The sequence below is a fragment of the Panthera onca genome, chromosome X (genome assembly GCF_046562875.1).
Source record: "Panthera onca isolate mPanOnc1 chromosome X, mPanOnc1 haplotype 2, whole genome shotgun sequence".
NCBI classification, from domain to species: domain Eukaryota; kingdom Metazoa; phylum Chordata; class Mammalia; order Carnivora; family Felidae; genus Panthera; species Panthera onca.
In genome coordinates, this window is record NC_138357.1 from 20,889,744 (window position 1) to 20,961,832 (window position 72,089).

General features: G+C 42.1%; 1 protein-coding gene across 1 annotated transcript; it reads left to right on the forward strand.

The window, feature by feature from the left end:
• Positions 1-19,477: 19,477 nt before the first annotated feature.
• IGSF1 (immunoglobulin superfamily member 1) lies at positions 19,478-35,552 on the forward strand. Its single transcript, XM_081794354.1, has 20 exons — positions 19,478-19,668; positions 22,013-22,149; positions 22,299-22,325; positions 22,757-23,038; positions 23,398-23,685; positions 25,605-25,889; positions 26,116-26,409; positions 26,870-27,148; positions 27,481-27,607; positions 29,476-29,546; positions 29,641-29,673; positions 30,060-30,350; positions 30,640-30,918; positions 31,505-31,774; positions 32,884-33,171; positions 33,353-33,640; positions 33,836-34,123; positions 34,236-34,514; positions 34,913-35,036; positions 35,179-35,552. The coding sequence occupies exons 2-20, from the start codon at positions 22,080-22,082 to the stop codon at positions 35,312-35,314; spliced, it is 3,999 nt and encodes a 1,332-aa protein (XP_081650480.1). The 5' UTR covers positions 19,478-19,668; positions 22,013-22,079; the 3' UTR covers positions 35,315-35,552.
• Positions 35,553-72,089: the final 36,537 nt, after the last annotated feature.

A 72,089-nucleotide genomic window follows, 5' to 3' on the forward strand; every position in this document is an offset into this window, starting at 1 on the left:
AGATTATATTTATAAGAGTAAAATATCTAAAATGAGGGAGGTGATAATCTTGCTGTTATCTGTCCTTGCAAGATAACACCTGGAATATTTTATTCAGTTCTGGATGCCAGAATTCATGGAGATTGTAAATAAACCAGCATTCACCTAAATGAGTGACCAGGATGGGTAAGGAATGCAGAACTGTATCATATAAAGAGTGGTTGAAGAAACTGGTAAGAGCGGCCCAAGAATAGAAAACTAAAAGGGCTATGATCTCCACTTTTAAACATATAAGTGAATGATAGAAAAATTAAGCATGTTACTTTTTGGAAACACAATTGATTATAAGGAGGAACACTCAAATAGAACTATCTGGAGATGAAATGGATTGATTTGGGACATAGTGAACTCCCTGTCATTAATGGATGTTAAGTGCCAACTAGAAGGCCACCAGCAGGGATGTTATAGAAGGAATTCTAGCATCAACTGGAGATTGGACTAAAACACCTTTCAGGGCTCTCCCAACTTGAAGATTCCTAAAGAGTACAACTGTTAAGATCACAGAAAATTATTTCTTTACAAAATAATCTTTCAAGGGCTTTCATTTAAATATTAAACAATTCTGATGGATATTATATGAAATTCAACTTTCTAATTGGATAAACTGAGACACAAATTAAACCACAAATACACTGCTTTCCCCCTATATTTGTTTGTTATTTGTACTGGAACTATTTTTTTTATAACTAACCATCTTCAATAATGCATATGACACAAGCTCGCTTATATCACATTTTATTGCCTCATGATAGTACTTAATTGATTGGCAAGTATTTTTGAGAATTCATTTTTTTTTCTTTTTTTTAAAATATAATTTATTGTCAAATTGGTTTCCATACAACACCCAGTGCTCATCCCATCAAGGGCCCTCCTCCATGCCCATCACCCACTTTCCCCTCTCCCTCACCCCCCCCCCCCATCAACCCTCAGTTTGTGGTCAGTCCTTAACAGTCTCTTATGGTTTGCCTCCCTCCCTCTCTGTAACTTTTTTCCCCTTCCCCTCCCCCACGGTCTTCTGTTAAGTTCCTCAAGATCCACATACAAGTGAAAACATATAGTAGCTATCTTTCTCTGCCTGACTTATTTCACTTAGCATAATACTCTCCAGTTCCATCCACGCTGCTGCAAATGGCCAGATTTCATTCTTTCTTATTGCCAAGTAGTATTCCATTGTATATATACAGCACATCTTTTTTATCCATTTGTCAGTTGATGCACATTTAGCCTCTTTCCATAATTTGACTATTGTTGAAAGTGTTGCTATATCATTCTTTTTTTTTTATTGCAAATCAACTTTACTGATGAGGCTCACTTACACTCTTCTCAGTAACTGTTTATTACTCTTATTTGCAGTTTACTATACCACAATAATAGAAACAATATTTTTAAAGGTATACAACATTAGGTCATATACTTGTTATTAAATGCTAGTCTGAAAACCAATGCAAAAAATCACTTGGTAACTTGTTGACAATAAGGATATGTTGACCCCATACCCCAGATGTTTTGATTCAGCTAGGCAAAAGTAGAGGCATGAAGTTTGTTTTGAAAATCACCTCAGGGCATTTCTTTTCTTTCTTTTATATTTTTATAATTTTTTTAATGGTTATTCATTTTTGAGAGACAGAGCACAAGCAGGGAAGGGGCGCAGAGAGAGAAAGGGAGACACAGGATCTGAAACAGGCGTGGCTCCGGGCTCTGACCTCTTAGAGCCCAACATGAACTCACAATCCACGAGATCATGACCTGAGCTAAAGTCGGCTGCCCAACTGACTGAGCCACCCAGGCACCCCTCATCTTAGGGGATTTAAATGTATAGCTAGCTTTGTAAGCATAAAGAACCTTAGTGATGGTTTAAGTTTCTTTGAGTAATTGCATATTGTGATTTAAAATCTATTTTCATCTGTTTGTGTCTGTTCTTTTATTAAGAATTTACTGAAATGGGGGTGGCTGGTTGTCTCAATCAGTAGAGCATGTGACTTGATCTCAGGATCATGAATTTGAGCCCCATGTTGGGTATGGAGATTAATTTAAAAAAAATAAAATTAAAAAAAGGAATTTATTGAAACTTCAATGATTTGTCCTATTCAGATTTTCCATCTGATCTATCGATTATAATTGAAATAATACTAACATTCCAACAATTCTAAGGAATTTGCTAAGTCTACAACATGATGCTTTATCTATTCATAAAGTAATTATCTATATGTAAAACATTTGAGAATTCATTCTATGTCTAGCACTGGATAGGGCCCGGAAAGTAACAGTAATAGAAATCTTACACAGGGCCCCTGCCTCCTAGGATTTCCACTGTCCTCAGCGATTCTATAGGCATACAAAGCTGAAGGAAACAAAAGTCCAGGCTCTAGGATTTCACAGCAGGTTGATGTGGGTGAGAGTGCTCAAGGGTACAAAATATGAGCAATAATGTCCAAGAACTTTTATTTGTCACTCCCTGGGTACCTGTTTCTCTTTCTTGTGTCCCTATCTCAGGGAATGGAATCACCTTGCAGCAAGTTTTCCAAGCAAAAATTTGAGAGTCACCTTTAATGCCACCCTACCCTTCTATGCAAATCATCAAATCTATTGTTAGATAATGTCAATTTTACCTTTATCTCCTACATTTTTTTTCTGTTATACCTGTCACCACCACAATCAAGGCTTCTTGGAAAAGTGCAACTTCTACTAACTGGTTTCCCTGCCTCTCCTTACCTAACTCATTCTTCACACTTTAGATGGAATGATCTTCCCCAGCTCCAATCTGAACATGTTACTGATCTACTCAAACCTCTTCACTGGTACCTCATTGCTCTAAAGATAAATTTCATACCCCTTGATAGGGTGCTGAAAGCCTGGCCCTAGTCTCTTTCTCCAGATCATTTCTTGCTTCTTTTATCCTCCATGTTCCCGCTATACTTAGATCATTTAAAATCTTAAATTTCCTTCCCATGCTCCTGCTTGCCTCCAGACCTTTCAGCATTCTAACTATTTTTTCATGGAGCATTCTTTCCCTTGTGCCTGGAGAACACCAAAGTACTTTTCCCCTCCTTTTAGATGTTATTTCCTTTGAGAAATCATTCCTGACCACTCCCTTCTCAAATCTAGATTTGGTTCCTTTCCTCTGTGGTACTAACATCCTGTATTTTCCACAATCATATGGCCCATTCCATACTACAGTGTAATGGCTTGCTCCCTTATCTCTATATTCCATTAGCCTGTGAGCTATGTGAAGGGAGAGACTTGAGCAGTTTCGTTAATGTATATCTAATTATTAACACCTGGTACATAATAAGCACTCAGTAAATAGTTGAATAAATGAAGGTGAGGCATACCAGAACATGGAGGGAGACCAGTATCAGCAAAGGCAAATAAATTGACATAAACATGGTACATGTATGCTGGGGAATAAGCATGGAGGACATGTATGAGGTGAACACAACTGCCTGATAGTTGTCAACTGTGCATGTGTCTCTGTGTGTGTGTGTGTGTACAGGCAGTCAAAATTGGAGAGGCAGAGTGGGGTCAGATTATGGGAGACTTTGAGCACCCAAGTGAAGAATTTCAACTTGATGACTAATATAAGAAATTCTGTGAACAAACATTTTTAAACCTCTCCTTCAGACCCCCAAACATCTACTTTGTATGCACTTCCTCCTCCTGAAGTATAAGGGGAAAAAATCAAGGACAGCACCACTTATTAGTAGGTTGACCTTGGACAAACTCCTTTTTTTTTAATGAAATTTATTGTCAAGTTGGTTTCCATACAACAACCAGTGCTCATCCCAACAGGTGCCCTCCTCAATGCCCATCACCCACTTTCCCCTCCCTCCCACCCCCATCAGACAAACTCTTTCTTGAAACTTTGTTTTTATCGGTCCTTATTGAGGTATAATTTAGAACTCACCAATTGTAAGGATACAGTTCTACAAGTTGTGACAAATGCATAGAGACATGTAACCACAACCACGATCAAGATAAAGAACATTTCTTTCATCCCCAAAAGTTGCCTCATTCCCCTTTGCAGAAATCCTGTATTCCCAACGCGGGACACTGGCAACCACTGATCTGGTTTCCACACCTAGAGTTTGCCTTTCCTAGGATGCCATATAAATGGAATCATGCAACACAGCCTTTTAAGCCTGGCTTCTTTCACGTAGCATCATACATCTTTCAGATTCATTGATGTTTGTTATTGACCTGTATCAATAGTCTGTTATTCACTGGTTGATGGGCATTTGAAATGTTCATGGTTTGGGGCCATGATGAATAAAGTTGCAGTGGACATTTAAGGAACAGTGTGCTGTGCTTGTCTTGCCCCCTCAACTCATCGAAGGTTCCTGGCAAGAGATGAATGGGCCCTGAAAGAGATTTTTGGACAAAGAACTCATGAGGACTTAACACTCCTCTTTCCCTTCACCCAGTCTAGTCCATCAGCAGCACTATTATAAGGGTATTGTTATTGGTGACCACAAGTTTAAAAAAAAAAAACAGTACAGTGATTTCTCATTTCTCATTCAAAGAATATTTGCATCTCCTATCTCTCCCTTCTATTTTCTGTATTTTCCCATTTAAATTTATTTTTCCTCTATTTCTGTACCTCTTTTCTCCTCCTTTTCCCCCTTTTCTTCCTTTCCTTCTCTCCCTATGTTTTCAATCTGTCCCTTCCTTTCCTTATGACCTCCTCTTTTGTTTTTCCTTTTGTTTCCTTGTTCCTTCCCTGTCATTTTCTAGTATAGATATTTATATTTGAAAAAGGTTTAAATCAAGGATGTAGCCAATTTACGTGAACTGTTACACACCATGAGCATTTTGTGCACTGCCAACTCATTTTATTTACTTCTTTTAACTGGGAGGATACTAAGAACTCAGTCCCATTTCTATTACATTAGATCACATCAGTCAATTACACTTAATTTCCTATAGTGATTCTGAGAATTTCAGCCGGATAGAGCTTTTATGTTTTGCTTTAAAACGCACAGTTGTTGATTCCTATGCTGCATACTACTGCCAACCCTTCCTGCCCCCCATTAAAACTCCTATGTTTTGACAAATTGGAGTCATTAGTATTTCAGCCCTCTGAAATAGGTTTAATCATTCAGGCGGTGATGTTCTATGTTCAAACTTTGTATTAACAAACTCCCCCTTTTCTTTTTTTGTTAAATAGAAACCTGATATTTAAGCATCCTAGATTAGTGTTACAGGTGCACTTTCAGCCCACCCATGAGGATCTATGCTCAGATTCCCGTGTCTAATGCCAGCGAGCATTAGGGAGACTAAAGAAGTTCATTTTTATAGCTTTATTAGAATTGCTCCTTTTGTACCTCAGCCTTTTTTCACAAGGCTTTAACTTAAGAGTCTGTGCTAGTTAACTCATTCTCTGTTTCCTTTCCCAGGATCACGAAGCCCTTCCTTAAGTGAAACATGGTGGTTTCTTACTGTGGTCCTGTCTTGCTAGTTATGAGTGGGGAAGCACAAAAATAGGAGGAAGTGAAGGGAAGTATGGTGTTGAGTGTATATAGGGAAATAGTACCAGTGTCAGAGAATCGAGCTGGAACATCACTATCTTGGGAAATGGCTTTAGGGAAGAAGGACAGGAGAAAGAAAGGGGGAGGAGAAAAGGGGGAAAGAAAAGGGGGAAAAGGCTAAGGGAGGCCAGGCCTCCAAGCAGTCCCTCACCTGCATGGTTTCCACACTATTCAGCATCGAAATCTCTCCCTTCTAAATAAAATGCATTTTAGTTTGTGACTGCTGCCCAAATGCTCCCCCCATCCTGCTCTTTTCATTGAACTCTTCAAGTACAGGTCTGCGAAGCACAGAGCTGGGCCATACTATCACTCCTCAGTTCCCCACTCTATCTTTATATTAATGCAGCTGAAAACCCCTAAATCTTTTTACATGTGCTGCTCCTTAGCCATGTCTCATCCTTTGCTTGTGCGTCTGTTTTTGGACCCAAATGCAGGCTTTCACATTTATGTTCCATAGTGTATGAACATTTACAAAATAATTTGGATGCCTGTGTTATTAAGCTTATTTTAGACATTTTTGAGAACAACTCTTCTCAATTTTGCAGTCAGGTAAATACCCTATTTTGTGTTGAAAATTAATTTTCAGAATGAAGGCACAGATAAGCTTTCAAGGGCATTTTGATTTTCAAAATTCATCTTTAAGGTGGAAATGTTCTCAAATTTAACCTGTTATAAATAACAGATTTAAATTCTTCATTTTGCTGTTGATTTCAGCCTAAGGGGGGAAAAATGGCATATGTCTGGACAGACCCCATCCTCCTAAAATGGTGCAATACTGCAAAACAACCATATTCCCTCGTTGCTGGGCAATGGACAGAGTCAGGAATCAAACTCCCTTTATTTTTGTATTTACTTATCTTTAGCTTAATGTGGATATGGGCCACAAACAAATAAGGTATTTGTTATATAAGTAAGATGGTTAATATATTTCAGGAAATTTTTAGATCTTACTTAGTGTTTATGTGAACTTTGTGTGTTTTCAACCTTGGAAGAGATACAAGTTATTTAGAGCCAAAATTAAAATTACATTAAAATAACTCAGTCTAACCTTATTACTTTGTGATAAACAGGAGTCTTAGAAAAACCTCTTTGTTGATGTTTTCCATTTGGATGATTTCCAGCAGACGTCATTAAGTTATAAGGTGATGGATTTATAAAATTACAGAATGGTCTTCTCATTTTAAGGGAAAATGCAGGTTGTTTAAGCTTTTGTTTCTCTCCCTAAACTGAGGGAACACAAATTCAAAGAAAACTTTCTCAATCTAGAATGCATAATTAGTATATTTTCAGCTCTGCTCAGTTTCTGTGCAGTCCTTTATAATGGCTAAGAATACCATTCAGGAACATCTTTGAAACGTATCATAAGTTGTTATGGCCATTATCAGTTATAACAGCGATATTATTTATATATGGCATATCAGAATTCACTTCAAAGACACTATTGCCTCTGAACAGATTGTTTTTTTCTACAGTTAGGTGCTGTATACTAAGCTAGCTTGGAAAATAAGCATTAGCCTCATGCATCTAGGCTCTTGCATTGTCATGATGGTAAATGAACAAAATGAATTTTTGTGCTCTTTGGGAGGAAGGAACAAGGGTGCTATACATAGATAAAGAATTATAATAAAAATAATAATAGTCATCAGATCTGACTTAATGGAAATTGGACAGCAGAACTAAAAGCAATTTTACCACCTTTCAAAACTATCTTTTTCATTTGTTCGTTTGTTTCCATGGCAATTCATATTTGTGTAAAAGGCTCACCCTTTGGATTAATTGCCCCACTAGTCCAAACTTTCTCTCCACCTCGTTCTCCAAAAGCCTCCTACCACTTGTCCACTTAACCAAATATTCAAGTAAGTTCAACCGAACAGCTAGTTAGTTCAGTAAAAATGGTCAAAATGCATTAAGACTTGACTATCTCAAGGTGATTTTGAAGACACTGAATAGACGCTACCCTTTGAGATGACATTCGCAGGTAACATGGCCAACTGTGCAAGCTAGGAATGGGTTTCTTCCACTGAAATTGACAACCATAGGAACGATAGGTTGGTAGTGCCAGAGGAAGGAAAATCAACAGAAATAAGTGCTATAAGAAGAATAGAAAATTTTATGATCTGATGATTAGTTTCTTTATCATATCTAAAATTGTAATACATATATATGAATTATAGATTATATTTATGAGCTATAAATTATACACACACTATGTATGTATATGTGTACATATATATATATACACGCACACATTTCCTCTCAGCTTTTTTGCCTTACCTATTCAAACTAGTGTGTTTATTGTAACTTCAACATAAATTTAGAGTTAGAAAAAAGGTTGCAAGAATACTATAAAAATTCTCAGATAATACCTTTCTCTCTGATTCTCTAAATTTTGACATTTTAGTATATTTGTTTTGTCTATCTATATATTATCTTTATATTATATAAGTATATATATTTCTATTACTGTCTGTATAGTATAATTCTCTTTAGACGGATAGATAGATAGATAGATTAGATAATATACATTACTTATTTCCTGAACCATTTAAAAGTAAGTTGAAAATATAGTATTTACATCACCCTTAACATCGTGTGTATTTCCTAACAAGAAGGAATTCTGGTTATTTTTGAAATCTGCCCTAAAATGTTCCACAACTTTTAAAAGTTCTCTTTTTAATCATAAATTATTTGTTGTCTCAGTAGAAAATACAGAGATGCAGAAAAAAGAACAATGTTACCAATAATTCTCCACCACATACAAAATGAGCAGGATGAACATGCTGTTTTCTTTGAAATATTTTCTATGTAAACTTTATGGGATATCACCGTATACTTGCAAAACACATAACATGTCTCAAAAGCTTTATCAAGACAATTTTTAAAAATCCAGTACATGGCAGCTCATTTTTTACAGGGGCAAAATATTTGCATTTCTTAGCTTTGGCTTGAAAAGACAGTGGCAGCTCTGCCTCTCTCACTTTTTCTCCCCCAAAACGGTTTCTAGATTCAGTGCTTTCTTTTTATTAATGTTTATTTATTGATAGATTGAGAGAGAAAGCACACACATGCATGGGAATCTCAAGCAGACTCCACGCTCAGCACTCAGCACGGAGCCAGATGCGGGACTTGAACTACAACCCTGGGATCATGATCTGAGCCAAAATCCAGAGTCAGACACTTAACTGACTGAGCCACTCAGGCACCCCTAGATTTAGTGGTTTCTATCCTCACAATAATTCCCTTCCTTCCTCTTTCCGTTTTCATCCACTTATTTATTCAAAACTCCTAACTCTTTTCTAGGTAACAGACACTGAACTATGACAACACAGGTTTTAGAATCCGATGGCCTGGATTCGAATTTAGTTCCACTGCTCACTAACTTGTGTGACCTTGGACAATCTGTTAAATCTCTCTGGACCTCAGTTCTCGCGTGCGTAAGAAAGGAATACTAACAGTGACATGTGGCTGTGAAAGCAGAGCCTGGCTCGCAGTCTGCATTCAACAAACGTTGCTGTTGCTGTTGCCATCCCTACTGTTACTGCCATGGTTGTTGTTAGAAGCACCCCACAGGAGTGTTGTGAAGGGAAATGTGGCAATTAATGGACAATGCTTAACATGGTGCCTGGAAAATAAGAAACGCACGATGAATAGTAGTTAGTATTAGCGTTATTTCTGTATTCAGCACAGGAGATACACAGATGAGTAAGTCACCCTCTCTACTTTTGGAGAACTAACCATCTAGTATTTACAGCTGTCCAATGAATCTGGCCATATTTTAGAGTTCAGTTCAAATGTGACCTTATCCATAAGGCCTTCACTGATCCCCTCAGCTAAAAAGAATATTAAGAATATTGTCCTTTACTGAACTTCCGTGACCATTTTTTCTGCATTTTCCTTATCAAACTTTAGCACGTTGTACTTGTCATTTTGTTTACACGTCTTTGCTCCACTTCTAGACTTTTAGTTACTCAAAGGGCAGTGAATGTGTTGTATTTATCTTTTAGCTGCCCACATATGCACAGAGAGCATTTCGCATTCTTCAGTTCTCCTTCCTTCTGTCTTTCACCCATATTATTTCACCAAAGAGCTGAGGGTTCCTTGTTTATAGCAGGCATTTAATGAAGGTTGGTTAAATGAATAAGTGTTGAAGTTAGCCATATAAAGTTCAAGAAAGCATATGTTACTAAGTCTGTGTCACGTATTTTCAAAAAGTATAACATTTAAACTACTTCTTGAGGATGTAAGAACAAACATCCACTTCATTTTGAGCCTGTGCTGAGTTCCACTTGGTAACTTTTTGGCGCCATCTTCCAGCTATTTCAAGTGGGATTCTTTCATGGTGTACATATTTTTAAAATATTGTCATGCTGTGCCCAGGATAGCCACAGAACTTCCACAGCAAGTGCTCCTTGTTGAAGTACAGAGTTATTAATAAGGACAAGTCATTTGGATACTTTAATTAGTGTCCAGCACTATTTCCATTAGTTAATATATATTTTTAACATCACAGTGCCTAACAGCAATTATAGTGTGGGTTTCGTTGGCACTGCCATTTCCCCACTGGATTATGCCATCCTAAGTTTCTGGAGGTCTTGTTAAAAATACTAAGAGAGAATCTTCTGTAGGTAAAGGTTACATAGTTAATCAAAAAGATCTTTAATGCCAAGTGGCCAAACCTTTTCCTCTACTCCTTTTTAGATAGGTAGAAGACTTTCCATAATTTTTCTCTGCATTCTTACCCTTCTTCCTCTGTTTGCTCGCTTGATTCTGAATATGGGGGTTCAAGGAAAGGAGATTTGATAGGGCCATCCACCAATCTCTTCAGAGTCACCTACGCCCCAACCAATCTCAGACACTACTCAATGACATCCAATAATTCAGGTGCCATAAGTCAGTTCTGTATCTTGAGTACTGACAAAGTTATGAAGACAGCTTCTCATATTCAAGCATTAGAAAATGTATTTACCCAGATACTTAGTAAAATTATTCATTGACTGATACACAAGGCTTTTTCTGTTTTGCTCACTCATGTATCCTCAGAATTAGAAAGCAAAGTAGGTATGCAATAAATATTTTTTTAATAAATGCACAAAGAAATCCCATTTGCCTGAGATCTCATAACACCTAAGCACCCTGAGCACTAAAGATGTTGTTTTAGTTGTTTTGAATGTAGAGGTACCAAACAGCTGCTCTAATTTTTATTAGGCCAATCCCATCAAGTGCTTATACTAATTTCCTATAGCAATTTTGAGTATTTCTGAGAATTCAGATGAGAATCAGGTGAAATCACCTTTGGCATTTGAATGTATTGCACCTAATTTTTATTTTCTTTTCCCTTCACACCATCTCTTCCTCTAAACTTTGCTTCTCCAAGCCCCATAAAAAGTTGCCTGATTGGACACATTGGAGTCTAACACAGACTCTGATTTGAAAATTACCAGACCTCTGAGAAGGGCTGATCTTTTCGTACGTGGGTATTTAATATGTGTAACTCTAATTGTAATTGACCCCCATCTTCAGTTTTTGTTTTCGTTTGAAACAGAAACCTGAACAACTAGGAGCTTGAATTAGAGGGACAGGTGGACTGTCAGCTTGAGAAGTGGCCTCTGAACCCTGTCCCTGAGGATCTGTGCCCAGGATAGCATAACTAATGGCAGGCAGAGAAGGTCATTTTCTTCTTGGTTAGAAACCCTCACTTTAGACTTGGATCATGACCTGGCCTTTCAGTTTGGCACAAATAGGAAATTTTACTAAAAAGTGCAAGGGGGCACACATGGCCCTGAATAACCTTGCTTCTGTCCATGTCTCTAGTCTCATTTCCAGCCACTCTCCACACATCTTGTGCTGCCATACTTTGCCCTTCTTTGTCCTGCATTCCTCCCCAATAAAATGAATCACATAGTAGAACATTGGGGAGACAGGCAGATGTTTGGAGTAGAAAGCCTCATATGTGCACTAACCAGGCCTAATGATGGGGATGCTTGAGTCTGGAGAACTTAGGCAAGGAACCTCCTAAGTACAGCCTATCTGAATGAACCATTTCCCCCTCTATGCTCCCATAATGCTTTGCCACTGCATCTTTCAAAGCTGCTCTGCATTCTATTCTATTTAGCTGGGAATGGGGATATATTCCTCACTATATCATAATCTTGAATACATTGTTCATGTTTACTTTCTCATCTCTCTCATTGCTTTTTATAATGCTTTGGGTAATAATCTGGCTGAATACATCTTTTTTCAATTGTCCAAAAAGAATGATGATGCCATGAGACCTGAGAGGGTATCAATTTGAGTCCTATTCAGATCTCCTCCTCATCATCATTGTCCTGTCTCCACTCCCTCCACCATCACCAACCTAACCCCCAGATATCATTGTAAACAGATATTAAAAAAAAAACGTGGTGAGGCTGAGGCTGAGAGTTCTATACTCAGATTTAAGTCACAGTTATTGAATACTCATTTGACGGAGGAGATAGACACTCAAATAACTTTCGACAGCTTGCCAAATGTCACACGATTACCCAGCTAGTAAGTGGCTCTGCCAGGACTGAAATTCAAGCCCCCTGACACAAAGTCAAAGTCTCTTGCCACAAACCCTGGAACATTTAAATGAACGCCTCTCACCCTCTACTTTATAATTCGAATGCACCCAGTTGCTTAATCCGAGACACACTCTGTCCACCATCAGTCAGGACGAAGCTAAATTATTCTGAAAATAGGAGTTTCAGTTTATGTACATCTTTCTTTCCATGTTCATGTATTTGTGCCTTTAGTTGTATTATGTTTGTCCGTGTGTTTGCATACTTATGTACTCAGGTATTGAGTGTACTTATATGCATGTGAATTTATTTCTTATTTATGCATTTATGTTTTTCTTTATTTTACCTGTAGGGCTGCTCAGCTCTTACTCCCAAGGCTATTAGGAGGGAGCACATCAGTTGATTATACCTTACTTTCTTACAGTGTTTCTGAGGATTTCAGCTTCAAATCGCTGTTGAATTTCAGCTGAAAGACCCCCAGATCTTAAGCTTCCAGGGGCGAGGACAGAGAGAGCAGTTGTGTGCAAAACACAATTGCTGAGCTCTGGAAACACCTCAAAGCCAACAGAAGCCTCAATTTTGAGCACAGGAAAAAAGGAAGCAGAAACTATGTAAGCTTCAAAGAGCATGACAAAAACAATGAAAACAAACTTGGGAGAAAGCAAGAAGTACTGTGATGCTGCAGAGGAACCAGGGACCTCAGAGAGCTCAAGACATACAGCTGGCCTGGAGGAACAACAGGCAGAACCCAGAGAAGAGGCCAACCTGAGGGGCCTGATGTTTTCTGCCCCGAAAGTGATACAGGACCATGTGGGCATTTGAAAAAGCACACAGGGAAAGCTCATCAGAGACTACAGGATACTGATGAATGAGGTCATGGTGTTGAAAGAAACCCCAAGACAGGAAAATTACCAAGTAAATATCATGGAAGAGAGAATAAGTCCAAATGAGGACCAAATTGAGCTTCAGTCTCAAAGGTTTAAAAGTTTAAGCAAACAGCTCTTCACAGTACAAAAAAAAGGTAATGGATCTTGAAAACACATCAAAGAGTTATAATACTCGTGTATCTGGCATCCCTGAAGGGACAGAAAATGAGAGTGACCTTAAAACCATTGTTAAGAAAATTATTGAAAAAAAAACTGTCCAGAGCTAAGCATAGAGCTCAGCTTACACATAAAAACAATTTACAGGTCCCCACTCAAATATAACTCTCAAAGTAACAGTCCAAGGCACAAAATTATATAGCTCTTAAACTTAAAAAAAAAAAAAGAAATCATCTCGCAAGCTGCTCAGGAAAAAAAAAAGAGAGAGAGAAAGAGAAAACGGATTTTCAACAAGGTAAAGACAGGGCCTATGCCTCCCTATGTCTTCCTTACAACGGAAGAGAGAGAAAGTGGAGCAAGATCGACTACCAGCTCAAGTTCCGGGGTCTAAAGTTCTGAGAGAACCATCCAGCCAAGTTATCTTTCCTATTTGAAGGTGAGAGAAGAAGCTTGAACAATCAACATGACTTCAAGACATTTGGCCCTAGATCTCTGAAACTACTGGCTTTACTGGAAACAGCTACAGCCCAGGGACAGGACACTCTTGGAGATAAGTGGCTACGTTGATTTACAAAGCCAAGTTTCTTAATAGAATGTAGATCTTAGTTTTATGATTAATTGCCTTTTTGACGGGTAATTAGTGAAAAATGAAGTAACAGATGTCATGTTGACTGAGTTGAGTGTATCGATCGATTGATCATCTATCTGTCTGTCTGTCTATCCTGCATGAGAAAAGGAGAACAGTCAATTGGAAAAAGGAAAGGGATGAGAGAGGGATAAGTGAGACAGAGGATGTGAATACAGTAAGACAATAATTAAGGGCAGATGGGATGGGGAGACATTGGAATATGATAGCTAAAATAGGAAAAAATAATTTTATTGTGAATATGAAACGAATAACCTTTATTAAGTTAACGGACTTATTTACAGAAAGAAAATCTCCCCACACCCTCTGTCAAAGGGACTCAGATCTTTTAGAAAATTTGACAGTATCCTAGAGCATAAAAACAAGTAGAACTGAAAGAGACGTGTGTACATTGAAATGATTGCCTATAAACTGGTATTTTTAGAAACAGATTGTAAACAGTGGAGGATATTGCTGTGATGTGTTCTTAAACTGCTAATTTGTGTTGCTCTTGCTGTTTACACATCTCCATTTAACTTTAACTATATAATGGGTTAATCAAACAAGGAATGGGAATAAAAGAACCCAATTGTTGACTTCTATACTTTCCTTTGGACGAGTCATTAAAAGTTCCCAAGTGGCATTCCCTCCTGTCTTCCTTCTCCTCCCGACCCATGAAAATGCTACAATTTGAACACAGTGGAGGCAAGTTATGCTCTGAAGCAGAGAAAAAGCTTTCCTGGTGCTGGCACTTTAAAGCTTCTCCCATCTATGTCTGACCTAAACTGTTCATGGGAGCCACTCTGCCTGCCCACACCAGACAGTGGGCTAAGCCTGCCTCTTCCCTTCTGGGGCCATCATCTTCATCCAACACAGGAAAAAGGGACACTGAAATACTTCGCAGTGTACCCTCAGAGCCCACCTTCATTTTATACATCGAGCCCTGAACCCCTGCTCCCGTGTACTCAAATGCACACAACATATAAGCACACACAGGTCTTCTTGCTGTTCCTCATATAAATAAAAGGAACACTGTGGTGCTAGGAGGATTAGTATGGAGAGCAGTGGGATAGTAGTTAACCTTTTGGTAAATGTTTCGTGGGCCTAACAGAACCTTGTGGCCCTGCTAGATTGGAGCACAACAAAACCTCATTTTCTTTACGCACCCATTAACCTTAAGTTAAATTCAACTAGGTAATCACACTGTTGGTTTGCTCTGCGACAGGCATCCAGAGGCTGATCGTGCAGGCACCTATGCCCTGTGGCTCACAATGTGTGTTCTAATTAAATGTTTCAGTTCTGGTTCATCACTTACATTTGATTTATTCTACAAATCTTCCTTCAAAGTCTTGAAAATACCCTCAGTTCCAGCTTCTGGAAGTGACTTAGTGCCCCAAACCGTGCCCCTAATAATTGAAATGCTTGACAAAGGATAAGTTGAAACCCAAGCTCTGTGGGCAGGCCCCAGCTTCCACCTCCACCTCCAAAAAGAGGTACTTCTTACCTCCAGAGCTCAAACCCCAACCAGGTCTTGCTGGTGGAACTAACCTGTCTGGTTGGGTCTCCTCACTGTCCCAGAAAACCAGTTGTCCACTTCCCCCACCCCTCCTTAATTTCTTACTTATCTCTTCCACATACCCTCCCCAATTGCAGAAGGGGATGGTGACTAAGGGTTACTGGGGAGTGGGAAGGGGTGCTAAAACATATTAGGGGCCTTCTTAGTAGTAAATGTTTAACAAACAGCTCTCTGGAGGAAAAACAAAACAAAACAAGAAACCTGATTTGTAGCATTCGCTTATTCAGTGGTGTAAATTCACTGGCCATGGCTAATTTTAAGCCGCCAACCTGATGTTACTGAACACTGGGTTGACATAAGATGCGCCTGTTCCGCTCTCCTGAACCAATGCCAACCAGCTCAAGCACATCAGTGGGAAGAGGTCAGCTTTGCCCTGTGCTTCTCCTGCCTGGACTACTATAAGACATGTTCAGCTTTAAAAAGATCTCCTCATCCTACACTGGACTCAAGGAGAAGTCTCCCCAGACCACCCTGTGTGCAGCATATGTCCCCTGATGCCTCACCTTGAGCTCCACCTTCTTGAAGCTTTCCTAGCACTCCTTTGGTTCCCAGTACAGCTTTTATAAGAGAGTTGCTCTTTTCTTCTAGGCTGAGAGTCTTTGGAGCTTAGAAATTCTTTCTTACAAATCACATTAATTCTACCACTACCACACAACTTACCTCAACGTATAATAGTATGTACTCAATAAAATATTGTTTTTACCCGTTGTCTCCTAATCCAGAAGAGGTGATTCTGAAGCTTTTGCAGGAGAAATTCTATTCCAGCCCCCTGCTCAAGCTGTGGGTATGACTCGGGAATATTTTCTGGTATCACCCCACCCCAGGACTGTGAAGCTGGGAGCTCCCCTACCAGCCCTCTCCTGTCCATTTGGCAAGTTTAAGGGGATGGAGAGGCAGGGGGGGCCCGGCAATTAGGAAGATTAGTCAGGGAGCCTGGTGGCTCAGTTGGGTAAGCGTCAGACTTCAGTTTCGGTCATGATCTCGCGGTTTGTGAGTTCGAGCCCTGTGTCAGACTCTGTGCTGACAGTTTGGAGCCTGGAGCCTCCTTGGAATTCTGTGACTTCCTCTCTACCTCTCTCTCTACCCTTCCCCTACTCATTCTCTCTCTTTCTCTCTCTCTCTCTCAAAAATAAACATTGAAAATATTAAAAACATAAAATAAAGTAAAAAAAGAAGGAATAAGACTGATCATTCTTAAACATTCCCTGAAGGAGGAGTTGTTTAATACCAGCCGATTCTAGAGTAATCAACCAGGGAAGAATCCCAGATTTCCTGGCGTGTGTGGGTGGGTGGGTGGGTGCGCGCTTGCACGCGCACGCACGCACGCACATGAAAGATTCAGGATCACAAGCCATAGGCCCACTGGATTTATGATGGGGGAAGACCAGCAAAGCCAAGGTCAAGAACTCCATCCTAGCTAAGTCTCGGCCCTAGACTACGTTGGCCTCTATCACCAGCTTTATATTTATTATTGGGCTACTCAGGTTTTCTTTAGAAAGGTTGGCCAGACAGTGTTTCTCCTTTTGCAGGCAGGCTGCAAGTTTCAAGACCCACAGAGGTAGCCTAGAGATGAAACTTCTCGTGTCTCAATTGCCAGCTGTAGTTTGAATAAGTTGGCTTGTAGGAGGCCTGAATCTCATAGTGTCCCAGAGCAAGTGTGAGAGTGAGTTGTATTCTTATCTATGCAACCCCAGGACCTTCTGCAGTCTTCCAGTCAGTTAGTGGGGAACCTGGGCTCTAGATTCAGGCTGCTGGTCCAAAGCACAAGCTTCAGCCAAGGACTTGTAAAGAGCAGGGGGACACTATCATTGCCTTTTTCTACATTCTTAACAATGCATTTGATTGTTGCTTTTTTATTTTACTAAGTAAAATCTGTTTTTTAATTTTAATTAATGATTTTTTTAGTTTTATCATTCCAAACATCCAATGCAGAGGCAGCATTGGGTAGTGGTTAAGAACATGGGATTACATTTCACAATACACACAAACATTGAATCATTATGTTGTACCCCTGAAACTGATATAATGTTGTATATCAATTATACTTTATTGAAAAGAAAGATTGAAAGAGCTAAGAAGTTGTTCAGTTACTTTGCATAAAAAGTTTTAGAAAGCCTTCCTGTATAAAACCCAATTGTAGATATATTAAAATCAAGGCAAATAAAAAAAAAAAAAGAAGGAACATGGGACTGTATATACAGACTGGATATAAATCCTGGCTCTGCCATTTGCTGGCTGTGTCGCCTTCAGGCAATTTGCTCAATTGGCTCTCTGCTTAAGGTTCTTCATCTGTAAAATGGGGCCAACAATGATAGTTATCCCATAGTGTTGTTATGGGGAGAAAATGAGTTGATATTTATAAAGCACTTAGTCCCTGGTACTATCATAGTAATTTCTATACAAATGTTTTGAAAATTGGCATGGATATTTCCATCCTGACAGACAGTAACTATCACTACCGTATTCCAAACAATCATCACATTGAGCCAATTTGATCTTTTACATGTTTCAGGAACCTTTGCTCTCCCCTCCTTCACTGGTTCCATCGCCCTCATCTAGGCCCACAGTAACAGCAAATTGCTTGCACTTTCATGTCTTACTTGCTGGTCTTTCCTAGTGCAATTCTCTGACTCTAATGGTGCCCCTTCCTCTGGCGTGTTTTCCATTACTATTTGTCCTTAGACCACAAACTCCTTAGAAGCAGAAACTCAAACATAATAATAGCAAATAAAGGAGCAGAAACTTCCATTCTTTCTAAATCATCAGCATGGAAGACAACGCCTGGCACAAAGAAAATACTTGACAACCATTCATTGAACTAATGGAGGCTTGCTGTGACCCAGGCACCATGTAGTGGTTTACCTGGGGATTTTCATTCAATCCTACCCAAAACTCTGTGTGATGGTAAGTACAATTATTATCCCCATTTTACAAGTAAGAAAACTGAGTCTTGAAAAGGTTAAATAACCTGCCCCCCAAAACATATGTTTATATTCATATGACTATGCTTTTCCTTGAGGGATAATCTGTAGTTTATAATGGTGTGTGGGCACAGAGGATGCCAGGAAGCTACAACTGCTATTACCTGATGCATCAAGAGATGATATTCGCTTTGCCTGTTAAAAAGAGCTGTTACTTGGTTTTTACATGGTTTGTTCTTAAATTGCAGTATTTTTTCTCTAGATAATTTGTAATCTTTTATGTTTAATTGGGCTATTTCTTCCCGACAATGAATTGATCTGTGAGTTTCTTGGACGCTGCATTTTAATCCCATCATACACTAGATGTCAGGAGCTGTGGTTAGCATCTTACCCATACATTTGTCATTTCAAAAAGTCTTTTATGACCAAAGAAATCTGTGGAAGGTTGTCTACATCATTGAAAGCATGTTACTCTAGGGCATTTGGAGAATGCTTTACAGATTAATAGAAGTAGTGGCGGCGGCAGCTACCATTGATCGAGCACCTACTATGTTCTAGCACACTGTGCTGGAAGTTTGACTTGCGCTATCCATTCCAAGCCCTGCGCCACCTTAGCTTCTACTGTTTTCTTTTACAGATGGGAAAACTGGGGCTCAGGCAGTGTAACTCACTTCAGGTCACTCAGCTACTGAACCTGGACTGAAATCCAAACTGCTGTGTCTCCAAAGCCTGGGCTTTTATCCCAAACTGGACTTTGGAGGCTGTCCAACTCACTTAACTCTCTCTGAGCTTCAGTTTCCTCATCTGTAAAACGGAGTGAAGTAACATGTCTCGTAGGGCTGCTATGAAGATTCGAACCAATAGCTGCCCAGGGCCCCGAGGCGCACAGGAAGCATTTAAACCGTGGTGGCGGCGTGCATGCATAAATGGGGCATTAAATGGGCCGAGGAAGATCCGAGATCCCTTTAAAGGCATTGGGGAGCTGGAGAGGAGAGATCTACAGCTTTGGCAGTCCTGAGAACTGGCCCTCTCCCCTCCAGAATACCGTGACCCAATGAAACTCAGAGCGGCAGGAGAGGGGGCAGGGGCCTGAATTTGGCTCGAGCAACCTCTGCAGCGAGCCTGGAGAGAGGCGGAGAGCTGGGAGGGGCGGAGAAATCCCGGCCATCGGAGGACTGCAGGTGTCAGGCAGAGTTGGTGTAGGTGGGCTCCCAGAGCCAGGCTGAAGGAGGGGAGGAGGTTGGAGCAGCCCGGCCGGCGAGCAGGCGGGGTAAGAGAGGGAGGCGGGGCTCGGAGCCCGAGGGGCTGTCCTTAAACAGCTCCTCTCATGCCGGGCAGTTTGCTGCATCTGGAGGAGCTCACTGGAGAATCTCCAACATCGGAGCGGGGCTTCAACTACCGTAAGTACCTGCAAATGAGCGCATAGCCCAGTGGCTGAAGATTAAATACTGGCCATCAGATCCTAAACAAAAGCCCCCGAAATAATCTCCCTGCTGTAACTAATTGCCGCAAATCAAACTGCTCCCCAGTCTCTACCCGCTACCCCCTTCATCCCTCCCTTTCTCCGTCCCTCCACGGATCCCAGCCTTGCCTCCCTGAGAATCTCTGGGCACTGTAAATATCTTCCCTTTTCCTTCTCAGTCTTCCCTCCAAACCCTTAGCGAAGCATGTACCCGGCACCCCGCCGAGCCCAACCCCTTTGATTCCTGGAGCCCTCAAAGCTATGCAGGGGACGAGCCTTTAGACATTTCGGGTATGTCACCCTCAAAAGCACTGCGGCGCTGCCTAAGGGTGGGGAAAGTGCTTGGGGTGGAATAGAAGGAGAGGGTAAAAGGGCTAGTCCTTGGAAGTTGGGGGTGGGGGTGGGGGTGGGGGTGTGAAAGCCCCAAAATGGGCGTGGCCAATTAACCTAAAGCTGGCGGCTGTTTCCCAAATTCCCTGGGCACAAGAGTCCTGATTTGGGCTGGATCCTTAGTGATTGGGGAGGGGTCAGCCATGCTGAGAAGTCCAGGTTCCTTCATTCTGCTCAAGTCCCCAGGAGGCAAAACCCTGGTTTAGGGGTCCAAGTGGCCACTGTGGAATCTCAGATGGCATTTCTGGGCAGAATCCCAGGTTGAACCTTTCCCTTGGCAGTAGAACCTGGCTTCCCCAATAAATCTTGGCCCAGAGCCCTGGGGGAACAAAGCAACAGGGTGGCACTCAAGCCTGGGCCTAGGCCTGGCCCTGAGAAGAGCAGGGAAAAGGGGCTCTAGGAACTGAGATGGGATGAGCATCGTTAGGGTGCCACACGAGGTTAATACCCCCTTGGGGAAGAAGAAAAATAGCTACCTTTTAATGAAATGTTTACTGTGTGCCTTGTACATATATTATCTCTGATCCAACACAACAAAAATGCTAGGTAGGTGTTTCTCCCCAACTTCACAGATAAAAGAAAAAAAAAAAGTCCAGAGAGGGTAATTTGAGCATCCTTCTTCAATGTAAAGTGAAAAAGGCGAAAGGAAACTGTCTCCTTGGATCTCTGACTTTCCACCTGTTTCCTACAGCCCAGATGTTTGAAAATGAATCTTCTTGTTTTCCTGCTCCTCCAACCTGCCCGGTGTTAGCCCTGGAGCAGATTAGAGGCTTCATTACTAGGGTCTGTTGGGGTGAAGCAAAAACACCCCTTTTCTGTTCTGGGAGCTGCCTTTACCTCGCTCTACTGAGCTAGGATTACAAGACCAGTGCTGTAGCCTGAGCTAGGATTAAACAGCCAGTACCTCAGAGTCTGAATAGAGAGAGTTGGTGGAAGAGAGTTAGCTTGAGTTTGTGTGTGGTGGGGATACACCTTCCCTTGGCAAATGGATACTTTGGGTGTGGTGGGGGAGAAGAGGCAAGAAAGTATAAAGGGTCTATCTTGTGCACATGTGGTCAGTAGTGGGGTTTTTGGAAAATGAAAAGGCCTCGCTGAATTTAAATATTTTTACCATATTCTCTGAAATTCAAACAATTCTCTGTATCCTTAGGAGCAATGAAAAAAATTGCTTATAAATTATGGGCAGCCAATACATCATTTACGCCTTATATTAATTAGCTCAAGCACCTTGATTCTCCAACACCTACTTAAGATGGGGAGTTTCAAGCTTTGGGGGGCAAGATATAAGAATGAGCATAATACTGCGTCTGAGTCAATCTACAGAAGGGAGGGCCTGGATGGTGTGAAATGGGAAAGGTGAGTAAATGTAAGAAAGGGGGAATTTAAATACTGGTTTTAGAGTATTGGCATCGGAGCTAAACATGAATTTTGGCCTTAGTGTTTAATCTTTTGACTTTGGGCAAATTAAACATATCTTCTCTAAGCTTCAGTTTCCTTGCCAGAAAAATGGAGATGGCAGGAAAGCCTCATTTCCTAGGTTGGAGAACTCAGACTATCTATCTATCTATCTATCTAATCTAATCTAAAAAGATTACTCCCTACCCCTCCCATCTCTATCATCCCATGGGCTCCCTCTGGGCTGGATTAACTTGCCCTCTGGGCCTCTGAGATTCCAGGGATGTACAGACATTTCAACCCATCTGACATCTTAGATGCCAGCAAAGACCTTGGGTGGGAAGAGAAGGGGGTGGGGCAAAGGGGCAGGTGACCTTGTAGTACCTTTCATGCCTCCGAAGGAGTGGAAGGTAGGGCTGTCAAGTGCAGTTTAGTGATTCAAACTCAAATTTGAGGGGCAGAACAAGTCCTCTGAGTAAAAATACTTCTGCTTTTAGATCTCACCACCTGCTGAGGGGCAGAGCCGTGCCAGACTTGAAGTGCACATTGAGCACCAGAGGCCCCATGACCCTGGACCGGCCAGGGCAGCGACCCACCATGTTGCGGACATTTACTGTCTTGCTCTTTTGCATTCGTGAGTACAAGGAAGGGGTGAGGGGCAAGTAATCCTGTCACAGGTACCCCTATGAGTGGACACCTTGGGGAGGGAGGAGAGACTTTTGGGGAATGAGAGTTGGTGGGGTCAGTGTGTGGGCCCTCCTTTACCATTCTCTCTCTTTTCAGGGCTGAGTCTGGGTATGACATCGATAGGTAAGTGAGTCGTGCCACCTCAGGTGGCACCACCTCAGGAACCTGCCACTTCCTGGAGGTTCCGAGACCTCAGCTGCCTCCATGGCCCCTGGACATAACTGCCTTGAGACCACAAAGATAATTCCCAGATTGAGCTGGTTGGGAATCAGAGCCCCTCACTTCGTGACTTGGTTTCCCACAGAATAATAAAAAGCTTTACCTCAGATGGAAAGGAAGCCAGACTTGTGCTGTATTCCCCAACTCACTTGAATCCCTTGAACAAATATCCTGAGGTCCCTATCCCATCTCCCACAGGAGCAGACACTCTTGTCCCCGAGGGAAGACAAAAAAAGGAATCGGGGTCACAGCTGATTTTAAGGGACATTGTGGGGCATGCTGTGGGAGGGAGAGTGTTGGGCCACTCACATCTTTGTGATCTTTGGAAATGACAGTGATGCAGTCACAACCAGAGCTGTGGATAGAGACCAACTACCCTCAGGCCCCTTGGGAGAACATAACACTTTGGTGCAAAAGCCCCTCTGGGATTTCAAGCAAGTTCCTGCTGCTGAAGGATAAGACACAGATGACCTGGATCCGCCCTTCCTCCAAGACCTTCCAAGTTTCATTCCCTTTAGGTGCCCTTACTAAGTACAATGCAGGTCTTTACAGGTGCTGCTACTGGAAGGAGACAGGCTGGTCAGAGCCCAGTAAAGTTTTAGAGTTGGAGGCACCAGGTAAGAAGACAGTGACAGATAGTCAAGAATAAACTCCAGCTCCTGGAATGCAAACTTGCCTTCGCAGAGCATGATTTGTTTAATTAATTCATTCGTTTACCTCAAATGCATGAATGCATACACGCAGGCATTCCACAGTAAGTGCCTACTCTTTATAGGTAACGCAGAATGAGGCTGCAGTCTCTGGAACATTTCTAGAGAGCAAGCGCTCAACATAGGGGAGACCCTAGATGGGAGAGGGAAGGGTGGCAAATAAGGATGGTAAAGGGAAGTCTTCTTTAAGTAGCGCTGTCCTCTGCTGCTCACTGAGCAGCACTATCCTTGCTCTACCTGAATTCTAGTTCATTCTCTCCTTCTAGGTCAGCTGCCCAAGCCCATCTTCTGGATCCAGGCTGAGACCTCCCCTCTTCCTGGATGTAATGTTAACATACTCTGCCATGGCTGGCTGCAGGATTTGGTGTTCATGCTGTTCAAGGAGGGATATGCAGAGCCCGTGGATTACCAAATCCCAACTGGGACAGTGGCCATATTCTCCATTGCCAACATGACACCTGAGAGCGAAGGGGTTTACATCTGCCGCACTCATATCCAGATGCTCCCCACTCTGTGGTCAGAGCCCAGCAACCCCCTGAAGCTGATTGTGGCAGGTGGGTGCGGCTACGGCTGCTGGGGTCTGATGATTGTTGTCCCAGGGATCATGGCTGGATGAACCAGGCTTTCTGAATTTACTTTTCTTAGCCAGGTCCTAGGCCCTGCAAGGCCTCTGAGCTACAGTCATGTGACATTTTACTGAGATGCAAATTAGAATCCCACATTCTACAAGGCAGATGTGTGGGAGCCAATCACTTTGCTAGCGAGTGAGCCCAACCAAGTGTGTGGCAGCTTCAACTCATCACAGCTTTGTTGTTCTCTATTTATTGAACATGATGCATTCATTCATTCATTTGACTAATATTTATTGAGCACTTAATATGTGCCAGGCACTGCCACTGCAGTCTTATAAGCTGGTTTTTAAATTTCAAATGCATTTTTATTGTATTTGTGATTATTATTTTTAAGTGTGGAAAACAGAATGGATTGTGCAAGTGCTGGTGATAAAAATAAACAAAAATGGTAAAAGGTGATAGTTCGTATTTTAGAAATGGCTTCATAAATGACTTTAGTCCTGTATATGTAAATCTGATAAGACAGTCAACCTCTAAACACAGCAGAAGTCTCCCGAAAATGTTCAAATGCCAGACGCACACCCGAGCCCCAATTTGCCCACCCCATGGCCTAGATGCTTTCAGACAGAATTGGCCACATTTGCATCAGTTATTCCATCAATCCCCATCAATAGGCTTGGGGAAAGCCGTGGCGCAACAGAAGGTACTCCGGACTTAGAAGCAGTAATCTTGGTTTCTAGTTCAACCTCTGACACCACCTCCCTGTGTGATCTTGAGCAAGTCACTTCACCTCTCTGTGCTTCGGTTTCCCCCACTCTAAAATGGGATGACGGTATCTATACAACCTACTGTATGATGCCCCTCTGTGCCTCGGTTTCCTGATTTGCAAAATTGGTATAAGAATAATGCCTACCTCACAGGGTTGTTGTGAGGATGTGCCTAAATATAATATATGTACAGTGCCTGGCATATAAGTTCTCAATAAATGGTAGATGTTAATTTCATTAGTATAGCTTCTTATTGAGGATCAAATAACAAAGACTGTCTGTTTGAACTGTGTGTATGGATGTTTGTTGCACGAATGTCCTTCCAGAGTAGATTCCACTAACATACACTTTGGCAGTTACCTACTCACTGGTATCCCTCACTAGGCCATCAGCTCTTTGCTGACAGGGACTGTGTCTACTTGTAAACCCTTATACCTACATGATGCCTGAATGTTACATCCTAAATGCTCAATGAGCACGTGACAGAGCTGATCTTTCTAATAATGGATGGGTGGGTCTACCTGGGATGGCAGTGGGTAAGAAGGAATGGTATGGGGGTAAGGCCCGCCCCTTATTTTGTAGTATCATTCCCTTAGGGGAACAGTACCTGGAAAAGAGGGTGTGGCCCCATTAACAGATTTCTTTGGGTTGAAGACTTATTGGCCAATCCCTCCTTATTGGTTTCTTCCTATCTTGTGCTGGAAGTAGGGTCTTATTGGGCTTAATGTGTTCGAAAGCCATTTTTATTCCTGCAGTAGTATTCATGCTCTACAAAGATAGCATCAAAAGTACACTTTAAGAAGTTTGGTTTCTTGGGTGGCTGGAAGAAGTACATTTGGCATTCCAGGAACCTAAAGATACAGGCAATTACAGATGTAGCTATTCCACGGAGACACAGCCCTATACATAGTTAGAGCTCGGTGGATCTGATTAAGTCTGGTGAGCGGGGAGGTGCCTAAGTGGACATGCCCTTGATTATCTCCTAGAAGAGGCTGAGATTCAAGGAAGGGAGAGAGAGTAGAGGCTAAACTTCAGCTACCACTCCCTGTCTTTAGAAAAAACTAGGAAAATAAAACTAGAAGATAATAGGGAAGATTCAACCTACTGCTAATTCAGGGTCTCTCCCCTTTCTAGGACTCTATCCCAAACCAACTCTGACAGCATATCCTGGGCCCATTATGGCACCTGGAGAAAGCCTGAGCCTCAGGTGTCAGGGGCCAATCTATGGAATGACATTTGCCCTAATAAGGCTTGAAGACTTGGAGAAATCCTTTTACCGCAAGAGGCCAATAAAAAACGAGGCATATTTCTTCTTTCGGGCTTTGAAAATCCATGATGCTGGACATTACCTCTGTTTTTACTATGATGGGTCATACAGGGGTTCACTCCTTAGTGATATCCTGAAAATCTGGGTAACCGGTAAGAGAGGGGAATGCCATTCATCTATGCTAGGGGCTAAGGATATACAACTCCCTCTGGGCCTCCTGGAGAACCTGGTCATGCAGCCAGGGCTAACAGTGGGGAAGAGAGCAGAATTTGTACAACTGGGCTTAGGATTTGCCAAGGGTGGACTGGAGGAAGAGAACCCTTAGTGGTGGGAAGCGAGGCAGACTACTAGCCCTTTCTATTTTGGGTCTTGTCCTAGACACTTTCCCCAAGACCTGGCTACTTGCTCAGCCCAGTCCTGTGGTCCAAATGGGTCAGAACGTGAGCCTGTGGTGTCGAGGGCCAGTGGATGGAGTGGGGCTTGCACTCTATAAGAAAGGAGAAGACAAACCACTTCAGCTCTTGGATACTGCCAGCACTGATGACGATGAGTCATTCTTCCTCAACAATGTGACCTACAGTGATGCTGGCGTCTATAGCTGCCTCTATCTCCTCTCCTGGAAGACCTCCATCAGGATGACATCACACAACACCATGGAGCTCGTGGTTGTAGGCAAGTGCTAACAAATGTGTGTTTTTATCACCATTATTGTATTCTAAGAAGGAGCTAGCAGCCCTATACCCTCTTGGATTTATGAGCCAAGGAAAAATACACTAGGAAGGTGGTGGGGAATTTTCTCCAAAAACTTTAGGTATTTTCTCTCCCAGGATTGCTACCCAAGTCCTACCTCTCAGCATGGCCTAGCCCAATTGTGTCCCCTGGAAAAGTTATTTTCCTTCTGGCAGGGGAAACTCACAGGTGTCAGGTCTTCCTGAGAGAAGGTAGAAACCCAAGAGTCTTTAGAGCACTGAGGAGTGGGCCAAAAGGTTCTGATGCACAAAGTTTGAGACCTCTGATCTAGTGGAAGTGGAAAAGCAGAAAAGATCAAATAGGAAGCTGGGAAACATTTGTTGGGGGAAGGGGTATTGAGTTCAAGGTCACTATTCTAACTCTGGTTTCTGGATTGGTGCAGATAAGCCCCCCAAACCCTCCCTGTCAGCTTGGCCCAGCACTGTGTTCAAGCTAGGAAAGGCAATTACCCTCCAGTGCCGAGTACCTCATCCAGTACTCGAATTTTCTCTGGAATGGGAGGAAAGAGCAGCATTCCAAAAATTCACGGTGGATGGAGACTTCATCATCAGTAATGCTGAAGGGAAAGGCACAGGGACCTACAGTTGTAGTTATCGCATAGAGGCACACCCCAACATCTGGTCACATCGCAGTGAGCCCCTGAGGCTGATGGGGCCAGCAGGTGAGAAGAAAGCTCTTCATGTGTATGCCCCTCCGTGGCTTTGGTCATGATAGCCCTGGGATCCCAGAGCAGTGCCCAGAAAGCTATGGAAAGGGGAGTCAGGGGCTTAGAAGTTAAGGTCCTTGTGTTTGTGCACTCCTCCCCTGGGGTGGCCTCATAATCATTCAAAGGCAGTGAGCAGGATACTTTCAAAGCTCCCATTCTTTATGAAAAAGAAGGCCACTTCTATTCACCTTCCCTTCACCGTCAGGAACCAGCCCCTGCCACCCCTCCCCTGAATGTTTTCGCCTCCCCCTTTCTCTATCAAGGCCCCTTCTTCTGGTCTTCTCTAGCCACAGGCTTTCTCACCTGGAATTACGTTCTGAATGAAGCTATCAGGCTGTCCCTATTCATGCCGCTTGTTGCCTTGCTGTTGGTAGTGCTGTGGATAAGGTGGAAGTGTCGGAGACTCAGAATAAGGTAACTGTCTTGTCCCAGCCTCCTGTTCTTCAATGTAGCTCAGTCCAGGCTCCCCAGAGACTCAGACACAGGGCATGCTCTATTTGATACAAGTCACAGGGTCACACCCTTTGTATGCCCCACCTTCTGGGTGTCAAAGACAAGACTTTCTCATCCCAGCTGTTTCTCTTTCACCTTGCAGAGAGGTCAGCACCCAAGCCAGAGGGTGGAGAAACATATACTTCTCAGAGATGAGAAGTAATCAGAACCTCATCCATTGATTTCCCCCCCAACAGGAGAGTACCCAAATCTCAGCCCCTCAGAGATGATTGATGTCTTCCACATTAACTTAGTCTGAACTTCTTCTCTTGTAAGAAGCCAAGCTGTCCTGTGTCTCCAGGTGTTACCCAACTCCCATCCCAACTTTTCATCATTACTCCTAGCTTTCAAGGGCGAGAGAGCCTTGTGGTCCATCCTAGTTGCCCTAGAAACCAGTATTTCCACTGCTCTGGCCTCCAACCATCTGTGCAGGGCATCCTGAGAGTATAATCTTAACCTAGATGGGCGTCTGATGAGGCAGTGGATTGGGCCTGGGCATCAAACTGCTTCCTCTGAAACAACAGGTTGTCTTACCATTTCCTACGATCCTTTGGAGTCCTCTGGGCCATCCCCCTCTCTCTCTGATCCCCATGGCCTGTGCTTAAGCTATTCTGCTTAAAAACAAGGAGACAAATGACAGCTCCCAGCTTTGTGGGGGCTTCAGCCCCTGAATGCCTTATCTAGTACCCCCCCCCCCCAACCTCCTAGTTCCTGGCTGTAGCACCCTCACCATTATCACAGGCCTTTGTGTATTCAATACACAAAGGCTGATGACTATGATTTGTGTCTGTGTTTTCCACTAGGATCTGAAGGACAGAGTGCTTGGGTAATTAGAAGGGAGCCCCCTAAATCTTCTGCAAAAGCCACCACCCTTTGAGTTTTCAAAAGGTCTCAGTGGGGGTCCAGTCTTAGTTGTCCTTAGAATCTATCCTGAGTCTTGCATCTGGGGGTAACCTCAAAGCCAGGAGTTAGAAAAAATGTGGCTTCAAGTGCCCTACTTCAACTCAGGACCACCGCATCAAAGAATGGGTTCAGAAAACAGATTTGAGAAAAAGCAGCTTGAAAAGCATGTTTTCGTGATCAGGAAGGGGCGGCGGGTCAGTGTTTTCTAAGTACAAATTGCCAAGTGGATTTTGGCTTAATATCATCTAATTCTACAGGACCCATAACCCAAAGCTGCTACACATTGCTAGTCATAATCTGGGTGGGGGTAGAGAGATCCCACTCTCTGACAAGCTTAGCTCAGCACTGACAATCTTCCGGTAATTCACCACGGCTGCCTAGGCAACCCTTCCATAACAAAGGCAGGTGAGGCAGGTCGGTCTGAGGACCAATACTGCCATAATAAAAACTGCTTCCAAACTTAAACTTGATGACTGAGAAACACCCAAGATTTTTCCCTCCACCCCCACACCCACCACCCAGAGCTGCCGATCACTCTGAGCTCCAGGGGTTCTGAGGGCTGGGGTTACAAAAGCATTTTCACATCTGACAACTCAGTTCCAGCAACAGCCTAATCAGGGGCCAAGGGGAGCTGACACCTGATACAGGCTGGGGAGGGGGGAGGGGGCGGGGGGGCACGTGGGTCATGAAAGACCAAGAGGTTTGTAGGTGGTGAGGTCCTCAAAAAGAAAAGTCATCGATGTCAGAAAAGATTATATCCCATTATCCTGCCCAAATCCAATCCCTATTGGGTGGTGAGAAAGCCAATGACATAAATTGCCGCCCCCTTCTCTCCGCCCTCCCCCTAACCCCAGCAGTTCCTCTCGTCTCTTTTCTGGTCTCACTAGAGAAGCCTGGTTGCTGGGGACTGCTCAAGGGGTCACCATGCTCTTCATAGTCACTGTCCTCTTCTGCTTTGGTGAGTACAAGGGGGTGGGGAAGGGGCCTGGGCAGAAGGCCGGGGGAATCCCGTGCGGGAGGGGGCAGAGCCCTGGCAGCAATTTCTTTTGCAGGACTGTGCAATGGGGTATTGACAGAAGAGACTGGTGAGTTTTTCCTGCTCCAGACTGGGACATTCCTTCCTGGAGATCCGAAATAACTACAGAGTGTCAGTGTCAGTGGCCAGGGAGTGACTGGTTGGAAGGGAAAGACAGCCAGGAAGGGGCACTTGCTAAAGCTGCTGGCAAAATTCGGCCTCCAACTCTGCTTTTCTGCCTGCAAAATGCCCCCCTCCCAAGCTTCTGCGCTTTTCTGAGGCTCAGCTGAGACATAAGCTTCCTCTTTCCCCTAGCACCTGCAGAAGGAAGGAAAGAGTTTGGGTCTGGGTTGAAAGGGGAGGTGGGCAATGTGATCTGGGTAGGGGGTTCAAGGGCAAAGAAGGGGGGAGGGGAGGGAGGAGGGAAGATGGCTGCATTAACTCTGCTGTTTCTAGAAATAATCATGCCAACCCCTAAGCCTGAGCTGTGGGCAGAGACCAACTTCCCTCTTGCCCCGTGGAAGAACTTAACCCTCTGGTGCAGAAGCCCTTCTGGCTCAACTAAGGAGTTTGTGTTGCTGAAGGATGGGACCGGGTGGATTGCAACTCGCCCGGCCTCAGAGCAGGTCCGGGCTGCCTTCCCCCTTGGCGCCCTGACCCAGAGCCACACCGGGAGTTACCATTGCCATTCGTGGGAGGAGATGGCTGTGTCAGAGCCCAGTGAGGCTCTGGAGCTGGTGGGCACAGGTAAGAAAAGGCAGAGGCTCCTCCCAGGGTGATCCTCAGTGCCCTGCGACTCCAACACTGTTCCTGAGGGTGGGGGAATAATGCACACTGACCTGGAGCCCAAGGGGCTTGTGCTGCAAGTAGGAGAGGACGGGCCCTGAAATGGGGGAGGGGATTGGGAACAGACTTATAGGAAGAGTCAAAGGCCAGTGCGGGATGGATTTCTTTTTTGCTGACAAAGTGACTCCAAGTGTCCCATCTGACCACCTCCAAACTTTGGCCTCCTTTTCCACCCCATTTTGTTTCTCAGACATGCTCCCCAAACCTGTCATTTCTGCTTCCCCCCCAATCCGGGGCCAGAAACTGCAAATCCGGTGCAAAGGATGGCTGGCAGGCATGGAGTTTGTTCTGTACAAGGAGGGAGTGCAGGAACCTGTCCAGCAACTTGGTGCGGTTGGGAGAGAAGCCTTCTTTACAATCCAAAGAATGGAGGCTAAAGACCAAGGCAATTATAGCTGCCGTACTCACACTGAAAAGCACCCCTTCAAGTGGTCTGAGCCCAGTGAGCCCCTGGAGCTTGTCATAAAAGGTAGAGCTGAAAAGGGTGTGTGAGAGAGGAGTGGGGGGAGGCAAAGCTCTGGGTCAGACACTCCTCTCCCCACAGAAACTTTGCTGCTGGTCCTAGGAGCCTGTGTCCAATCTTAGAGCCAGGCAGGCGTGGCGCTGGGAGTGCTGGGGCCTCTGGCTGCGCGATATTAATAGCCAGAATCGTTATTAATAGCTGGGGTTTGTGGAGGTTGATTTAAGTTTTCTAATTATTTTCAGATCAATTATCTTATTTAGATATAGAGCAAATATTCAAGGGAGGTGGAACAGGTACCATTCGCCCTTCTTGCCCAAATGGGCAAACTGAGCCTCAGGGGACCAGCAGAGCTCTAGTGAAAGTTCACTCTTTTAGCTATCTCTCCAAGGAGGTGAGGAGTGGGGGTCAGGAGTCCCCTGTGAGAAGTCCGTCCGCAAAGTGGACTTGCTTTGATTTTTAAATGTACCTACTGGTGAATGAAATGCTATAGAAAACAAAGCAGCTTCCAGAAATCAATGTTTGCTATATTAGCTATCTTTCTTTTTGGTTTCTTAATTTGGTTTTGTGTTGTGTTTTGTCTTTTGCCTTCTAGAAATGTACCCCAAGCCCTTCTTCAAGACATGGGCCAGCCCTGTGGTCACTCCTGGTGCCCGAGTGACTTTCAACTGCTCCACTCCCCACCAGCACATGAGCTTTATTCTTTACAAAGATGGAAGTGAAATAGCATCCAGTCCAGGGGCCAGTGCAGCTCACTTTCTGATCATTTCAGTGGGCGCTGGTGATGGAGGGAATTACAGCTGCCGCTATTATGACTTTGCTATCTGGTCTGAGCCCAGCGACCCCGTGGAACTCGTGGTGACAGGTCAGGAGGGGGGGCATGCAGATGGAGACAGTATTGACCCTGGGACAGTGGGTGGAAGGGCTGTCAGCAGGAAAGGAAAAGCGCTCTTTCTTAAAGTCACCAAGATGAAGCATGCGACTCTTGATCTTAGGGTCACGAGTTCAAGCCCCACGTTGGGCGTGGAGCCTATTCAAGTACATAAATAAATAAAATAAAAGTCACCAAGAATGTGCTCAGGAAAGTGCCTGGCACATGGTAAGCAGTCCATGGAAGGCAGCTGACTATATTATTATTGATACAGAGAGAAGAGTCAAAGGAGAGGGGAGAAGGGAGAGGCAAGTAATTCACTTCTAGGGAAAGAAGGAAGGCAGTTGCGGGTGTCCAATCCCCAAGGCCAAGCTCATGTTGCTTTATTTCTGAAATCTTTTTGTGGCTTGGCCTAGAGCTTTAGGCTCAATGTTCACTTTTTCTTTAGATGGCCTGTCAGAGATTGGTGGGCTGGATGGCCCTCAGAGAAAAGGAAAAGACCTTGAAATGACAGCTGCATATTATGCAGCCATTACAAATGATAGTTTTCAAAGGCTGATTAACGTCATAGGAAACTGTTTACTATATGAAGTTAAGTGAAAAATGTGAACCTACACAACTGTGCATACAGTAGGATCCCAATATGCAAATCGTTACAGCTACAATGATATGGGTACACATAGGAAAAAACGAAAACGAAATACAGAGAAATGTATAAAGAATGGTTATATTTGAGTGGTAGAATTGTATTTCCTTAGGTTTTCTCTGTATTTTCTTTTTTGTTAAATTTATTTATTTTGAGAGAGAGTGCATGCACATGAGCAGGGTAGGGGCAGAGAGAGAGGGAGAGAGAGAATCCCAAACAGGCTCCTCATGGTCAGCACAGAGCCCAATGTGGGACTCAAACCCATGAACTGTGAGATCATGACCTGAGCTGAAATCAAGAGTCAATCGCTTAATGGACTAAGCCACCCAGGCGCCCCTTCAGTATTTTCTAATTTGCTATGATGAACACATACTGTTTCTTACAATAACACTAGAAAAGCAATTTGCAGAATGTGGGGGGATAGGCTTCTCTCATGTTGTGGTCTCTTGAATTTCAGAATACTACCCGCAACCCACTCTCCTGGCGCAGCCAGGTCCTGTGGTGCTTCCTGGAAAGAATGTGACCCTGCGCTGCCAAGGGGCTTTCCCAGGCATGAGGTTTGCCCTCTTGCAGGAAGGAAACCAGGTTCCCTTACGGTTCCAGAGCACCTCAGGGAACTCAGCTGACTTCCTCCTCCATACCGTTGGAGCAGAGGACTCTGGGAACTACAGTTGTGTCTACTACGAGACAACCATGTCAAATAGGGGATCGCATCTCAGCAAGCCCATTATGATCTGGGTGACTGGTAAGAACAGACAAGATAGGAGACTGGGACAGAGACAACTGGAGTAGGGATTAGGGATGGTAGAAGGCTAGGCCAGACCCTAGAGGGGAACCATTGCATCCAGAAGGAGAAAGGTAAAGGGTAAATGCAGCTAGTGATAAGTTTCCATACTCACTACTTTCCATCTTCCATCTCTTCCTAGACACGTTTCCCAAGCCATGGTTGTTTGCTGAGCCCAGTTCTGTGGTTCCTGTGGGGAAGAATGTTACTCTCTGGTGTCAGGGGCCAGTCCATGGAGTAGGGTACATTCTGCACAAAGAAAGAGAAGCCACTTCAGTGCAGCTCTGGGGATCTACCAGTAATGACGGGGCATTCCCCATCACCAATATATCTGGTGCTAGCATAGGGCGTTACAGCTGCTGCTACCACCCTGACTGGACCAGCCCTATCAAGATACAGCCTAGCAACACTCTGGAACTCATAGTCACAGGTAAGGGGAAGGTGCTCTGGAATGGGCATGGGAGCATAGAGAGGAGAGAATGGACCACAAGACACTTCATGGAAATAGTTTTTGAAGAGCTCAAGGAGAGGCAAGCAATAGTCTTCCCTCTTTATTGAACAGACTCCAGGGGTGGCACACTGGAAACTGGCTTCCTCTCTCTGACCAGTAGTTAATTTTTTCTAGGTTTGCTCCCCAAACCCAGCCTCTTAGCCCAGCCAGGTCCCATTGTAGCCCCTGGAGAAAATATGACTTTTCAATGCCAAGGGGAACTTCCAGACTCAACATTTGTCCTGCTGAAGGAGGGCACTCAAGAGCCTTTGGAGCAACAGAAGCCAAGCGGGTACAGGGCTGACTTCTGGATGCCAGCGGTGAGAGGTGAAGATTCTGGGATCTATAGCTGTGTTTATTATTTGGATTCTGCTCCCTTTGCGGCTTCCAATCACAGTGACTTCCTGGAGATCTGGGTGACTGGTAAGGTCCTAGAGACCTCAGTAATAGTCTAGATTTTATAGTCTAAAGTAGTTAGCCCTAAGCAGGTTCAGAGTCACTTCTAATACTGGTTGGTTGTCCTGTTTGGTTGCAGATAAGCCCCCTAAGCCCTCGCTGTCAGCCTGGCCCAGCACTATGTTCAAGCTAGGGAAGGACATCACCCTTCAGTGCCGAGGACCCCTGCCAGGTGTTGAATTTGTCCTGGAGCATGACGGAGAAGAGGCTCCTCAGCAGTTTTCAGAGGATGGGGACTTCGTCATCAACAATGTAGAAGGAAAAGGCATTGGCAACTATAGCTGCAGCTACCGCCTCCAGGCCTATCCTGATATCTGGTCGGAGCCAAGTGATGCCCTGGAGCTGGTGGGGGCAGCAGGTGAGAGGATAATCCCTCCATCATCTTAGCATGACCCACCTGGGATCCTAGAGACACCAATGGAGACCTGATGGAGACCACCCAAATGTGGAGGTGGGAGGGTTTGGAGTCTGAGACCTCAAGTGTGGCCATCTTTCTCCCAGGGATGGTAGGGAGGTGGGACCTCAGATTCATTCACAGATAGTGAGCAGGATACTTTCAAGGCATCTTCTACCCCCCAAAAGGAGAGCTGTTTCTGCCTCAGCATAAGCACTGACTCTGACCAACCCCTTCGCATTCTCAACACGCGGCTTCCAAGTGAATCCTGGAGGAGGCCAGATGACTGGGCAAAAAGAGGTCAGGAGAACAGACATGTGATAACCTCCATGACTTTGGTTTCTGTTCTTTTATCATCACAGGGCCTGCTGCTCAGGAGTGCACTGTGGGGAACATTGTCCGGAGTAGTCTGATTGTGGTGGTAGTTGTAGCCTTGGGGGTGGTGCTAGCCATAGAGTGGAAGAAGTGGCCTCGACTCCGAACCAGGTAAATGCCTCATGTCAACCTCCTTCTATAAACCCAGGGCTGCTGGAGAAACGCTCCTTGAATATCTAAGCCCCATAACACAACCTGTTTTCAGGTTAACAGTTTTGGGTCCTCCCTTAGTCATGTCTTTTTCTCTACACAGGGACTCAGAGACAGATGGAAGAGACCAGACCATAGCCCTTGAAGAGTGTAACCAAGAGGGAGAACCAGGCGCCAACACCAGCTCTCCCTCATCAGTCTCTCAGGAAACCTCAGTGGAACTGCCAGTCCCAATATAATAATCTCCTCATTTACAAGAGCTTTCTTTTCCTCTCTTTTATCCTCAGAGACCTGCAGATTCAACTGATTATACTAGGAGTCAACCCCATCTACTGTTCTTGGCCACTAATCACCTGAGCTGGGTCAAAGGGATTCTGGGAGTTGAGAGCTCTTACAGGGTGAGATGTTTCCTGAAGAGAGATTCCCTACCCCTGTAACTCCTCACTGTACTGATTTACTGGTGCATGAAATTCTATTAAAAACATATCTTCTGAATAAATAGAGTATTCACTATTTAACGGAAAAAACTATGGCAGTGGTTTTTCCATGGATCGGTTGTCTACTTACAGCATAGAAATGGTGTATTGGAACTGACCTCCATGGAAGAGTAAGAGAGCATGGGGCTGCTAGCACAAAAGGAGCTTAAGGATGGGGTGGGGAAGGAGGGAAGGCTCCAAAAGAATACCTCCCAATTTGGTTTGAGACATCGTCACTGAGTAGAATGTCCTTTTGTCTTTCCATCTCATTATTGGATGGATGAATGGATGAATGGCGATGTCCCTTCCAAGTTCAGCCCAAGGAGGGCAAACATTGAAAGTATATCCTTTTTACCCTGTTACTTGTAGGTCCATAGTATGCCTGCCTTCAAACATCAGAATTAGCCCTCTGCAGAACTTTGAAATTGACAAAGTTGCTTTGTGGCCCTTACCTAACAATCATGGAGTGTAAATTAATTCACTCAAGTCTAAATGATTGATAAAAACCGAATAGTTTGATGATCCCTAAAGAGAGCTTTGTTTTCCCAAAGAAATCGGTATCTGGTGTGGGGACCTCAGAGAGTGAGTAAGCAGGTGCGGTGGTTGATTTGAAGAAGGGAGCCTCCCGGTGTCTCCTCCCAGGACTCCAAGTGGCTGCTGGCTTGCATTTTGAGCCCTTGATGTTCCTCCCTGGATCAGCATGACATTTGCTCCATGGGTGCGAAATTCAGTACACATTAAGGGGATTGGATTGGGGAAGGGGGCTTACCTAGTTCCTTGAACCTGTTCAAGATCTCAGAATTGTCCTACAGGTCCTAGAGGAGGTCATGATTCCTTTAAACCTGACTGTAGAGTTCCTTACCTCCCAACACTGTTTAATTCTAAGCCAACACTGTTCAGCAGAACGATGCACAAAGGTGCTGTACATGGTGAGTTATTTATCCCAGGTTACAATAAAATTTAGAAAGCAACTCCTATATTCTTACATTAGGGAGCTTATTTACCCAGCAACTTAATGAAAAAAAAATGCATCCCATTTCCCTTAATCCTTATAGAATGAAACACTGAATACTATAGACTAATTTGTATTAAGCTCTTTGGAATGTAGAAGTACAAAGTCTCACTCTGATTTCCATTTGATGAGATTCTATTGGTCGCTTATACTAATTTCTTATAGTGTTTCTAAAAATTGCATTTCAAAAGTGCTTTTACATTTGAATCTAGCAAAACCTAAATGTTGCTTTCTGCTGAGCACTACTCTCTGCCTTTAAACTCATAATCCCTAACCCTCAATCAAGCTGTACATTTTGAACACTAAAGGGAGGCTTCTTCTTGGTCCTTGGTTTTAGAATAGAAGTCTTTGCTCAGGTCTGGTTTCGTTTTCCAATCATCGGGTGTTCCAAAGTGTATTATCAAGGCTAGTGGCAGGGCTGTGCAAGTTAGCAAGTGAACACTTGATTCCTTTAGCTGTTAAACAAGGGAAAGACAAATGGGAATAAAAGAGCGGAGAGCTAAGGACTGAAGTCTAGAGAAGGCTCTGAGTTAGAAAAGCAGGAAGAAGATGAGGCAAAATGCAGAGAAAGACTCTTGTGAAATCCAGATATTGAACCTGGGGTCTCCTGTGTCAAAAAGATTTAAACGCAGGCACTCAGGGAATCAGGTAAAATTTTGATAAGCCTTTCAATGAGAAACAAATAGTGAGAAATATTGTGACACTGGACTGTTAGTTGGTTTTCTAAAAACACTCACATATACCATTCTTTCACTTAGAGAACCAAGTTCTACATGTTTTAGAAGGGAAAAAAATAGTTGTCAATTAACTGCGAAATACTTAAAGACAAAGAGTGGCTTTGGGATTTAACTTTCCTACTCGCTGTCAGAGCTATTTCAATGAATTAAATATCTATTTATAATGCAGAAGTCGTCACAAACTATCTCAATGAATTAAATATCTATTTATAATGCAACCTTAGCTTGTTGCTGACAATGCTCCACATGGCACTTTTTTTCAACCTGGTTGCCATGGGAATCAGTCCCTTCACCCCTGGCTGGCCTCTAATCGTCAGCCCAGCATCAGGTAATTTCTGGGAAATGGAATCTCAGTTAGGGTGGAATGGACCTTTGAGAGCAGAATTTGTCTCTGGGGCTCCAGGAACACAGACCAAAGATCCTCTTCCCATCTTTAAAAGACAAATGTAAATTACCGCTGATCCTTGAGCTCACACATCCTTGTCCCCAGCATCTCAGAGCTACAAAGGTTGTCAAAGTGGTGTGGTCCAATCCCCAACCCAGTACAGAATCTCCTTCATAGCGGAACTTACAGGTAGGTACACAGCCTCTTTCTGTCCACCTCCAGGGATGGGGAGCCCACCACTTGATGACACAACCTGAGAATTTCAAATTGTTTGATTCCATATCTGCCTGTGTAAATTCCTTTTGTATTCACCAGCTCTAGTTCCACCTCAAGTTGCAACCCAGACAAAATCTACTTCTAACACATATACAACATCCAGAAAATGTGAGTTGTCCTTCCCGAGTCCAGAACATCTCACTAATGGTACTTGCAGGGTTTCGCCCACATTCGTTTGCAAATGCATCTCTATGTAGTTAACTCTCAGTTACCTAGGCTTCGGAGGGCAGAATTCATGCCTATCCAACTCCTTCCAGATTCAACCGGAGCAGCTCTTCTACATATCTTGTATATCTATTATTGTATAGAACAATATGCGATAGAATACTTACATAGAATAGTAAACAATGATAAATTATGTAATGAAAAATAAAGCAGAGATAGGAAATACAGAAGTGTCTAGTGGGGAAATTGTTTCAAGTTAAAAAGGGTAGCTGAGACAACCTCACGGAGAAGATGGAATTTGACCTATGGTTTGAAGAGTATGTGGAGCAAGCCACGCAGATATGTAGGCAAAGTGAGTTCTTGTCAGCGAACACAGCAAGTGCAGCAGCCCTGACACAGGTGAATGTCTGGCTGGTTGGACGAACTGTAACTAGACCATAGTGGCCAGAGCCCAGTAAGCAAGGGGGACAGCAGGAGATAAGGTCAAAGAGGTGGTGGGAGCCGAGCAAGACCTTTGCAGGTCTCTGTAAGGACTTTGACTTATACCATGAATAAAACAGGAAGTCACCCGAATGACACGAGAAGACTTAGATTTACAAAGGACTGTCTAGTCTTCTGCGTGGAGAGTAGACTCAGGGACAAGAGCAGAAGCAGAAAGATCTGTTGGGAGGCTCTTGCAGTAATCAGACAAGAGAGGGTGGGTTAGGTCAACACAGTAACAGACAGGTGATGCGAAATGGTTGGATTATTGATACAATCTGAGAAAAGAGTCAACAGAATTTGCTGACAGATTTGATGTGGGGTGTGTTCTGTAAACATTTTCATTAAAAGAAAGAACTGTTTCAAATATTGCCTTAGTGTCTCCTTCCCTGAGTTATTTGAAGAAATTTTTTTTAACATTTATTTATTTTTGAGAGACACAGACAGAACATGAGTTGGGGAGAGGAAGAGAGAGAGAGGGAGACACAGTATCTGGAGCAGGCTCCAGGCCCTGAGCTGTCAGCACAGAGCCTGACGTGGGGCTTGAACCCATGAACCGTGAGATCATGACCTGAGCTGAGGTCGGACACTTAACCAACTGAGCCACCCAGGTGCCCCCCTCCCTGGGTTATTTTAATCTCATCCTCAGGAAAGTGTTCTCCAATGCCTCCCAAGCCAGGTCACCACTTCCAGACGGTTTGTCAATGCGTTTGTCATTGTCCGTGCGGAAACACTGTGAGCAAAATGCAAACCTGTATATCTGAAGTGACCTGACTAGCACAGAGCACACAGGACAATGAAACGGTCATCTTCCAGGATCTCAAGTCACCATTTCTATTGATGCCGTCTAAAATTACATTAGTCCTTGGGCAGCCAGATCACTCTGTTGGCTCATAGGAAACTTGTGGTCAACTAAAACCCACAGCTCTCTTTCACACAAGCTCTTGCCAGTTCGATCCTTTCTTGTTCTTCACTGGTGCAAGGGATGTGTTATTTTGAAATTGAGTTTTTAACTCAGATATAAGACTTGACATTTATTCCTGTTACATTTCATCATATAGGCCCTAGCTTACAGATGTCATATATTATCACTTAGTGAGCCCCCTTTGATATGCCACATATATAGGCACTCCCTCATTTACTCCTAACAGCAATTCTGTGTCGCCCCGTGCTATTATTATCCCCATTGTACACATGAGAAAACAGAGACTCAAACAGGTAAGGTAACATGTCCAAGGCCACCCAGCTCATAGCCAAGTGCAGAGCTGGAATTAGAATCCAATTTTGTCTGATGTCAAAGCCAGATTCTCCAATGCTAAATCTTGGATAGCCCAGTGTCTAGATCATAGTAGGTATACAACAAATATTTACTAAATTGACCACCTTCACACCCTACTTTTTATTTATGTTATTGATATTCACTTGGTATTTGTTGGGCTCTGTTCTAGAGCTTTATATTTATTAAGCATCTTAATCTTCACAGTAAATCTATGAGACAAGTACTATCATTATTCACATTTTTTTCAAGGAAGGAAACAGAGCCACACAGAGACCCCTGCCTAGGTGATACAGCCAACAACTGTTAGAGACAGAATTTGGACCCAGGCAGTCTGGCTCCAGAGCTTGTGTTTATAACCACTATGCTATGCTGTCTCAGGCTATTCTGAGATCCTGAAAGTCTAGCTCACTGTCCACTGCCCAATGCTAAGCCTGTGGCCCTCCTGTTGAAGATCAGTTCTGCCTCCCCCTTTTCCCTGTTTCCCTTTATTATCAATGAAAGCTAGTGTCTAGGATTACTAAGAACGAAAACTTGCCCACGTCCCCAAACTTAGTCTTGATTTATCCCCTTCCCTCCCAGAACTCCATGACACTGCTCTCATGTAGACAAAATTTTTCAACTTCCCTTCTTAAGGAGGAGGCCAATGTGATTAAATTAGGTCCCCATTCTTGGTAAATACCATAAAAAAACACTTGGCTGGTGGTGGCAGGTCAATAGAGGCTTAGAGAAGAAAGATGTTCCCCCTGGCCCCCTCACCACCCCCAACAATGGCCCATAGACCACTCCGTTATATCAGACTATGGTAAATTAAGTCTACAGGATCCTGGCTAGAGTCGTGTTTTAAACTGGGCGTGGCAAGGGCATGTAGAGAAATTCAATCCATTCACACAAGTTATTGGTTTATCAAGGATGCCTTTGGTGAGGAAATTCCTTGTTTTTTCAGGAGGCCATCTTTGGCACCATATGTCAAAGGCCCAAGGATGATCCACATAACATCATAGGCTAGCAAAATGTATATTGGGGGCTAGAATTAATTTTGAGCTTGAGACAAATCCTGTAAAGTGTGGCATGTCATAAGAAACTTTTCAAAAATTAGCCAGAGTTACCTTATTTTGCAGGATCATTACTCAAGCAGTTGTTCCATTTTAACCCAGGAGTCAATCCTGGGAAGCCCATCAATTGCTGTCCCAAAGTTAGACTCGATCATATGAATCTGGACATAGTGCAGGAGTCCTAGACTTGATGAAGATTAGAAGTGAAAAGGCCATCAGAGATGATACAATGCCCAAAGTTTTTACAACGTACCAAACAAGTACGTACCAAACAAGCTTCTGCTTGAAGCTTTCTGGAGGAGGAGTGCGGGTGGTGTGGCAGTGGGTGGGGGACACTTACTACCTGTAAGGAGTGGTTATCCCTTCAATTATCAGGTAACTGTAATGGTGAGACAATTCTTTTGATGTTCTGAAACCTGCCTTCTTTCAGCTTTCATACCCGTTGGCCCACAGAAAATGTTTAACACAAAATCCTTCCTTAAGTGTTTGCTTTTCCAAGTAAAACATCCTTGTTTTCTTCAAATGCTGCAGCCAGAGGAAAACAATACCTTAGAGATGCTCTGGCCAACTCTGAATACAAAGAAATCACCTCCAATGTGATGGACACTATACTTCCATTAATATATCCCTGATATCTCAATTGCATAGATAGTAGCCACATAACACTATGGTCTTATATGAAGTTTGAAGCTAACTGAAACTCCCATGCCTTTTATAGAAGCACTTCTAAGCCTTGCCTTCACTCTTAGTTTATGTAATTAAGTTTAGAGTTGAAACATACAATTTCCTATTTGTCCCAACTACCTTGTAGCAAGAGCGTTTTTTTTCTTTGGATATTTGGCTTCACAGCTATTACTGAATCTGCCAACCTCAGTTTTTATACCTGTAAAGTGAAGATAATCACTATTCTAATCACTAGTGAATTAGTGAATGAACCTGTAACCTTTTTTCTTTGGATATTTGGCTTCACAGCTATTACTGAATCTGCCAACCTCAGTTTTTATACCTGTAAAGTGAAGATAATCACTATTCTAATCACTAGTGAATTAGTGAATGAACCTGTAAAGTGAAGATAATCACTATTCACTCATCCTGTGATGAGGATGGCATGAACCAATATATGTGAAAGTGCTCTGTAATTAGAAAAGTGTCACATCACTCTAAGGCCTGATGATGACAACAATGAGGATTCTTATTTTCCATCGTACAATGTACATAGATATCAAGTTTAGTCTTAATCCCAAATTTGGTCAATGTCTCATCTTTATCCTCATTAAAATTGAAAGCACATGTCTTTATGGGTTTGCTGTAATTTATTAAATGCACACATTTTGTATATGATCATTTAATAAGTTAAACATTCAACTGTCCATACTATCAGCCTACCCCATTTTTCCACCCTGTCTGAAAGAACATCGGAGAAGTGTTCGTCAAGATCATTGCTGAATCCCAGGTAAATGATTTTTGCAGCTTCCTCTTGTAAGCCCATCCAAAAGGAAATGAGCTTAGTCTGGCATGACTTGCTCTTAATGAACCCATGCTGGTTCTTCATGATTAGTGAGTCCCTTTCCAAGGGCTCAGAAATCATCTTCTTAATAATCCATTCTAGAACTTTGCTGGGGGTCGACGTCAAACTCACCCGCATCTGTAGCTTCTCCTTGCTTTGTAGGGGAAGAAAATCATTGTTTTATTTAGTCTTTTGGCACCTCTCTCTTTATCCACAAGTCTTTGGAGACTACCAACAGAGATAGCCACGCTTATAAGACAGACCAAAAAGAACGCTAGCTCCTAAGCTGTCTTTCACCTTTCCTCATTTTTTCAAGTGGGAGAATTCACCTTGGTTAGACTGATGTAGACATGCCCTCTGCAATTGAGGTTATAGAGTTTAAATGCCATATTTTAGAAAGCCCAGAATGTCAACGGCAGACTGGTTAACAATGCAAAAGTGACCTCTCCAGGAGATGTTTTACAAGAGCTCACACTTCTAGAGCAGTGCTTCTTAAACTGTAATGGGCACGTGAACAGCCAGTGGATCCTGTTAAAAGGCAGATTTTCATTCAGTAGATCTGGGTCAGAGTTTGAGTTTGGGCATTTCTTATAAACTCCCAGGTGGTGTCCATGCTGTGGGTACACATATTATTCTTTGAATAGCAAGGCTCTAGATTAATCGTCTAGATCTTGGCTACACACTAGAATCACTTTAATAGCTTTTAAAAACCTCCATGACAGGGGTGCCTGGGTGGCTCAGTTGGTTGAGTGTCCAACTTCGGCTCAGGTCATGATCTCACGGTTCGTGAGTTCGAGCCTCATGTCGGGCTCTGTGCTGACAGCTCAGAGCCTGGAGCCTGCTTCGGATTCTGTGTCTGCCTCTCTCTCTGCACCTCCCCCACCTACTCTCTCTCTCTCTCTCTCTCTCTCTCTCTCAAAAATAAAATAAACATTAAAAAAATTAAAAACCTCATGACCAAACTGCTCCCCACATTAACTCAGCCAGAGTTTCTGGGGTTGGGACCTAGGAATGGGTATTCCTAAAGCTCCTTGGGTTATTCCCATGCACATCCAAGGTTGAGAACACTCTTCTAAAACTAGTTATATTTCATCTTTTGGTCAATACTCTACAGGAGGACTCAAACTTTATCCCTTAGTTCATGCAACTGCTGGACCTACTGATTATAAGCCCATGCATAAAGACACTTCTTTTTAGTAAAATGTTGTTAACCAAGAATATTGGAAGCATTGTAAGAGACTGTATTTCATTGTTGGTAATTTTAGGGTTAGTTTTGCTTTCCTATTGCTGCTTACTACCATAATTGAGGGGTCAGTGGGGTGACATGTGGGAGGAAGGTTAGGTTAGAAATAGTTTTGTGGCAATAAAAAGTCACTTTCCCCCGAGTGGGTTGTTTTATATAACACCACCACTTGCATGAAAATTTAGAAAGTACCATAGAAATGGCCAGGTTGTGGTTTGGCTTGGACCTCCATAGAGAACTCCACTTATAGTAAACATCTCTTTTTTGATCGGAGTACACACATGAAACAGAATTGCTTCATTGTTAAACAAACTCTGTCTTTATTGATAGTGGGCCGATGACAGTGGAGGCAGGCTAGCCTAGGCAACTAAAAGAATTTGAGACACATTATGTTAAACCTAAGATTCAAAGGCAAGTCATTGAAAGGTACAGTCTCTTCCCTGAAGATTCCTCAACCTAAAGGTTAAGGATCAACATTATGAAAGAAGAAAAATATAAAAAAGAGGAGGCTTTGGAATTTTACAGATCTGGGCATTTCTTGGTTGAGCAATGCTGATGTAAATCCTCTCCCTAGCAGCCAAGCGCAGGGAGAAAGCGTATCGGTCTGCGGGTGGGGTGTGTGAAGGGCAACGGCTTGTCTGGCACTCCAGCTAGGGGCATACCAGAGGGAGAACGGCCAAATGAGGCCAGGCTTAAAGGGGAACAAAGAGCAGACCGGATGGTGGCAGGTCTCAAAAAAGTTCTAGGCAAAAGAATCCTCCCTCGGCAGCAATTCTTCTTGGCGCCAGACCTGACAATCCTTTGGGAGGACATGGAAAAGGGCCATTCTGAGGCCTGTTAATAGGATCACCATTATTACACTATTGACCATTTTACAACATTCAGAGAGTCAACTTTTGGCAAATTCCTTCTCTTTATGCCCTGGGCATACATTAGAGAATCTGAAAAGGAAAGGCCTGGTCAGGGAGAATCTGTGGCTCCTGCAAGGAAGGAAGGGCCCTGTCAGAAGCTTTTCCAGTGATTTAACCTTCTCCCGAGGACAAAGGAGAGATGGGAGGGCATTGACCGTCCCCTCCTTCAGAACTGAGCTTGTCCCTACTTCTCATTCCCTTCAAACATCCCCTTCTTCCGACATTTCATTCCAAACCTACCATCAGCTTGATAAGTCTAAGAGAAAAGAAAATCTCTTCCTTGTAGCACATCGTAGTTCCAGATACCACTCAGTGTGGTGGTATCAGTGGTTCAAGGATCTCCGTTCTGAAAGAGACAATTGTAGTCTGAGAGGTTTGTTGATACAAACTCCTGCGGATACTTCAGAGCCTGCCAACGGCTCACCACTCACCTTTTTTCTTCCACGGGCCCTAGGCATTGTTCTGCGCTCTCTATTAGACTGCGCCCACTCATCCTCCCAAGGCTAGTGCACAATGATACTTTTATTTCTCCTTGTCTGGCCAAAAGCAAGCCACAAACCCTTCTGAGGTGGCACAATATACAAACAGTTCATTTTATTATGTGGTGAAGGATATGAGCTTTGGAGCGAGGGAGCAAGCCCGGGGTTTAATCCCCTGTTACCACTTACCAGCTGCACCCCATTGTATGCCCACTAGAATTCTCAGAACCTCAGTCTGTCCTTATGTCAAACGAAAATGAATACTAATAGTATTCAGTTCTAAGGGCTGTTATGAGGATTAGCTATGATGTACATCAACTGCCTAGCATGCAGTAGGGAAACGGTCAATAAATAGTAGCTTTAATTATTTTTTCTACAGACTTTTCTCTTGGCAACTATAAAGAAAACAACTAGTGAGGTTTAAAAGGTACTAATTGCAAACAAAAGTTGAGGGCTACAAAGTCACAACAATTTAAAAGGAAAATACAAGAGAAAAACCGTAAAAATCACAGCCTGAGGTAATCACTGAAATATGAATAGAAATAACCTTGAGCTGTCTCTGCCCCAGGCTTGCTCAAGTTCAAGATTTTTTTCTTTTTCTTTAAACTGCAGTCTGGGGTAGAAATGAAAGCCCCTGGTCTAGGAGTCAAACAAGCCTGGGATCCCACGCCAGCACTGTCCCTTACCAGATCTGTGACCTTAACGGAGTCCCCTAATTTCACTCAGCCTCAGTTCCCTCATCTGCAGGATGAGAATAGCTGGGGTGCCCGATTTCTACGGCTGCAGTGAGGATGTGATGGGCTTGTCACAGTATAAGAGCTCAAGAAAAGGAAGTTGCTCTCATTAGCTTGGGCTCCTACCTCCTGGGTCTGTGAATTTCTAGGGCTGTGTTCATGGATCCCAGCCACATCTGAGGAATTCTTTCACATTCTCTTTCCTCCCAGGTCCTCTTTTGCTTTCTGGGAAAACCTGAGCTGATGTGTCTCTACCCCCTGGTTGAGCTTATTTCAATCACTCCAGGGAAGAAAGGAGCAGAGGACACACACCCCAAAACCGTAGTAGGAGACCCTGCACCCTTGCCAGGCAGGAAAGGGAGGGATGGGATGGAAGGCAGAGAGAGGAAATCCTTCCAAGTCTGCCTCCTTGGCCCCTCCTCTACACCTGCTCAAAGCCAGCTGGGCAGCTCTGGAAAAGACCGCCAAGCGTGGTGTGTCAGCTCTGCTGCCCCCTCCAGTGGCGGGGCCTGGAGAAGTCATGAGGTGGAGCCCGGGAGGCATGCATTCCTAAGATCGTGGAGAAGAGCAACTAATAACCTCAGTGACAACTGTAATGCCAATGACCACAGTAGCCATAATCCACCAGGGGCTCACAGACAAGAAGGAACAATAATAATAAAAACCACAGTAGTAATATTTGGTGGAGTCACGGAGGAAGAGGACTAAAGTTCTGGGACGATCCATGGGTAAGAATGGATACTGAGAATTATAATTAACGCAACAAAGATCATGGTAATCCTTGTGGGCTCCCGGAGAAGAGGAAATGATCATGATTATAAAAGCTAGCACAGCAATTCCTCCCTACACATCAGTGCTAAGTGCTTTGTATGTATTATTTTACACGACACTTCAAGGAACTTGCACCTCAGAAAAAATTACGTACCTTGCCCATGGCCACAGGGCTAATGAGCGGCCAAGCTGGTATGAAAATCCAGGTATGTCCGACTCCAAAACCTGTGCCCTTCCCCCCTGTACCATGCATGTAGTGACAATGGAAGGAAACCAGCTGACCTAGCCAGCTAGGACACCTATTTGCCTTCCTGTTCTCAGCCACAGAAGTCTGCAGGATTCTGAGCACGACTGACTGGTTACCATGGGAGCCACCCTCTCTCCCCTAGCCTCTTATTACCAGTCCTGGACAAGGGGGCTTCAGGAAAATAGACTCGTCTCCCACCTCCAGGAGGGGGGCAATCTCCCTGCTTAAGTAGAACAGTCTGGTACCCAGACAACCAGGTGTGTCATCTTCTCATAAATGTGTGAACTGAGGGACATGAGGGAGATTCCTCCTCCCTAATTACTAAATACTTGAAATTGGACCTTTGGAACATTCTGTACTTTATTAAAATGCAAATACCTGTTTTGATTCATTTACAACACAGTGTGAATCTTTTAGTTCATCATTTCCGGGAAGACTAGTCTCTGAGACTTTAGTCTAATGTAGTCAGCAACACAGACAAATACAATATCTCCATCTCCAGCCTCGGTCCCCCACCTCCACCCTAATACCTCCTACCGCACTCCAGCTCAAAGCAGCAACTTCGAATATGTTAATGTTCCCTCTACCTGGAATAACCCCTACAGCTCTTTTACCCAATTCTTAATTGTCAGTCACAATTCAGTACGGATGCCAATCTCCTTGCAGTAAGCCTCTCCCCCGCACCACACACAGCCACACACACACTTGTACCGTCTAGCTTAGGGGACTATCCCTTGTGCCATTACGGCAGCCTCTGTTTTTAGCTGACTTTCTACCCGTGTATATAATTATACGTGTATATGTAATAGTTGTTATGGCGTGTATTGTTATCTATAAGTTCCATACAAGATACTATGTCTTTAACCAGAACAATAGTGGTAACGATAAGTGCACGTGGCTAAAATGGACAAACAGTGCAGAATATTATGAAGTGAAAAACAAAATATTTCCAAATTCCTCCCACCACAGTATCTGCAGAGGTAGTCTCTGTTAACAGTTTTTAGTGTATTTTTCCAGAAAAGTTGGATGCATATATAAGGATATCTGTATATGCTTTGTTTTCACACAGGAAGGAGCACAGTGCTCTGCACCTTTCTTTGCTCACTGTGTATATCTTGGGGGAACTGCCCATATCGGAATATATACTTGTTCTAATCTGTTATAAAATATTCAAAGGATAGATGTATCATGATTCCATACCTATCCAAGAGTCTGTCCCTTTTTGTCGTTGTTTTGGTTTGTTGCTGTTACTCTTGCTTGGGTTTTGTGTGCTGTTAGAAACAGTGTTGTTGTAATGAACATCTTCTTGCAAATGCATATTTGCCTGTTTACATGCATATGCCCTCAGGATAAATTCTTGGAAGCAGAACTGCTGGGTGGAAGGGTATGGCCTTTTACAGTGTCGATAAATATGTCCAATTGTCCTCCAAAAGTGTATCTCCACGTTATACTCTGACTGATTGCAAATGAGAGTTACTGTATCCCCACATCCTCAAAAGCATTTGGTTTTTATCATATTTCAAGTGCGGGAGAGGAAATTATATCTCATCGTTTTGATTTATCTTTAATCATCAGCACACGAGTCAAAATTTTATTTTCATTGGACACTTATATTTCTTTAGTTGTTAAAAATTTTTATCCACTTTTGTATGGGGTCATTTCCCTTCATCACTTTAAAAGCTTTTCGTACATATAATTTTAATTATCGTTTTTAAATTTTAAAAAGGACTTGAAAAAATTTGTTGTTATATGTGCTACCCATTTTTTCTTAGTTTGCCATTTGCCTTTTGACTTGCTTACTTAATTTGCTATTGCCGTATAAAATGCCGTATATGATAATATTTTATGTGGTTAATGTATTCATCTTTTCCTTTATAGTATCTGGTTTTTGTAGTATGCCTAGTTAGAAATGTCTCTTTCACTGCAAGGTTATAAAAACAATCATCCGTGCGTTCACCTAGTACCTTATGGCTTTTCCGTTTTTAAATATTCAAGTCGAGTGACCCAGAATTTATTTTGGTGTAAAGGGTCTGGTACGGATTCCGATATTTTATTTGAATGGCTAACCAGTTGTGCAATCACTTTGTATTTTTAAATATTTACTTGTCTCTTCCACTAGAATCTGAGCTCTTCCAAGAAAAGAGCCCTACTTTACTAATTGTTGTAACTCAACATCTAACACTGTGCCTGGAACATAATAGCATTTACTCAACACATGTTGAATGAATGCCAGAGATGGTTTCAGTTTCCTCTGTCAGTGAACAAAGCTTGCTGAGAGACAATTAGTAGCCTATGTGTGCCACATTTTGTTAACTCTACCGCTAACCCAGTGGGAGCCTCTTCTCTATCTGCTACTGCTTGGTACCTATAACCTCTTACCCAAGCTAGGTGATTTAAAAGGCCAGCTAGATGTGACCAAAGCCTAATTAAATATTGCAGGTGCATGGTAAAAAGAAACATAATAAAGCTCCATCTGGCCAAGAAGCCCCCTACTTCGTAATTACTACTGCCTGAAATTCTATCTTTAGGACTTGATGTCCTTTACTAAAATGCAAATATCTTGTTGAGCTGGGTTTCTTTATTCATTCACACCACAGTGTGATTTTTGTTGTCTAATTCAATGCAAAAAAAAAAAAAGTCTATGACAACAAGTTTTTAGGGGAAGGCTGGAAAGAAGTAAAGGGCAAGAGAGGGATCACTGAAGAATGCAGGAGCAAGGGAGTGCACGGAAGAAAGCACTGAATTCTAGCATTCTACCATGGCACTTTAATGTAAGAAGCTGCTTAATCACAGAATACATCCTCCTATATACCCTTCCCTGAACTTCAGCAATCTAGACTCTCTAGACTCATTGGACATATTTGTAGGGAATTATTTAGATTAGAAAAGATAACATCAATCTGCTAAAGGCCAATTTCTTTGGAGTGTTTTTGAGAATTTTATCTTGAAAGAACATATGAATATTATATTTTCATTTAAAAATCTAATAGCTGATGCCAGTACCCAAAGTGCCTTCTCATCCTCTGTTGACTCCAAACCTAACATCTACCTCATTAAAAGATTGGGGGAGGAAATGGCAAAAGCAGAAGGTCAAGATGTACCTCCGCATTCATTCCTCTGATTTGGGGTTTTTAAATGCATATTGTCAAACTCTCTCTTTCCCATTTTGTCTGGCTGAAAACAAACCCCAATTTTAAGGATCTTAAATTGGCATGACTTGCAAGCCTGCTCAGCACCTGGGCCTGTGCTTTTGGGGTTGACGTCAATGAGCAATGGGGGTTAAGAAAGTCATTTTCCTGGTTTATTAGAATCTTTCTCTTTGGACCCAGGTCATTCCTCACATGCCCTGATCATGTTGGTCTAAGCTACTTCCATCACAAGCTGTTTTTCATTTCCTAGTTTGTATGAAAAATTGACCATAAAAGTCTGTACATGAGCCACTTGTTTATTGCTAATCCATCCCTGGAGTTTGAAGGGGATGAAATAACTAATGGACTCTGAAATTAAGCCCTTATTAAAAGTGTAAATTCAGTAGAAAGTGCAGCATTTGAGTTAATACTCATTCATAATCTTAGCATGAATTAGTGTTGGAGTCTTCCCTACAGAAACTCTGAGGACACAGTTTATGAAAGGGCAAAGAATAGGAAGGGAAACAGGGCATTAGATCCTGGGGGAGAGAGTACCACCAGACCTAAAAAGACCTTGAAACAAGAAATAGAATAACACCAGAAAGAATCTTCTGTTTTCCCCTGATTCACCTGAAATCTGGTCCCAGGACTGAATTCTCTGGAACTTTCCGCTACTTTATTAACTCTAGGCTATACTAATACTACTACTACAAATAATAAATGTTAAGTAATATTCATAATGATGAACCAGAATACTCCAGAAATTGAATTAAACTTAAATAGCATTTATAGACAAAAATATAAATATTTTAGAGGTCTTGTAAAATAAATACATGCACATACATATTAAAAAATGATCACTATGGTGGAGATGCTGATGTTATTAATGACAAATTATATTTACTGAGCATTTACTTTGTGCCAAGCACTGTATGCATAATAACTCATTGAAGCCTAATAATAATTTTTAGGAAGGCACTGTTATACCCTCAGTTTTACAAAAGAGGAAATTGAAGCTCAATGATATTAGTAATTTGCCCAATATCATACAACTAATAAGCAGAATCCTCCTCCACTGGCTGAGAACCAAGGCTGAGCCAAGAAGCCCTTTTCTGAACAATCATGCTACATAACAGCAGGCTGGTGCTGCTGCTGCTTCTTACCCCAGGCCCCGGGGACACAGCAATTCCTTCTCCAGATAGAATTCTGAGTCACAGTTGGCCTTTCTGTATTTTCCTTTCTCTGGTTGTGGCCCACTCCTCTACATATTTTGAAGGCCATTTTCATACCCTACCTTGGCACCTCCCTCCTAAGTTGATCCAATGAAGCCAGGACGCAGCCCTTGCATGTCAGGCATTTTCCTAGGTGCTTTCACACTTGCTCTTCTTATTTAATATATCAACCTTTGAGGTAGAGATTATCATCCCCATTTGACAAATGCAAACTGTGACTAAAATAATATACCTAAGACAAGTGACAGTTTGAATATGTGTCTGTCTGATTCCAGAGTTCGAGAGGACTTGTAAGGTGTAAATAATTTATACCTCTCCAGAGTTCTTGCATGCTAAAAGGAGATTTCTTAAAAGACTGAATGACTAATTAATGTTGGAATGTCTGGTGAAAGGGACAGGCAGATGAGGCATATATTTTGGGATGGCAGACTTCTGTTCTAGGGTCTTCTTTACATCAACCGAAACAGGAACTTGCTCCTTAACTCCCCTCTCCCTCCACATACATAGCACAGGTAAGGCTGGACTTGCCCCCGGCCTGTCCTTTCCCTTGCTAGGATTACCCTGCAAACCATGACAGAAATACAAAGGTCACACTCTAGCCTAGCCCCCTTTTTTTCTGGATCAGTATGATTCTTACATGAAGGCGGAGAGTTCAACATACATTAGAGAAGTTAGATGGGAGTAGTGGAAGCTTTGCCTAGCCCTCTCAGACTGGGGCAAAACTATCTGGAAAAAAACCAGTGGGTTCTGGAATAGTCTTGTTAGCTCACAGCCATTTGGAGCTCAAACCGTCCCTCTTAATCCAGTCATGAAAACTACAATAAAATGATGCCCCCTCTTCTGTCTCCCCAACATTGATGAGTTGTTAAATAAGTTTTTTATTTCTAATTTAAATAAATTAGAATGAGGATTCAGACTTTCTAGCATAAACAATTATATTAACCCAGTCACTTAATGAAAAATGCATCATTGAAGCCTTGCAGTACTTAAGCACATGGAACACTATAGATTAATTTTATTAAGTTGTTGTGCCTTTAGGATACCAAGCACTCACCTTCAGTTTTATTAGATGAGAGCCCATCAAGCGTGTATGTTAATTTTATAGTGAATCTAAAATTTTCACTTGCAAATCACCTCTCCTTTTTCTTTAGTGAAGCTACTTTGACACTGCAAACTACTCTATCCAACTCCACCAGACTGCCTGACCGGTACCACTTCCAATATGATCTGACTCCATTAAAAGTTCTTACCTCAACATACTTCACACACTGGATTCATGTCTTATCTTCAATTGAAGACATCAAATCTATGCAAAGAGTTGAATTTTGAAGACTTGGATGTTTACACATGTGAATTTTAAAACTTCCCTTTGTATTCATTTTAAATAGAAGCTCTAAATGGCAAGTCTCTCAAGTCAATGTTCTATGAGTACAATCAGCAGACAAACTTGTCTATGAATTTGGCATTTTCTGCAATGTATCTGGACTCAGCAAATCTTAAAAGTGAGTTCAGGTCATTTTCTTTAGTCTATTAGAATTACTCCCCCTTTTTTTTTTTTTTCTTTTTTTTTTAAAAAAAAAAAAAAAAAAAAAAAAAAAAAAAGAATTACTCCCTTTGAGCCCAGGACTTTCCTCACAAACCATCATCTTATGGGTTATTCAGCTTTGCTCACTATGACCAAAGGTGGCCTGGAATCACATGTCAAGTTTTCCCTCAAGCCCTAAATCCTCATAAATGGCAGAAAACATGTATTTATATATATTTGCAGTTAATATCTCCTCAACAGAAATTTAAAATAAGACGTATAATTTGCCTAACATAAATTATGAGGAATCCTTTTCAGTCTTAAGGTGGACAGAATAAGATTAAGGAGAAAGGTACAGCCTTCAAAAAAAGGTACATTGTACAGGATGGCGGAGTAAGACGGGTATGGCTCCAGATGATTTCCAAGCCAAGAGAAACAGGTAATATATGGAAGCCATGGGAAAATCATTATTTGTTAGAGTATCCCATATTGAGCAGCTAAGTGGTTTAATCCCTGAATTCTTCTCTGTCCAGCTGTGTCAAGTAATGGGTGGCATAGGTGTTTGTCCCAGGCTAGAATACTTATTATGGATGCTTGGTCTGGAGAAGCAAGACAGGGACCCAAGTGGTTGGCCACACTCAAGAAAAACAGGAAGAGTCCATGACCAGAAGATGAGTTACTTACACATCCCACTCAGAAGTATGCCCTGTTCTCTCTTAAACTCTTGTTAAGTGTGCAAGCTGTGAGAAAAACAAATATCATATGGAGGCTAACAGGGGTTCTCAAAACGTAAGGTGAGCACAAACCAAAAATCCACAAACATTTGGGGGAAAAGCATGACAAAAAGTCACCAAACTCAACAATCAGGACCAATGCCCAATGAAACAGAGTAAATAGGAGTTAAATAGTAACAAAGAAAACTGAAGGGAAAATTGATTTAACAAACCAGAAAAGTATAAAATTTCTGAGAGTTGAGGAAAGACAAAAAAATCTTCAAATGAATTGTACACACCAATTACAGGGAAAGCTAACTTAAATAGAAAGATATCCAAACCTAAGACACATCATGGTGACATTTCAGAACTCCAAGGAGAGAGAAAACAAAATCTGTGAATGTTTCCAAAGCAGTAAATAGGCAACCTACACGGAAATGAGAATCAAGCTAACATCAGATTGCTCATCAGCAATATTCAATGTTAAATAATAGTAATGGATTAGCCTCAAATTAATGAGAAAAATGATTTGGAATTAAAAAATGTTATACTCAGAAAAACAAGCATTTAAGCTGGAGAGTTGGGGTCTGGGCAAAATGAAGATATTTTTCATTGAGTATGCAAAGATTCGGATATTTCAACATCTGCAATTTATCTCTGAATGAATTACCAAGGATGTACTCTAGCAAAATAAAAAAAAGAATCCAAGGAAATGATGTGCCGTAATAGAAACAATGGGTTCAAAAAGTCAGTAAAATTGATAATGAGGTCTAAGTAGCCATTGGCTAAAAAAAAAAAAAAAAAAAATAATAACAAAATGGAACTAAACATCAGATGATCTCTACATGGAAAATTCTGGGGTTTAGGAGGAAAGAGAAAAGGGAGGTAAAATATTGCTATGGTTGTTGTCTTTTTCAAGATCAGGATATAGATAATTATACATTCTAGAAATGTATGGAAAATAAGTGTTTAAATTTAAGAAATTAAAGGTAACAACTAGAATATGAGATGTAAAACTTCCCCCAAATTACTAGACAACAAAAAATAAAATACAGAAAATGCTATCTTCCAAAACGTTGCTGGAAAGGAAAAAACAAAACAAGAAATCATGATAATTAGAAAAGGTAAAAGAAGACAAGGATTATCTTAAATATCAGTAATCATATTAACCTCCTTAGTTAAATTTTTTTAAAGATAGATAATCTCAGGTTGGACAAATAAGCAAAATCTAGCCAATCCACTTTAAAAGAGACACATTTTGAACAAAATGACACATGAATTTTGAAAGTAAATTGAGAAAGATATGTGAAAAAAATGCTAACAAAACTAAAGTCAGTGTGACAATAGTAATATCAAGCAAAATAAAACATAGACAAAAATTAAAAGGGACTAAAGCAATATTTCATATTGGTATAATCTACCAAGAGGACATACCAATTATTAGACTATTGTACCAATTATTCGATTGGCTATACCAATGATTAGATTAGTCATAACAACATAACTTTGAAATAAATGAAATAAATATGGATAAGAAAACAAGAAGAAACTGGAAATCCACCACGTTAATGGGAAATCCACCACGTTAATGAGGTTTTACACAACCTCTCTCTCTGAAACCCCGCAACAGATCAAGTAGAAACACGAGTACAAAGAGAATTTATAGAACCCATGAGTTCTACAACAGAAACTTACACACATGTATCCAACCAGCAGAGAATTGGCATTCCTTAAACATATATGGGACATGCACAAAATTTGACTGTGTAAGATTACAAAATCTCAACAAATTAGGAAAAGCAGAGAACATTAAGGCTATATACTCTGAAAACATATCAGTACAATTGGAAATTAGTAATACTGGTGAACAAAAAGAAGTTTTGAGATTTGTCCATAAAACCTTTTAAAGTTTCTTCTTCAATGACTCCAGGTTAAAGAAAAATATAAAAATTAAAATTGCAAACTATTTGGAAATAAACAAGAGTAAAAGCACTATAAAGCAAAACCTATGGAACATGGCCAAAATGGCACTGAAAAGAAATATCTTGGTCTAAATAAATGTAGTAGAAAATTCAAGATGTTAGAGGAAGAACAGCAGGGCTAACTCAGGGAAAACAAAAGGAAATATAAATATAGAAGCATAGTTTAAAGAAATTTTGATAAGAACAAAAACAAGCAAAGAGTAATGTGGATCCATAACACCTAAAACAATTTACTTGAAAAGGCTACTAAAATATATAAACCTTTGGGGAAGTGTGAGCAAGAAAAACAGATGGGAGGTATAAATGAACAATGTTTGAAACAATACCTATAATAAATACATATATGGAGGATATCTAATGTAGTAAAAGCAGTTATGTATAATTTTATGACAGTAAAATTTTGAAAATCAATACTTAGTGAAATATTTTGTAGGAAAACATGTATTGCTAAAATTGACACAAGAAAATGTAGAAAACCTGAATAGATCAATAATCTGGAAGAAAATCCTAGATCTACCCTGTCAAAAAGGAATGGGACCCAAAAGTTTAAAGAGACAAGTTCTATTAACTCCTCAAGGGACAAGTCACCGTCATGCACTATAAAATGTTCTGGAGCATAGAGAAAAAAGGAGATATTCTCCATTCATTTGGCAAGTCTAGCATAACTTCAACGCCAAAAATTGGGCAAAGATAGCAGAAGACAGAAAACAATGGGGCCAATCTTGCTTATGAGCCTAGATGCAGAATACTAAACAGATTATGAGCATTTCAAATCCAGGAATGTGTTCAAAGAAAAGTACAGCATGAGTCATGACCAGTAAGACTTTTCCCTTGAAATGCATATAGTTTAATATTAGGTTATTTACTAATGCAATTCACTACATTAACAGATCGCAATATAAAAATTATATGATCCTCTCACTAGATGCCCCAAATTATTTCATAAAACTAGCTATTCCCAACATGACACACAGCATTGTAGCCGATCATATTTTAGTACTCATAAAACATCACTGTTTGTATTCAGTGCACTGAGATTACAGTTATAACACATATTTCTAAGTTCTGCTCTTCCATGTTGATTACACCTCACTGACTATTTGAATGTGGTCCTTTGGGTTAATTCATCTTAAGACTCCACTCTTTTCACTTCTGTTTCTCCAGTGTTCTGCCTTTATTGGTTTGAAGTTTAGTTTCCATCTTATAATTTATTTGATCTTTCTTCTAAAATTTTATTAGCATTTCTTCCATGGTTCTTCAGAGTTCTTATATATAATTCAACCATGTTTACAATCTTTAACTTTTTTAAAATTTTGATCAACACCTAAATGCATAAGATAATGTATAAGTAGATTCATGCTGAAAAAAAATCACTTTTTAAAAACAGTCCCTATCAGTGGCAATAGAATCACTGACTGATTAGAATAAATGAAATTAAAACGTGTTGATAAAGTTGCAGTGAAACTGCTAGCATGCGTATAAATTGGTTTCGAGAGCAATTTGACCGTGTTTAATAAAACTAAAAGATTCAGACCCAGCAATTCCACATCAGAGAAATATACCCTAAGGGAACACTTGCACATGTGTAAAAAGAGACATCTAAGGCTGTTCACTGCAGAATTGTAACTGTGGTAATTTGTAAATAACCTATGTATTTGTTGGAGGAAAAAATAGCTAAGCCAATGATAGTATATGCATACTATGCAGTAGTTATTAAAAATGAGACATATTTATAGGTACTGACATGAAAATATCCCCAAGATATGCTGTTGAGTGAAGAAGTCAATTTGTAGAACAACACATACAGTTTGAGACCATCTATTTTAAAACTAACCCCCCACAAAGTGATATATATCTATATGTCTACAGATATATAACAACTGTCTGGAAGAGTGCACTACAAATATAATTTATATATTGGAAGAGATATGAAGTAGAGGGCTGAAGGGGAACTTTGATATTGTTTAACATTTCTACAACCAGAAAAGACCCACATATTACTCGTGAAATTTTAAAAACACATGTTAAAAAAGTGGCAAGGAGGGAAGCCAAGGAGCTTTACTGCAACTCCCACATTTTATAAGTGACAAAACTGAGCTCCAAAGAAATGGAGTTACTGTCTCAAGGTCACATAGTTCATTAGTAGCAAAAAGGGGAAATCCACGCCCCTAGTCTCCCAGGCCAGGGAGCATCAAATAGGTAGCCATTTCAATTATTACTTAAAATCCCACTTGTTCCACCAACAATATAACTCATTTTGTGATGTTAGCAGGATTGTCATTTTGGGATTATTAGACCAGTACCTTCTTTGTAAATGCTATATAGGCCAAGCAGAACCTTTTGGCTCCTGTAGAGCCAAACACAACAAAACATCATTTTCTCCTACCACCTATTAACCTTAGGACAAATTACCTTGGTAATCTCAATACTGGATATTTTTTCGGTGATGTGCAAAGGAAAAGTAATTCACAATAGACCTCATCCAATGCCTCATGGTGCTGAATGATTACTTTTATTAAATATGTTTTTGTTCAGGCTTTCGTGTTTGATCTATCTGTAAAGTCCTCTGTAAAATTCTGAAAATATTTTCATTTATACTTTCTGAAAACTTCTTTAGTCCCTGATTTTTAACAATTGAAGCACAAAAGATACATTCTTTGGATAAATATTCTGAACTCTCCACAACATAGCTCCAGACAAACCCTTACAGGAATTCTTCCCTCTACTACCCTATAAGAATTCCTGCCTCTAGTCACACTGGACTGGGATACATACTGTCCGTGGGGCACTCTTTGGCCATTCTTACTCCTAGAACATTGCTCAAACTTGTATCTCCATTCAGTTTGGAATAGTCAATCTCATCCATCTATCTACTCACTCCCATGGAAAGGCAGTGCAGTATAGTGGTCAAAAGCATATGCTCTGGATCAAGATTGAAGTTCATATCTTAAGAAATTTATTTAATGTATCTGAATTTCAGTTTCTTCATTTGTAAAAATGGCAATAATAGGAGTGCCTGGCTGGCTCAGTCAGTAGAGCATGTAACTCTTGATGTCGGGGTTGTACATTTGAGCCCCACATTGGGCAAAGAGATTATTTAACAAATGGCAATAATGATAACCTACCTCATATGCATGCTCCCTTAGCACAGTTATATGGATGTATAACTCCCTTAGTACAGTGTCTGTAGCACAATAAGCCATTATTATCATTATCCATCTTTCAGCAATACCCTAAAACCCTTTTATCTTCAAATATGTGCAAGAACATATGTGGTCACGTGCATATGTGAACTGACATATGAGCTTACCTGCCACAGAACTCATGCGTGAGAAGAGGCTGATTCTCATCCTGACAACCAATCAGAATCAGGTCAATTGCCCAAGAACATGGTAATATCTTCCCCATCTTCATACCTCAAATAAGACGGAGGCACACCTTCAGTTCTCCACTCCACTCTGCATGGACTAGAAGTATTCCATGGCTGACTGCAAAAACATTAGAGATCAGCTGAGCCAAAAGTACTTTGGAAAGGGGGAGAAATTACAGATGTGACCCCAAGCAACTGTGCCAAAGTCTACCCCAAAATATTTCCCCATGAGTCAAATTTGCCGGTGCCTTAAATTTTTCTGTTAGAATTTAAATTCTAGGGGTGCCTGGATGGCTCCATCGGTTAAACGCCGACTTCGGTTCAGGTCACGATCTTGTGGTTCGTGAGTTGGAGCCTGGAGTCGGGCTCTGTGCTGACATCTCAGAGCCTGGAGGCAGCCTGCTTCAGATTCTGTGTCTCCCTCTCTCTCTGTTCCTTCCCTGCTCGCGCTCTGTGTCTCTCTGTCTCTCAAAAATAAATAAACATTAATAAATTTTTTAAAAAGAATTTAAATTCTAAAAGGCCTGGAATTTGGAGCCTTGTGGATGAGTTTCTAAAAAATAAATTGACTGTGGGCATTCGAAACTTTAAAAGAAAGACTGTCTTCAAATTAAGTGCCTGGTCTTTATTAAAAGGTAAAATCTAGGTACAGCATTAAGTTGTTTTCATCCATTCACACCACAGTGTAAATTTCTCTATCAGGTCTGTTCCAGAAAAACAACCAGAGAAAACAAGCTTTCAAAGACGATTAGAGGGCAAAAAAGTCACTGCTGTGCACACGGGCACCCACCCCTAGGGAGAAGGACAGGAAAAGGGTTGTATAGAAGAAAGTACTTAAAGATCATGTGCTAAGGCAGGGACATTTATTTATAAAGCAGGTAGATCAAAAAATGCATCCCACTTACTTATGAACCTAGGCAATCCAAGTTCTCTACACTAATTGGGTATGTTTGTATGGGATGATTTCTCTTTGAGGGGATTGCATCCATTAGTTGTGGGCTAATTTCCTGGTATATTTCCCAGAACTTCAATGGGAAAGAGCATTTGGGCATTCTATTTTTCTATTTTCTTTAAAGACACTGATTGATGATTCATATGATGAATGTACCCTCTCCACCCCACAAAAAATAACCGTATTTTTAAAATAAAGTATCAACTTTGAATATTTGCTACTCCTAGGAACCTGAAGGAAGGGGAGGGGGTAGCTGGGAGCCAGGAAAGGCTGTTCCTTACAAAGATAAATCCTCACAGCTGGACTCATCTCCTCACTCTGGTCAAAGTCTCCATTCTACAAATCAGTCCACAGTTTTATCACTGTTCTTACCTTATCACATTGCCTTTATCTACTGAAGTCTCTAATCCTCCAGAAAACCACAAGCTACAGAAAAGAGGAGACTATGGATTCATCATTAATGGATCCTTCACTCTTTGCAAAATGGCTGGCACCTAAGAGATACTCAAAGGAGTTGAATGCATGAATGTACAAATGAAAGAACGGATGACTGAATGGAAATCAAGAAGTCAAGTGGTGAGAACTCCTGACTCAGGTCATCTAAAGCCTCTGGTGGGAACAGGATATTCTCCTGTGGGAGGATGACAATGTATTACTTGCCATCACCCTGAGTGAAAACAGATTAGAGGCCTCAAGATCAGGCACCACTGCAAGGCCCCTGGAGTTGTAAGAGTCAAATAGAATGAGTCTTCGAAAATCCCCCTTCCATGGTCTGGCAGTCATCAGGTGCCAACATTAACATGTCCTGGGAACATGTGGCCCTCGAAGCCCCACACTCTTCTAAGGGAGTGGGAGAAAAACCAGATTTGGAGCTAGAAGACTGGGATGTAAATCCTGATTCTGTACTTACAAACTCTAATCCCTTAAAGAAGTCACTTGAATCTTGAGAGTCTCAGTTAATCATCTGCAGAATGGGAATGATTCATAAAGTCTACTCTGCTGGGCTATTCTGAAGATACAGTGAGTCAGCATATGTGAAGGCACATAGTGAAAATTTAGAAATTGTCACACTCTGTCACCTATCCTTGTTTCCAGCGAAGCTGGTGGCCTAGATTGGGAACCCCTTAAAGCCCCTGAGATTCCAGGGGCACACAAACAGACATTTTATCAAATCTGATGTCACAGATGTCAGCAAAGTCCTTGGAAGCATGTGCGGGAGGAAGAGAGGAAGGGGTAGGAGCAGGGGTGGAACCGCAGAGAAGTGAAAATAGCTGGGGAGAGAAAAGAAGACTTTGTGATACCTCTTATGAAAGAGGGGAGGATAAAGGGAGGAGAGACACGTTGATAGGGCAGAAGTTGTAGTTTAGGAGTGATCACAGGAAGCTGGAAACGCCTCCAGAGTAAGAAGAGCAGTGTCCCTTCGGTTTAAACCCCTCTCCCCTGGTGGCTACCATGAAATAGGACATCAATCTACTAAAAAGGATCCAGCAGGGAGCTTTAAGCCACACTCACAAAAAAGAGATGTTATGGCCTGCCACACACCCCTCAGCACAAGCACTGCCACCCCAAAGATTCTCCCAATCCCTTTTTAGGCTGGAATGGTTGGTTATGAGTTCAAGGAGGAGAGAGAAGATCTGTGGGGAGAAAGGAAGGGGCTGAGCATGATGGATTCACCAGACACCCACACCCACCGTGGCCCTGAGGAAGCCTGCAGTGCGGTTCCAAGACACCAGCTCCCCTCAGAGGAGGTTGGAGTGACAGCAATAACCATACGAAGGGGTGATTCTCAGGCATCAAGAGACTAGAACAGTAAAGTCTTTCTTCAGTGCTCACAGAACAACTCTGGAGTTACCTCCATATCACCTTAATTCCTGAAGCATTCCAGCATGATCCTAAAAGACAAAGATCTACTCTCCCTTCTCTTTGAAAATCTGTATTCCTTCGCAAAGCTTCCCCTTCAGAGACCTCCTTTGGGTATGAGATAGCCAAATGGTTGCCATGGGAACCTGCCCCTCATTTGCCTCTAATCACCTGTTCTGGAGGGATAAGGCTTCAACTCCCATTTTTATTAGATGAGATCACATCAATCAGTCGTACTAATTTCCTATAGTGTTTCTGAGAATTTCAACCGGAAATAACTCTTCTGGTTTGTTAAAAGAAGCCAGTTGTGGATCGGCACATTGCATGCTGTCGTCACCTCTGCCCATCACTGTGAAAATCTCTGTTTTTAATACACTTGAGTCCAGTCAGATAGTGATTCTAAAATTTCAGCCCTCTAGAGTGGGTTTAATCCATCAGGTGTCAAAGTTGAAACTTTATATTGTCCAACTTCCAGTGGCTTTTTAAGATAGAAGCTAGAGAAATAAACATCTTGAATTGGTGTTGCAGGTGAACTGTCAGCACGCAAAGTTGCCGGAGTCCCGCTCACGTGGAACCGGCCTCAGGTCCCTGTGTGTAACATGACACAGCACTGTACCTGGGGAAAAGTACATTCTCCAGATTCTTGGAGTTGGTCTGGAAGAAAGATGGGACACCCACAGCCTTTCTCCTTCGCCACCTTCTTCTGTGCTCTTCTCCCATGCCTAAGAGCTCAAGTTCTTATGACAGTAGAATTGCAAATAGTTTTGTGCCTAGAGAAGGAGTAAGATGGAAATTGCAACTTCCTCTCCCGGAGATGGTTTTCAAGTTTCCAGTTCAAATCCCTCCAGTTTCATGATGGAGCCCACAATACCTCTCCCTGCTTCTGTCCACATCCAATCCCTCTGCTCTCTTCACCCCAATCATAGGCCTGAATAGTGCAAAGCACTCCAGCTGCTGACCCACAGAGGTTCGGAGGCCACTCTGCTCCCCCATGCATCTTCCCTTACTGCCCCATACAGAGCATTGTGCCTATCACAAAGCCTTTTGTAGAAGCTTAATACAAACAGACAATAAAGCAGGCACATTTGCATTTTCAATTCGGGGAGAAATTGGGTTAAGGGGAACTTCAAAGCCTGAATCTTGGATAGGGGGCGGGAATAGAGTAAAGGGCAGGGTCTTCAGGGAAATGCCACAATCAGTGTTCCAAGCAGGCTTGACTCTGGAGAGTGGGAGAAGCTAACGGGGAAGCCAGGGACAGGAGAGGAAGACTGTAAAGATGTGGTGCACTTTGCATTAAGCTGCCTCTTAAGGTGACTTATTTGTGATTCAGATGAAGTCCAATTCCCCTCCCCCCTGCACTGAAAGAGCTAAGCCCCCTCCCCATCTTCTAAGGACATAAGAAAGATGAAAACGGGAGGCAGACCCACAAGGGCTATGGAATACTTTGTAGGAAAGGAACTCAGAGCTACCCGCAGTGCGGTGAATTTTATTAGTGAGCATTATCGCTCTTGCTTTCAGAAAATAACAAATGGCCTTAATAGCTTAAGGCATCGTTACCAACAAAATATATACTGCAACTTCCTTATAACATTTTTCATGGTAGAACAAAACAAGGCAGGTCCATCATGGACCCCATTAAAGGAGCTTTAGTTACTGAAGTATCAAAAACATCTTGCCATTAGGTGTTCCCAAGGCAAGAAACCTGAGGAAAGTGTTATTGTGATGCCATCGGTAATAAAAGCATCTAACAAAATGAGGTGTTTCCTTTCCTTTGCAGCAATGCCTGTACCCATTGCTAACAGGACATACACTGGCCCAGACCCCTTCATGGCCAATAGCAACGAATCTGCAGAACAAAGGTGAGCATAGATTGAGTCGAGGTCAATATCCCTACCACATTAAATGCAAGTAAGGGCATATGAGGAATTTGGTGAGCCCACAAAGAACATGTCATGTATCTATATGCTTACTTATTCTGTCTCCTTTAAAAAAGAAACTTGAAAAAACAATTGGTCAGCTCTTGGTACAATTAGACAAAAATCTGTTAACCAAGAATAAAAGCAGTGTGAAAAAAAGAAGATGGGGACAAACAAAATATACTAACCGCCCTTATATTTCCAGAATGCTAAAACAATCGGGCATGCAATCTAGAACTGAGCTTCCTGGCAACCAAGGTGAAGATCAGACACCTCCTGTTTGTTGACGTGTGACGTGAAAAGAAAGTGAAGCCCAGGGTAATAAATAGAGAGCAGAGAAAGGGAGGCTTCCATAGGAAAAACCCTTATGTTGGCCTACCCCAGGACAGAGAAGCCTTCTCCATCAAGCAGTCTGAGGGAGGTGAGGAATTGGGGATGGCTGTCAGGCAGAAGAACCGGGAGTTACAGGGTCATCCCTTGATAACAATTAATTTCTTTTCCTTGGCACTGAATATTGCTATCTAGGATGTGGAGACCTTCAAAAACCCCTTTCTACAAGGTTCTCTGCCCAATGCTTATCATGAGGAAGAGCTTTAATCACATCTGACAGATCTGTGCTAAAGGCCAGTGAAGAGATTGGATAGTAGGAATTTGGGGCACTCAGATTCTGAAGACAAGAACAGACTGAGTGCCAGGAGAATATAGGGGTGTGCCTGGCTATAGATTAAATTTTCATGGTCTTGGAGTGTCAACAACAGCATCATAAGCTCACTGAAGTTTTCATTTATAAGCACCAGATGCAGAGTTGTAAACTTATGCTTTTTGCAGCTGGCTCCCCATATTTCGTTCCTATTCCGGGACATCACACATTACATTCCTCAATGCTCTCTCTCTCTCTCTCTCGCTCCAGAGACAAAGGGGGACAGCTAGAACCCCTCTCTAGTTGAGCTCTACTTCCCCCCTCTCTCTCTCCATATTCAATCTCCTCTTCCCTATCTGGAGCCAGAGCCTCACCCTTTCCTCTGCCTTATTCTACCAGAAAAGCACCCAGGCAGACAGGAGAACAGTAAGGCAACCATTTTGGAAAAGAGAATGGGAGATGCCTTCACCTTCTACCTCTCTCTGCAGGGGTAGTGTGCAAGTAAAGAAACCTCTCCTCAGAAAGCAGGAGTCACCTGCTCTGTAGTTGGCCTTGAATCAAAACAAGTCAAGTTTTTATAACACTTATAACTTCATCCATGCTTATGCCTTCTACTCTGTCTCTAACTCCTGAGGTCCAGGTTCATCTACTCCAGATGAAGGACAACCAGCTCCTGCTATAATAGTACAATTGCTTGTCATCGATGCTGTGTTTGGTTGGTTCTCCATGATATTTAGCTCCTAATACCTGTAAACTCCAAATATTACCTTATAGCAAAGTAAACTTTGCAAGTGTGATTAGGTTAACAGTCTTGAGATGGAGAGATTACCTCGGGTTATTTGAGTGGGCCATAATTGTGATCGCAATCCTTGAAAGGGAGAAGCAGAGGGAAATTTGACTACAGAAGAGACAAGACATGACACAAGCAAAGAAGGATTTGAAGATACTAGGTGGCTGGGTTTGAAAATGGAAGAAGTGGGCATGAACCAAGGAATACAAAGAATGCATTTCTTGATGCTGGAAAAGACATGGAAACAGATTCTCCTCAGGAGCCTCTGGAAAGAGTGCAGCCCTACTGACACCTTGATTTTAGCCCAATGAAACTGATTTCAGATTTACGGCCTCCAGAACCATAAGACAATACATTTGTATTGCTTTAAGCCACCAAATTTTGTGGTAATTCTTTACAGCAATAGGAAAGTAACACAAGTGTCCTCTGTTCTGCTTGTGTCAGGAAAATCAGCCCAAACCAATCTCCTTTCCATGCCATGGAAGAGGCCACATAGGATAGGAAAGTCAGGCAACTTCCTGAGAATGTGAGAAAAGTGGCCTCAGGAAGGTAGAAAGAGGTTAGTTAATGAAGAGGGGAAAAGGAGCTTTGAAGGAGAAGGTGATGTCTGAAGAGGGGCCACCTTTGAAGGAGGGGCCTATTCCCAGGGAAAGGCTAGGATAGATTCACAAGCACATGGATTTTGGAAAGACTTCTTTGCAGCTCTTACTTTCCTGCCAAAAAATGAAGAACCATAAACCAGTGTCATCCAATGAGATTGTGTTTTAGAAACTCAGGTAAAGATGAAGTTGAAACCACAGTTGTGCACTGTTAGGCAAGTCACTTTGCCTCTCCGAGTTTCCATCTCCCTCGTCCGTACAGTGTATCAGGATAGTGATTCTTATTTCATAGAATCATTTGAGGGAATCAAATGAAAGAAGGAGCAGGACATTACCATGGCTGGCAGGTCATAAGCCCTTAATTAAAATTAGTGGCCCTCACTCCTTGTCCCCAGAAGGCAACTTTAAAGTGCTCTGCTTTCCTGTTACTCCATTTCCTCTTTATTGTTTCTCTTACCTTGGATGCAGGTGAGGCCTCTCCATCACCTATACACAGATACTGTGGAACTTGGCATATGGTCCTGGGCTTAGATTTGGGGACATTACAAGTGAACTGAGAACAGATGTCCAGGGCCTAGAACTGGCTGAGAGAAGAGGCTATCAGGCACAGTCATAGGTTACCATGGCAACTAATTCACATCTACTCAGGGGGAGGGAGGGTGAGAGAAGGGACAGAGAGAGCAATCGGACTTGTGCTGCATGGTTCTGATTTGGGAATAAGGGAAGACCTAGCAGAGGGCAGAGCCTCTATGCCCAACCTGGTGTCTTCAAAACTTGCTTTGGCCTCTGGGTCTTAATCCACTTTGGTTAGGATCTCTCCTCCCAAAATTGCTTCTATTAAAGCAGTGACTCAAGGTCAAGGAGGGGCCTTTTTAGGCAAAAGATATTAGGATGTGGGGAATCGGGGTTACCCTGGCAGTGTTCTGGCACTCTTGGCATGGTGGAGATACTTGCCACAAATCTCTGAACAGCCACTCTGAGAGGGGAATTCAGACAGTATCCCCGGCAAGTGGATCCCTAATCAGGATGGCTAAAGCCATTAAGTCACCTCAGGCATGAAAACGTCTTTGAGTATTTAATGAATCTTCTGCAATGAAGAATTGATTTGTAAGGAAATAGTTTTAGAGGACCGTGTATGCATGCATGTGTACGTGTGTGTGTGTGTGTGTGTGTTAAATATATGAGAAGGTGGCCTACAGTGAGTGAAAAGATTGAAAAAGGAGGTGAGTGGTTCCTGCTAAAACAATAGTTGTCTGCTTCACCAGTATACCTAGAGCCATCATTGGCTTCCAGGCTCTTATAATAAAGTGAGTAGAGGGGCGCCTGGGTGGCTCAGTCAGTTGAGCGTCCAACTTCGGCTCAGGTCATGATCTCACAGTTTGTGGGTTCAAGCCCTGCATCAGGCTTTGTGCTGACTTCTTGCTCAGAGCCTGGAGCCTCCTTCAGATTCTGTGTCTCCTTCTCTCTCTTCTCCTCCCCTGCTCACGCTTTGTCTCACTCTGTTTCTCACAAATAAATAAATGTAAAAAAATTTAAAAAAAAATAAAGTAAGTAGATCACAGATAAAAAGATGGAGAAGGACATTACTTAACTGTGGCGTTGGTCCTTGCCTTTTGGTCAGTGAAGACCAGGCTAGGCAGGATTCTTTCACTGAACCCTTCCCATGTTTCCAACTATATCAGTCCACCATGCTTCCTTCTTAAAACTTCTCAAAACTTGAGAAAAGCCTCCATCTCTCTATGGAAGAGAAAGATCATAGATTTTTTGAGCTTGGCAAATCTGAGTTAACACTTCAGCTCTCGAAAGGGAAAAATGTATCCACCATTTACTAGCTGTGTGAATTTGTGCAAGCAGATTCTAGTCCTCAGTTTATCAATCTATAAAATGGAGGTAATGCTATACATATTGCAAGATTGTGAGTATTAGCAACAATGCATATGAAGTGATGGACATAATAAATGACATCGAGTAGCAATGTGGTTTAAAGGCAAATGCATAAGCTTTACAGTGAAAAAGCCCTGAGTTCAAATCCCAGCTCTTCCACTTATGACCTAAGCAACTTCAGGCTGGTCATCTGACTTTTATGAGTGTGTTAATTTTCTATGTCTTGCTATGGGCATTCTTGTTCGTGGCTTTTGGTGAACTGATGTGCTCATTTATCTTGGGTATATACCTGGAAGTAGAATTGCTGGATTGTGGGGCCTGCATACGTTTAGTTTTAGTAGCTATTGCTTCCCAAAGGCTTTCAAAGTGGTTGGACCAGTTTACACTCCCTCCAGTGGTGTATGAACAACCCACTTGCTCCATGTTCTCACCAACTCTGGTATCATTTATCTTTCTCTTCTCCATTCTGCTGGCTTTCGTTCTATAATACTTTTATTCACTTTCTGTGGCATCGTAACTACTGTTTCATAGTGGCTGTTCTAAATCTTGTCCATTTACTCATTTATTTTTTCAAAAAATTTTTATTGAGCATTTTGTGTGCCAGGCACTCTGCCAGTTGCTGGAGACACATTCCTGAAGTGCTCTGCCCTGTGCCCACTCTCTTTCCCTTCTACAGATAATCTACCGGCAACACCAAGACCAGTCAACACATGGCATACAAACTTCTTTGAAAATTCAGAATGTTTCTAGTTGAATGTCATCTTTCCATCTCTAAATATTTATGTAACTTCAGTTGGCCTCTTTTCTTTTTTTTCATTTTCCAAAGAAGGTGTCACGCCCATATTTGCCAAAGCAAACATTGTACCTAGCTCTTGATCCTGCCCTTCTGCACATTCATCGGGATCTTGTTTCAACCATTATGACCCCTGACCTGGTCCCAAGTCTTTAATCTCTACATGTGCGCTAGCGAATGTTAATTAACATTTTCCTTCAGCTAACAAATCTGCTGGGATCATGCTTACCCTAGGAAGGTCTTTCAGGAATCCTACCACCTCTTAAGTATCTATTTTGTTCCTTTAATTTCACCACAAACATTCTTCTGAGCATTCTCTATACCTACTGTCTCTGATGTGTGATCCCTACTCTCTCTCTTCCTTCATCACCTTGAAATCTGGCTCTGTTATGGAACTGCTCCGTGTCAACCACTAAAGATCTTCTAATCACCCAAATCAATAATATTTTCTCATCCTCCTTTTTCTCTGACCCCTCTACCGTATTTACAATGTTGACCACTCCACATTCCCCAAACCCCTTTTCAACTATTTCTGATTTCTTCCCCTTCCCCATACCATCTCTTGCCTAACTCCATTAGAACTGTCCCTCTTTGCCACATCAACTCAGTGGAGGCATCCAAGCTTTTGCGCTTGGCTCTTCTCTCTCCCTCACATTAATCTCAGTCATTTCCATAGTTGCAAGGATCATTTTGTAGAGATTTCTCCCAGCTTCACTCTCCAGTCCAATCTTCTCTCCAAGGTAGCAGTCCCACTATTCTGGGATGGTGTTACCATTGTAGTTACAGAGCCTCCAGACCTCAGTGTCACGTATTTATTTCCTAACTTGCTGCCTCCCACAAACCCAGTATCCCATATCCAGTTAGTCATGATTTCTTTTTCTTTTCCCCTCACAATGTCTCTCCTTTGTCCATTCCCCTTTTTGGCTTTCTTAGTTCAAGTGCTTAATACACTACCTTACACCCAGACTATTATATTGCAATAGCCTTTTAACTGCCTCCAGTCTCTCCCCTTTCCCATCCATCCTCTGTACTGCTGACAGACTAATCTTCTTAAAGCACCACTTTGACTGTCACTCCACTACTTTAAAGCTTCCCATGATTTCCTATTGTTTACAGGATTCAGCCCCACTCCTTAGGCTGCAAAGAAGATGTTTCACGGTTTTTCTGCGGCTGCCATTCCTCCTTTCCCCATGCTGTATGCTCAAGCCACACTATATTTTTGTTGTTTTCCATGCCCTGGCTTGCAAATAATGTATTGGTTAGCTGCATGCATGACCTCTGTACTCCGATAAGCTCAAGTTAGAAACCTGGCTCTGCCACTTCATAGTTGTGTGACACTTGGACAATTTATATAGCCTCTCTGGTCTCAATTTTCTAATCTATAAAATGGGGACAATAGTGGAATCCTTGCCCCATAGGGTTATTATAAGAATTAAATGAGGCAACGCATCTAGAGTTCTCAGCACAGTGCCTGATGCATTGAAAACAATGACAAAAAGGGCAAGAGTTTGCTGTAATTTTACCCATATTATACCCACATCTTCTCTTTGATCAGTCCATTTCTTCTTCCCTGATTTTCTCCCAGTCTCACCTACTGAAATCCTTTGCACCCTTTAAGGAACACCTCAAATACTACCTCCTCCAGGAAGTGTTCTCTGCTTCCTCTAACTTGAGCACTTTCCTTGAATCCCTCTCTTGGCATTTTTCATTCCACCTTGGAATAAAGCTATCAGCCTCCTGTGCCAGACAAAGCAAAGCTCTTTTCCACACTAGCCACGTTCTAATTATGTCTGTATCACTCACCACACCTACCACAGGAGGTGGTACGGAATGGGCACTTAGTAACCATCTGTTGCCTGGCTGTGGCTTGAGAAAACATAATCACATGGCAAAAAGAGAAAATGGAGAGGTCTCAGAGACTGGTAAACCATGACTATAGAGTGATTAAAGTCGCTAGTGGTGGCATTAGCACCCTCCCTCCTTTTCTTTCTTTCATCCCCTGTCTCCTACTCCTATTTATCTTCTTTTCCATCTTTTTCTTCCCCTGACTATTGCAGTATGCACTGTGGCCATTATTTAATCCTGCCGATGGCCCTTGAGAGGAAAGAGGTTCCCATAACAACCTCAGATCTTGTCCCTTTGTCCTTACCACTTAAGTTTTGATGAAAACCGCCCTCCTATCTACTACAAATTCTTACAAGAGGGGTTCATTAAACTTATGATCCAATTCTCCATCTTGAACCTCTGATAAAAATACAGAGCAGGAAATTAGACTCCTTTATGTAATGGCACTTACTAGCCTGCCCAGATGCCAATCACCACTCTATATCAATAACGTTCTTCAGCTCTTGAAGATTGCCTAGCCCAAACTTTGCTTTTAGTCTAAAACTAAACTTTTAGAACTAGTCATCCAATTTGCAGACTTTCCTTCCTTGCAATCTCCCAAGTAAGTCTTGCTAAGTACAAAGTTGTGATCATATGGGATCACCTATAAGCTTCATTGGTGTCTTCTGAATGTTCAACCATTCACCAAAACATGTGATTAGACAGACAAAAAAGATATGATCAGCCCTTTGCCCCCAAGGAGTTTACAGTATTATAAATTAAGCTTTTATGAACATTGCATTTTATATGCCACTTGGTGAAAAACATTAGTTCTCTCAGCTCCTGACTCCTAATCACAGCATCACTCTGTTCTTCCAGCTGTCTTTCTTTGAAGTGAATGAAGTTGATCATCGTGGTTTGCTTTTTTCATCAAAGAAACTAAAGAGAAGAGGTAAGAAGAAACTGATATTTGTTGAACACTTATTTTAGTAGCCCCTTTGCATACAAGACACTTGCATTTAAACCACACAACAACCTAATAAGGTGGGTGTTGTCCCCATTTTACAGATGAGGTAGCTGAAGTTTACTTTAACAATTTTTCCAAGAGCACTCTTGGTACTACTTACAAGTAGTAAGAAGCCACATTGGGATTTGATGGGTTCTTTCTAGTTTCAAGCATGTGCCCTCTGCACTCCACAGCACTACCCCTCTTGTGTAAATCAATATCTGCACTCCAGAGTAAACCCTTTTTTCTTGGCACTTGAACAGTGGATGTGGGCACTTTCCAATAGAATCTGGTATCAAATCTCCACACTGCCAGCCCCATTCTGTGATCCCCTATCATCAGCAAAAGTCAGAATGCTTTCTCCAACTGTCCCACCTACTCTGAAGTCAGTCCTCTGAGTGGGCATCGTCTCTGAGAACCTGGTAATCTTTCTTCTTTACCATGTGATCATACCCTAGAAAGAATCCCCTCATTTTAACCCTAAGAAACAAAGGTATGGGAAAAGCCCTATAAATGCATCTAGTGAACTCCCCAAGGATGCATTCTAGAGGGAATAAAGCAAGTTTTTGCTCTTAATGGCTACCTTACAGAACAAGGTTAACACTGTTCTGGGGAAAAAGGGAAGTGTACTTCTTGAATTTGTCTTACCAAAGAGATTTTAGGGATGTAATGGTAGATGTTTCTCTGATTCTACCTGAAGTTCAGAGAAATCTAGGGTCCCATATGAACACATTATAATAATTAGGAATAAAGACCAGTTTAAATCACAGGGCTAACTCTTTTTTAAGAAGATCTACTACCTAAACATCTAAATTTATAAAACAGACATAACAACCAGACAAGTAATTATACTGAAAAATATTCCTCACTCTTCCAAAATTTGCTACAGGACTTCTTTTATTAGAAAGCTCCCCTAATGCATTTGAAATTGGAGTAGTTTTACAAAAGTTAAGAGATATCCACTTTTTAAAGGAGCACATCTATTATATAATTCAATATATATCCATAGTGGGGCTCTGTGTGTAGCAAGAGTTCAGTAAATATTT

What these genes read in the sequence shown, in the direction of transcription:
- IGSF1 (XM_081794354.1), top strand. Translation starts at nt 22,080, where the DNA reads ATGACCCTGGACCGGCCAGGGCAGCGACCCACCATGTTGCGGACATTT. An exon ending in TGTCTTGCTCTTTTGCATTC is followed by an intron (nt 22,150 to 22,298) that starts GTGAGTACAAGG and finishes CTCTCTTTTCAG; the next exon opens with GGCTGAGTCTGGGTATGACA. An exon ending in TGGCCTCGACTCCGAACCAG is followed by an intron (nt 35,037 to 35,178) that starts GTAAATGCCTCA and finishes TTCTCTACACAG; the next exon opens with GGACTCAGAGACAGATGGAA.